Below are 72,089 nucleotides of genomic sequence, written 5' to 3' on the forward strand. Positions count from 1 at the left end.
AACAGGAACCAACAGCAGGAACTGAGAAAGCTTAACATTGGTCAAAATAATACTTCCCCTCTTCCTCCAAGCTCTGGGTAGCACAGCACCTCAACATAGATAACAATGACCCCTGCCAAGCCAGCAATGCCTTCTTGATAGGGCTTCAACTTCCAAGTCCTCATTTCCCTACCATGTGGGGCTGGTCTTAGGAGGGGCAGTGATAGTTCACCCACAGAAGCCAAAGCAAACACAGAGTACAAAAAATGTTAATAGATGATATACATAGAGGTGGATCTTTGTGGAATTTATCTTTCAAATGTTTGTATTGCCTTAGTAAAAGTAATCAGGGTAAGTGAGGGTGATGGAGACAATGTCACAGGTTTGAAGAAAGGGGTGGTCACAGAATAGTCATGTAGGAGAACAAGAGACTCATAGACTAAAGAAACATACCTTGGTTGCTGGCAGCATTGAGGATTCACTTGAGGCTGTTGGTCATTTCTAATGTGTTATCCTTCAGGCAGATTCCCTCTCCAACTATGTTCAGCTCTGAGGATGCAGACACAAAACAAGCACAGTCAGAATTATTGAGAGTTGTCACTTGTTCAAGTATAGCAGACACTGCTAGTGAGGTGTCCAGATATCATGAGATTCCTATTATGAGTTTGGTTTCATTAATCCATCCACAAGGTAGAGAAGATTCCATTGCTAATAGTTCTCATCTGTAACCTTCTCTAGAAGTGTAATCTTTGGGTGAGTGGAACACCTTACCCTTTGAGGTCTGACCCCAGGGAGAGATTTTTAATCCTTTTTTCTTACCACCAGATGGGAGAGAGTCCACATTACAGTTGATACTCAAGATCACGACCAATCTTGGCCTTACCTGAAACTATCTCCATGTCTAGCTCTGCCTCTTCCCTACTCTATATCCCTCATTCTCTTACAGGTTTCTTCTAAGAACCTTCCCTTATGCAATCTCCATTTCAGGTTCTGACCATGAGAATGGTCTGGAGGAAGGAACAATGGCAAAAAAAAAAAAAGAGTACCTTCACGATTGAGAAGCTTAGTGGTAGATGTCCACTGCAGGTGGGGTCTGACAGTCAGAGATACTGTTAAAGAGCTATGACCCTTGGTTTCAGCTGGGATAAGAGGATCTAGACTAGCAGAGACCAAAGATCAGCATTAATAGTTAAAGGAGATAGTTACCACAATAGACAATTCAGAGTATCAGCCAGGGATCTTGACAGAGAAGAGATGGTAATGGAACCCAGCAATACTAGAGGCAGATATTTGCAAGTATCAAAGATACTACTTTTTACAAAGCATATCCAAAAGGAATGGAGAACAAATGAGCAAAAGGCTAGTCAGCTAGTCCAATAAAGAATCATGATCATTTATCCAGTTTTTCCACTTCAGATCCATGACACATCAGTTTCACGTGAGGCTGAGAAGTACATGAAGGAATTCTCAGAGCAGGGGTGAGAAGGAGGCATAAACGAGGTGGACTAGTAGGATCAGGGCCTGCATGAGAAGGGTGTCCATGCAGCTCAGTGGTCCAGTTGGCTCTGGGCATTGGTCCTATTCCAAGGGATTCAGAAAGTACATGAACACTGAACATAATGAGTGCAAGAATTCTAAATGCTGAGAGAGGCAAATACAAATTAAAATAGAGAAAGTTGGAATGAACATGCGATGTTAGACTGGAATTGAGAATATAAGTATAAATTAAGAGTTTTCAATATTTACTTGTAGATATATCCATATTTCTAGTAATATATATAAATACATTACAATCATGTACATGGATTACATACTCATGTACATATACATATATTCACACATTTATATATAAACACATATACATACACATATATATACACACATACAATAGCTCTAACAACTAAAGAACCTAGAAGTAGCAATGCTGTAATAAATCTGTTTGTAAATATCACCCTCCATCTAAAGAGTGTAAGGTCACCTGAAAAGAATGCCTGATTCCAGGACAAGGGCAGGAAAAAGAACGATGTAACTCTGCTAGTCTTCTTTACTCTAGAAAATAACAAAAAGCTTTTAAAAATGATGAGGACGTGTAAAAGGAACACAGAAACTACCTTCAAGGGACTCCCTGTGGAAAAAATATGCACATTTTGAGCAACAAAATGTTGATAATAACAGATTATAATGATGCACTGGATCACAGGAATTGATTGTTACAATTGAATATAGAAATGAATAAAATAAGTGGGGAGGAGAAAAGGTATTTCCTCTTGATAGAATGCCAAATAGAAATTGATAAACCAAGAAATCAATGCTTGGCAACCACTGGCATAATAATTGATTCAGGCAAGAAAAATTAATAGATGCTAAAACTAGTGGGTTAAAATGGACTGGGGTAAGGAACTTAACAAAGTCTCAAAATACTTCCCCACAAAATTCTTATTTACAAAGTGTAGAGGGAGGAATGATCCTGGAGAAATGGGGCAGACATCGCATTGGCCAATGATCAAACCAATACTACCAATCTGGGCCAAATCAGCGTGCAAGATGCAATGAGAGGAACATGGCATCGTCTTCAGGAACACTTCAGCCAAATCTTATAAACTTGATCGAGAAACATTGTACAAACCAAACTGAGGATAATTCTACAAAATTACCAGCCTATAATCCTCAAAAAAATCTTGAAGTCATGAAAGTAAGGACTGAGAAGTGTGTGCAGATTGAAGACCACACAGATAGGACAACTGGATGCAACATGGTATCATGACTAGACCCTTTTTCTCTTAAAAAAAAAAAATTCTTAATGGGCTGGGGATTTAGCTCAGTGGTTCCGGTGCCTGCCTTACAAGTGCAAGTAAGTCCTGAGTTCAATCCCCCATACAACAACAGCAACAAAAAATTCCTAATGAACTTGAATGAACTTTACAAACCTGAATGGGATTTCTGAGAGAAAGCAGGCAAAATCTCTGCCTACTGTTCTTACAACTTTTCTGTAAGTTTGAAATTGTTTCAAAGTAAAAACTAAAAAACCTTGAATTTTAATTTTGGAAACAGAAAAAGATACTTTATAACCTTGAGAAAGAGCCACGGAAGTTTTTTGTAGTAATGATTCCACCAGTTCTTTCCAAGAGATCTACTGCTAATATTTAGCCAAGTGAAGTGCCAATAGTTGAGTGAAAGGGAATAACCAGACTGATTGAGACCTCTTATTTACAGTCTGAGTTGACACAGAAACCCAGGGACCTAAAGCTCCATTTTCTATTACATGAAAATCAGATAATAGAATCTCGGACAACATCTATCTGAACCAACTGGACTCACAGAAAAAAGAGTGGTCATCTCCACAGTTCTAAAAACATGTCACTGGAATGGACTGGCTTAGAAGTTAACAAAAGTTTCCTATTGCTAATTTGACCTATGGTGTAAAAGCTATAGTAGTATGGAAGATCAAAGTGGATGCCCCTGAAACTGTACTCTCCTCTACTCAAAACAGTAAATTCAAAAAACATTGTGCCCAGGGCAACATCAGAGATGGGTACTATCCTCAAGGATCTGAATAACTGCAAGAGAGGTTGTCCTGTTGGAATACCCACCTATTTACCTGGTTTGACCCTGGTAAAAATCAATTGTATATGCTAGATGATGGTGGACTACTGACATCTACCAAAGATAGTATCAGTGGCAGCTCCTGAGCCACATTTGGCATCATCACAACATATTCTTCCCACAGAAATATTATATTGGTATATAGATGACATCATATTAAGTTGGCCCAATGATTAACAAGTGGCAAGTGTTCTGGATGTTGAGAAAACACATATTACACAGTTTCAAGGTCCTGACCTTGGTGGTTTGGTGGCTTTAGGCATACTGGGACATCCCCTTCAAAGTAAAAGACATGATTATGTACTATGTATTTCCAGCCACCATGGAAGAATTTCAAGGCTCAGTAAGCCTCCTTGCATTCTAGACACAGCATATTTCTAGAATACTCCTCTAATCCATTTACTGAGTGATGTGGAAGGCTGTTGGTTTTGAAGGGAACCCAAACCAAGAAAAAGTTCTGCAGCAGGTTGAGTCTGCAATATAAGCAAACTGTCACTTGGCACAGATCCCATGATACTAAAAGTATCTGGAGTAGAAAAAAAGGACATGTGGAACAGTCACAAATAGCTGGAAGGAATGCAAAATGGTGTGACCACTGTGGAAATGTTTGGCAGTTCCTCAAATATGGAGTACCATGTGATCGAGCAATTCCATCCCAAGTAGATACCCAAAAGACATAAAAATGTATATGAACCAAAACACTTGTGCCCAAATGATCAGAATAGTATTATTCATATAGTCAAAAAGTGGAAACTACCTACATGAATATCAACTAATGAATGGATAAACAAAATGTGGTATATTCATACAATGGACCGTCAAATTATCAATTTTTAAAATGAAGTACTAATATGCTACAACATAGGTGAAACTTGAAAATATTTTCCTCGGTAAAAGAAGCCAAACACAAAAAACACATGGTTCCATTTATGTAAAATGTCTAGAATAGACAAATAAATAGAAAATAGACTAATGATCACCTGTGGCTGAGCCAGAGGCAGAAATAAGGAGCAAGGAGGGAAATGATAGCTAAAGGAAGCAAGATTTCTCCCGGAAGTGATGAAAATGTTCTAAAATTGGATTGTGATTGTGACAGGTAGGCTTAATTATCAACTTGAGTGGCTTGCGAGCTGCCGAGGGACTTAGAAAAGCACACATCTGGGTATATCTGGGTGGGTCATGGAGTTTGACCATGAGAGGCTGTATCTGGTACCCAGCTTCTTCCTCTCTGGACATTTTTCCCTGTGTTCTGCTTTCCACCCAGATGTGAGTAACTTTGCCCCACTCCACCCCTCCACCATGATGTTTCTGCCTGGACCAAGCCAACCATGGACTGAAACCTTTCAAACTGTGAGCTAAAATAAACCTCTACTTGCAGGCATTTAATACTTTGTTCCCAGCAGGAGGAAAGTTGATACAAGGCTCTTAACTTACACTCTGAGCTGAAGCAGAAACTCCAGGAAACAAAGTTTCATTTTTGACCTTTATGATACATGGGAATCAATTAATGGATGGAACCCAGGGCCAGGCCAATCTGAACCCACACTTTGGGTTCATTTGGTCTATGATCATCTTTCTAGTTCTAAAATACATTGTTGGGATGGGCTGAGTTGGCAGCTAAGGTTTTCTGGTATTTCTGATAACCAAAAGTTTAGACAACTCATTTGTACTGGATGATGTTAATATAGCTCTATATAGGTCCCTCCCAATGTTAGAAGTCTGGAACTCTGTTAACTATTAATTACAAATCAATAGCCCTTAACTTACAAAGTGACCCTGATTTTATAACAACTGTAGGATGATTTTAATTAAACATAATTTAATGTGATTGTTTCTGAAATTTTGGCACAAAATTGTTGAATATGGTTCATGTTGAGTTGATTAAATTTTAAGAAATAGCAATGATTCATCTTAGAACATAATTTATACATGTTACTATGTTATCCTAGTCTGCCCTATGCTTGGTAATCAATGCCAGCAAAATATCAGTGGCTTACCAGTCACTTAATACAGTTGATTTCCAGTTCATAAAAAGTGAGCATGCAACAGCTTCTCTCTAGCCCTGGACTCTGAGTCTACCTCAAACCAAGGCCCTTCCATCTCAACACAAAGCTTAGAGTTCACTGTTGCTAAAGAGACCCACATTAAAAATTAAATGCTGTGATCGTCAGGCAGCACTGAGCTTTTCCATTGATAAAGTCTCACAATTCATGGACCAGAATTACTCACATTACCTGCTGTACATCCAGAATGAAAGACTAACTGAATACTGGAGAGACCAGCAATGTCTACAACTTATTAACGTGGAAAATACAGAAAAGTAGAATAAAAGAAAAAACTTTATATGGCCTCACTACTGCGGAGTTTCAGTTTGCTACATTTGAAACTTTGAAGATACTACTTCTTCTAAATAAGATTTTTATTTTATATTTATGCATTGTTGATGTAGAATTTTTTAAATACATCAATGCATACTGAAAAAAATGTCTAACACTTATATACTCACCTCCAAAAGGTAAGATTTTCAATCAAGGTTAGAATAGTACTATTCACATTTGTTTCTAATATGCTTTGTTCTCCTTATTAATATGTATAAATTCTATTTCTAGTGTTCTGATGACTGCTGATTGTGATTTTGTGCAAGGAACTTCTCTCTGCAGCTCAATGACTCCATCTTTAAAGTAAGGGTATTTGAATAGATTATCCCTAAAGTGCCTTGCAGCTCTGCTGCTTTATGAGTATAAACAACCCCTTATACTTATGCATGTTCCTCTTAACCTGTCCTTTCTCCCATAGGTCACATCCAGGAGCTTTTAGAACTTGGACAATAAAGACCTTGAACCAGCCTCCCTCTGAATCTGCTTTCAGGACCCACAGTGGCTCCTGGTGTTAGAGCTCCCACCTGTCAAGGTGATGCCTAGAGATCTCAATTGCTTTTACTGTGATACACAAATATCATTGGAGCTCTGAGCTCTAGGCTGCTCTGGCTTAGGACTAACCGCCCCCCCAACAAAAAACTCTCATGTGTTCAGAAGTGGTGCTCTGTGAAGGTGATTGGATCATGGGGGTGGGCACTATACTCACTGGATTAATCCGCTGATGAGTTCAGAGCTGAATGTGCTGCTAGAAGGTGTGGCCTGGTTTGAAGAGGTGGGTCACTTGGGGCGTGACCTGAAAGGGTGCTGTCTTGTCCCCAGCTCCTCCCCTCTCTGTCTACTTCCTGGCTCCCATGAGTTAAGCAGCTGTCCTCCACTGTGTCCTTTCTGCCTTGGAGCAAGCCAGTTGTGGACTAGACCCTCAAAAGCCATGAACCAAAACAAACCTCTTCTCCTTTCTCTAATTAGAGAAGAATATTAAAAGTTGTTTCCCCCAATAAAATGTAAGCTCCTAAAAGAAGAACTTGATTGTGCTCACAATAGTTCACCCTGTCACTGAGGACATTTTATGGAACACCATAGTTACTCGGTGAATAGTTGTCATTTGGATAAGTGAGTCAAGGCTTTGCCCATCTATTTTATAAAATTCTCAGAAAGGGCCAGGGATTTAGCTCAGTGGTTTCACCACCTGCTGCGCAAGTGCAAGGACCCGAGTTCGATCCCAGGTATCAAAAAATAAAAAATAAAATTCTCAGAAAAATTCATAATCCTCCACTTCTATATTGCTAGCAACTGAAAGCTGATCAGCTCCTGAAACAATGCTTTCCAGTGTTTCGCTGAGAGATATGTATACCTGAAGGTGCACAATCTAAACTCCACTGGTGACAATATAAACTCCACCTGAACAAGTCAAGAACTGAGGTGCAAGGAGGTGGACAAACCAAATGAGCAAATATCACTTCTGATGCAGGGGATCCAGACTCCAGAAATAATTGTCTTCTTGTTTCTAGACAGTGTCTTACTTTACAGGACGTTTATGCCCATTTTCACTGTATCTTCTTGGTTAGATAGAGGGAGAATTTACTTTTAAAAATTAGTATTTCAGGGCTGGGGATTTAGCTCAGTGGTTCCGCCTCCTGCCTTGCAAGTGCAACATCCCAAGTTTGATCCCTGTACCAAAAAAGGCAAAAGAAAAAATTAGTATTTCATAATGGTAGAAATTTTCTGAAATTTTTACACAAGACACCAGGAAGCACACACATTGCTACAAAATTCACATCCCTGCAGCTGGGGAACTGTGGAATCTGCAGATGGCTGGACTTGAAGAATAAATTAGAGCTATTTAGGTCCTGTTGCTGACCCTTTCTACACCAAAGAAACTATTCTAAGGGGAAATTGTAGAGCACAGATGATACTGGAGGTGAGGCACATGGCACTAGTGAGAACAGTAGATAGAAGTCCCTCTTTTACCACTTACTAGACAGCCAGATGAGAACTAGTGAAAAGCCAAAGACCTACACCTAAATATTACAGCTTTCATGTAAGGGATTCCCATAGCTCTGCTGATCTAGATCATAGTTTTATAGAAGTCAACTGCTGGTGCTTCCTTACTTCCTGAATCTCTGGCAGTCTTCTTGTAAAATGTTAGGGCTACAAGGAACTGCAAGAACATCCAGCTATTTCTCCACTCTTCTCTTTTGCAGATGAAGAAACTAGTCTAGAAAAAAATTAATTGCATGTGCAAGATCAAATGATTTTATACTTGCAGAGCCTAGATTAAAGCCCAGGAAATGATTTCACTGAGCATTTATTTGTTTGGCTGGTAGGAAGTGGTCTCTAAAAATAACCCTTTGGGTTCAGGACAGTCTGAAATCCACCGGTAACCAACTGCTGTCTTTGTCAGAGAGGTCATTGGTGTTAATATCACTGCTTAAAGCAAAGAAAGAGAAAGTGAGGAAAAGTAAAAAGTAAGGAAAGACGAAAGGAGCAAGAGAGGAAATGAGGAAGGAAAAAGTAAATGCGTAGACTCTGATAGTCTACTCTCCTGGCAACCTCAGATGTTTCTCCCTGTCTTAGCAAATGAAGCTATGCTGCACTATTTGAAGTATTCATTTTGTTCAAAATCAAAGGTAAAGACAAGCTCACAAAACAAAAGCTATCTTTCTTCCCAGGGTTTAAACAAATCATAATTCAAACACACGAGTCGGAGCAAATCATCCCTCAAAGCCATCTGCAGAACAATTAAGCATTGTCAATAGCACGACTAGTCTCTGAAGCACAGACTTGGAGACTGTGGAGCCAGAATAGGAAAGGGCCTTGGAATCATCTTATTCACATTCTTCACTTTGCAAATGTGGTAAGTATAGGTTAGAGGTGCAAAGATAGAATCATAACATAAATGCTTACAGAGGCCAAGGAAATGAAGCAAGCTGAATTAGGTAAGAGATATTCTTGATATGTTACAGGAAATAGTGACTTGCCCCTCTAAGAAAAACAAACAAGCAAATGAGTTGATAAATGCCAGGTAACACACGCCCTTGGTAACGAAGATAATAGTGAGGGCTGTGACCTGCTGGACATACCCCGTCTCAAGTAGCCAACTGCTATTCGGCTCCATTTGGTTACTGTGAGCTTGAAGTTGCCAGATTTTTCTTAATAATATGGATTTGTAGTTGATATGCCCCAGTTTTTGTAAGGATGACAACTAGTTCAAATTAGATGAAGTACAAAGAGAAACATTCTAGTTTGAGCTTCAGAATATTTTTTTGTGCCCTCTGACTTAAGGGACAGTAGATGGGAAGAAAGGGCTCTGCTGAGAAGCCCTGGGCTCCAGTTTCACTTCAGCCATCCACTTGCTCTCTGACTTCCCCAAAATTGCATCTAATACACTTAAAAGGTAGAGCAGCAAACTGATCGGTGACATGAATAAAAAGGCCAAGGAGCCTAAGAGAACAACCCCAGAATTTGGGGTTTCTTCCATAGCCTCCTCAGGCTAGCATGAGCTGCAGGAACTAAGAGAGCAGGTGATAGGTGCATTCACTCCTTCATGCCTAGAGGTTCCTGCCTTCTCCCACAAGGCCCCTCCTGCCTGTGTGAGTCCTGGGCAGTTTGGACCAACAAGTCCTTGTGAGAGACAGGAATAGGCTCCTGCTTTCTATTATTCTCCAGCCAGCTCTTCTGTTTTCCATACTTCCTGGATTGCTATTCCTTGCAGTTTCCAACATTTGCTTGTTCTGTTTTAATAAGATATATATGTGCATTGCTGTTCCTAAATCAGTGAGAGTAGAGGTTGCCTCCTTCATCCCATTTCCACTACCCTGAAAATGGATCTGCAGGGCTGTTGAAGGGTCAGGATTCTAGTGGAGACGTGTGGGTTCAATTCAGGCTCTACTACTTTATGGAGTGAAACCAGGAGCAAGTTCTTCAACCTCTTGGTGTCTCTTTCCTCCTAGGATGAATATAACAGGACTTACTTTGTACGACTAATGAGGATTCAAAGAATACCGGTTACTGACTGGTATTCAGAAGATTCTGATCAACTACTTGTAAGGTAGTCCTCATTCTGCCTGAAATCTGCATAACCATCTCTGCTCATATCCAAAGCCTTTCATAAAGCAGTAAAGAACTTCCCCCAGAGAATTTTCTGTGATCAGGATAGCAATCCTGATCCTGGGCTTACCAACCATCACCATTGCTGTGGTTGGGCTGGCAGGAAAAACTCTTCAACTTATTCCATCCCATCACCTTTTCCACCTCCATTCCCTACTTCTACCTCATTATGATAAGCTCTCCCGACCTCACAAGCCTAAGCATGTCCAGTGCCATTAGAACTGAGTTCTGCCTGTTTGTCATGTGGTCCACCTGGTTCCGCTGCCACCAGCCAAGACACATGTCAACTAATTTGCTCTTCTGTGGGCCTTGTTGCTGAGCATCTTTTAAGGCACTAACTGTGCCTTCTACTTGGGTACTTGGATTTTGTTTGGTGTCAAGCTCTTCATTTTTTCATCAGCACATTCCTGATATTTGAAACTGTGGTTCTTTCTGGATCCTGCTAAGATTCCTGGGTGGCTCTAGGAAATGCGACTGATCAGAATCTATGCGACCATCCTGCCTGCTCCTTGTTTCCCTCCCTAGCAGCCTGCCTGATGTCACCCAGTGGCTCCTTGGGTTGTAGCTTCAGGCTGACTACAATTCATCCTTTCATGACTTCATTGCACTGTGTGTATCCTGCCCTGTTAACAGCTGCACAAACCCATCATTGCCTTCTTCCTTGGCTCCTTTGGGCAGCAGACACTCAGGGTGCTTCTCCAGAGGGCTCCACAGGACACTGCTGAGGAGGATGGACATGGAGGTCATGCACCTCCAGGAGCCCTGGATGTGTGGGGAGCAGAAGGGAGCAGTGAGGAGCTTCCTCCCCATTCATCAGATGTGGCTTTGCAATGAACACTGCCATGCCTCCCTTACAGTCATCTGCTCTTCTCTCTGCCTTGTGCCTTTGAACTATCTCAGTAATTTCTCAGTGTCTTTACATGGGTTTATTTCAACCTAGTTTTCTGGTTTTCTGTGGAAAGGATTCATCTGAAAGTAGAATACTTGTATTCCTCTCTATACAAAAAAAAAATTATCTCCTCTAAATCTTTTCTTATTCAGAACTTTCTACTTTTAGTATCACAGCCATGTAAAGGATTCCTCCCCAAACCACAAACTGTGTTTATAATTTTCCTATACATAATAGGTACATTAAAAAGATGTTCTTTTTCTCTCAGGCTATGTTCCCATGAGAATTATATTCTGTTCTTACTGGAGCCTTAGTGGAGGTAGAATTTGTCTCACTCAATCATTGGGTCTTTTGGAAAATAATGCCCTTAAAGATAATTTATCTGTCTGTATATGAACATGCCAGTGGTATAGAAGATGTCTTCTACAGACATTTGTCCCTGATGTGATATCAAGCTGTTCTTAGACTCTGGAATTCAAAAGCATGGCCTTTACTCTTGAAAATTAGTGTTTATTGAGTCTTAGACCAACATAAAGTCTAGAAAGACATGGGACCAATCTCTGTTTGACATTGTAATTTCAGCATTGATTTCAAAGTGGAAAGTATATTTGGAAATCCATTCACTAATATTTCATAGATTTATTACATTTGGGGGTACAATGTGAGCCTCAAAATTTTACATTAATTGTTATGGCTCTGACTTTCCCTCAATCAGTCCTCACCAGAAATGAGGATTTCTGTTTTTACCCTCCACTTACCTCCTGCTCCCTATGAGGACTGATTAGGTCATCAGGTCCTTTACAAAATAATGTCCTTAAAAACAACATTTTTGCCTGCATATCAATCCTCATGGGGAGCAAAATTAAAAACAATTCATACTCCTATAATCATATCAATTATATTGATAAAACCTTGGGCCAGGACAGAGTTTGAGTCTCTTTGGTACCAGGAGTTATTCATTCCACCAAAAATTCAAGCACACCAAAGGGGCCACTATGAGATGCTGTAACAACACAGCAGTTCTCTGCAGATCAGGGGCTACCTATCAGCTTTTCCTTAGAAGAAAGATCAAATGAAGACAAATGAAATCTGAGTATTCAGAACACAGTAAAAAATAGCTATGCAAATGTCACCATCCATAGTTTGCAATTTTATCATCCAGATCTATTGATTGCTTTTATAACATGACTCAGTACATAGAACTTAAGTTCCATGACTCCAGATCCAGTGGTATCCCCAATCAATCACTCGACTGATTCTATATCATACATGCATCCCATGATTGCCATGTGCTACAGTAGAGTTTGGCTATAGGTGAGGGTTTCCTGCAGCCAGGAGGACACAGACTGAGAGCATTTGCCACACATGGGCAAGCAGAGTGCTTTGTTGTGATGTCATCACCTCACCCTAAGATTATAATGAAAGTCAGGACTTATAATTTCATGTTACACAGCTTCAACTAAAGATATTTTTCATCGGGCTGGGGATTTAGCTCAGTGGTTTCACTGCCTGCTGCGCAAGCGCAAGGACCCAAGTTCGATCCCCGGTACCAAAAAAAAAAAGATATTTTTCATCGTGAGAAGACCTATAGAGAAACCCCAAGAGGGAAAGAGGGGGATGACTCATCTTTATAGTAAATCAACATTTTAATCCTTACACAAAAATTACACTCAAAACCTTTCAGTATTTTTACACGAAAGATGAATTAACAGTTGTGCAATCAGTTATTAGAAACATTGTTATTAAATTAAATTTAAAGAAAAAATGTGATATACACTAACATCACTGGAAGTGATGTAAACATTTACTATATTATTTTGTGGCCTAACTATCTAGTTTACAAGTTTCACCACCAAGAACTCTGTCCTCAATTATGGTAAATCCAATATCCACACTCTAACTTCTCCAATTCTACACCAGAGGCCCCAAGGTTGAGAACTGAGCCACACAACAGGAGATGAGTGGGGAATGAGCACAGAAACCTCCATCTGTATTTACAGCCCCTCCCCATCACTTGTATTACTTATAAGCAGTGCCATTAAATTCTCATAGGAGTACAAACCCTACTGTGAACTGTGCATGCCAGGGATCTAGGCTGCATGCTCCTTCTGAGAATCTGATGCCTGATGAACTCAGGTAGAGCTGAGGTGGTGATGCTAGCACTGGGGGATGTAATTATTATGTATCACAAACATATGAAAATAAAACAAAAAGAAACTGAAAATATTTCTTAAAGTAACCCCCCACAAGTCCATAGAAAAATTGTCTCCCATGAAACTAGTCCCTGATCCCAAAAGATTGGGGGCTGCCAATATACAACTTCTTCCTTTAACATTATCATCCACTCCATTCTAATCATCCAGTCCTGCATTTTGTTATCAACACATTGGTATGACCACCAAAGTCACAGATTCAAGGTTACCTTGACTGAACTTTTATTTGTACAACTGCTCTTCCTGCAGCTTTGGCTCAAGTGATTTTTCCCACTCCAACCACAGTGGGTCCAGTCTACTGACCCAACAAGTCTCACTGACCTTCAATTCCATCCTTGCCACATTTAGATTCCACAAACTCTTGTTATAATCACTACTTTGCACTTATTTTACACTCCCATGCCACACTTACACTGCCAGTTCACCAGGCAATCCTTACCTGGATAAATCCAACTCTGACTTGTCCCATGCCTGTTCTTATGACCCAGTGTGCCTAGAGTGTTTGCCAGTTTCTTTGCATCTTTTTTTTTTTTTTTGGTACCAAGGATCGAACTCAGGACCTTGCATGTGCAAGGCAGGCACGGTGCCTCTGGGCTAAATCCTCAGCCCTCTTTGCATCTTATGGGAGTTGTAGACTTATGTATTTGTTAACACAGACTAATTAAACATAGAAATAAAAATTCACTGTTCAAAACTAAAATCTTAACTAATAAAAGATTTAAGAACAAATACTCAAACAAGTTATTGCTTCTAGAAAATAGGGTTTTAAAAGACATTTGCCTTTTATTTCATGTGTTTCTGTGCCATTTTAGAAAAATTATAAAGGAGCACGCATACTGCTTTGACAAAAAAGAGGGGCCAGGTGGGAGAGGGCCTTGTATGATAACTAAGGAGTATGTGCTCTGTTCTTAGTCAGAAGATTTCCCCCACAAACCTCATATTTCTTGGCACTAAAGGGCAGAAAGAAGTCCCAAACTAGCAATCATCAGAGGAAGAATGACAAGATGGGATGGGAATGGGCATGGGCAGGGGCTGAGAGAGAGGAGTAGTATCAGACCAAATATTGAGAAACATCTCATGAAGAACATGACTTAATGGACTCTATGTGCTCATTTGCTAGCAAGTCTTTGCACAGGAAACCACAAAGCAGTTGAGCATCTTGATAAGTCTCATGCAAGTAGCAAACTTCCTTACAGCTCCTTAAAGCAATTCTCCAGGACAGAGATGTGTCCTTTAGCAACTTTCAATCCCAGGAGTTTCTTATTCAGCAAGAAGAATGGTGGAAAGGTAAGATTTTATCCAAAATTTATCTCCAAAGCTACTGTCATCTTTCTACTGGGTCCGTATACACATAATTCCACACTGGGGTGAAGTACGATTCTCAGAGAGTCATAGGAGATATGAAAGAAAAGAAAAAAAAAGACCTGAAGCTCCTGAAGTAACTTTGGTGCTGGCAAGCTTCACAATGTGGGATTCAAAACTGATAGCCAAGACTGAAAATCCATCCATACTTTTCTAACATGCTTGCATGCAGTACATAAAGATTACATTCATTGTGAGGACTTGGTACATGTACCTAACACATCTTACTTATTTTTTATTCTTTTTCCTTCCTCTCCCTTCTCCCTTGCTCAATCTCTTGATCTTCTTCCCTTTTGCATCTACCTTCCTATTTCCTATTATCTATCTTTTATTTTGCCCTTTATTTATATTTTGTGTTTTCCGTATGAAAGAAACCATACAAAATTTAAGCTTGTGTGCCCGGTTTATTTGGCAACATTATGGTCTCAAGGTAAATCCATTTTCCAACAAATAACTCAAGTTTATCCTTCTTCGTGGCAGAGCAGCACTCCATTGTATTTTTTTTCTTTATACATTCATCTGAATGACAGAAATATAAACTACATCCAAGATTTAGCTACTATGATTTCAGCTTCTATCAATATGTCTATGTATGTATCACTATAATATGATGTCTTTAATTCCTTCAGAAAGATAACTAAAGGGGGAAACTATAAATGGAATTTCTAGTTTTGGTTTTTTGAAGAATCTGTATACTGACTTCAATAGTGCCTGTACAAGTTTACACTCACATCAACAAGGTAAAGAATTCCTTTTTCATTACAGCCTTCCCAGGATTTGTTATTTAATTCCTTGAAGATAGCCATTCTTTCTGACATGAGACAGAATCTCAGTGTTGTTTTCATTTGCGTTTCTCTAATGGCCAGTGATGTTGAACTTTTTTGCATATTAATTGGCCATTTGTACTTCTTCTGAGAAATGTCTATTTATTTCAGTTCCCTATTTTTTATTGGGTCTCTTATTTGGGGCAGTCTTTTTCAAGTTTTTTTATAATCTATATATTAGACCTTTATACTAGGAATAGATGCAAATATTTTCTCATTCTGTATGTAATCTTTTCATTTGGTTGGTTCTTTCCTTTGTTGTGTTGAATCTTTTTAATTTGAGATGATCCCGTTTGTTAATTCTTGGTGCTATTTCTCGTGCAATTGGGGTTCTGTTCAGAAAATTTTTGCTTAATCTCTATGTAAGAGTTTTACCTATTTTATCTTCAGCAGATTAAATGTTACTGTTTTAACATGTAGATTGTTGATCCATTTTTATTTTAATTTAGTACATGGTGAGAGATATGGGCCTAGATTCAATCTTCTGCATATTGACAGCCAGATTTCTTGGCACCATTTGTTAAAGAGGCCGTCTTTCCTGTCATGCATGTTCTTGTCAAAGATCAAGTAGTTGAATGTGCCTGCAGTTTTTTGCTACACCCACTATTCTGTTCCATTGATCCACAGGTGTTTCTTTGTGCCAGTATAATGCTGTTTTTATCACTGTAGTTTTGTAATATAGCTTGAAATCTGGGATTGTGATGCCTCCTGCTTTGCTTTTGTTGCCCAGAATTTCTTTGCCATTCTGGGTCTCTTCAGAAAATATGAACATTAGGAATGTTTTCTCTAGTTCTCAGAGAAATGCAGTTGGTATTTTGATTGGCATTGTATTAACTCTGTATATCAATTTCAAAAGTATGGCCACATTGACAATAGTAGTTCTGAGTATTCAGAAACAGAGGATCTCATTTCATTTTCTGATGTCCTCTTAAATCTCCTTTTTCAGAGAACTGTAGTTTTCATTGTAGAAGCTTTTCTTTTCCTTGTTTAGGTTAATTCCTAAGTATCCAACTTTTTTTTGTACCAGGAATCGAACTCAGGTCCTTGTGCTTGGGAGGCAGGCGGTGGAACCACTGAGTTAAATCCCCGGCCCCTATCCAACTTTTTTTTTGGCACCAGGGATCAAACTCAGATCCTTGTGGTTGCAAGGCAGGTGGCAGAACCACTGAGCTAAATCCCTGGCCATATCCAACTTTTTTTAATGCTACTGTGAATGATATTGTTTTCCTAATTTCTTCCTCCATGGATCTGTTATTGGTGCCCAGGAACACTATTGATTTGTGTGTGTTGATTTGGTGTCCTGCTACATTGCTGAATTTGATTATGAATTCTATGAGTCTTTTGATGGAATTTTTTGGGTTTTCTATGTAATGAATTATGTCATTTGTAAATAAAGATTGTTTAGCTTCTTGTTTTCCTTTTATTGTATCCCTTTTATTTCATTTTTTGTTTGTTTGTTTTGGTACCAGGGATAGAACTCGGGTCCTTGCGCTTGCACAGCAGGCGGTGAAACCACTGAGCTAAATCTCCAGCCCTCCCTTTTATTTCTTTCTCTTGCCTAGTAACTCTGGCTAATGTTTTGAGTGCTATATTGAACAGCAGTGCTGATAATGGACATCCTTGTCTTATTTCTGACTATAGAGAGAAAGCTTTCAACTTTTTCCCCTTTAATATGACATTGGCATATTTGTCATAAGTGGCTTTTATCAGATTGAGATAAGTTCCTTCTATACTATTTTCTTCAGAATTTTCTCATTAATGGATGTTAGATTTTGTCAAAGGCTTTTTTGCATCTGTTGAGAAGATAATGTAATTTTTGTCCTTGATTCTGCTTATGTGATGTATTACATCAACTTGAATATTTTGAACCAAACTTGTATTCCTGAGATGAAGCCTACTTGTTCATGACATATGATCTTTTTGATGATTTGCTGCATTCTGTTTTCTAGTATCTTGTTGAGGGGTTTTGCATCTATGTTCATTAAAGTGATTGGTCTATGGTTCTCTTTTTTTGATGTGTCCTTGTCTCATTTCTGAATCAAGGTAAGGCTAGCTTCCAGGAATGACTTTGGGAGTAGTCCTTGCCTTTCATTTTCATTTAAGAGTCTGAGAAGTATTGGCATTAGATCTTCCCTGAAGTTCTTGTAAATTCAGTGGTGAATCCATCTAGTCCCAGGCTTTTCATAATTGGTAGTTTTTTATTGCTACTTCAATTTCATTACCTGATATTGGACTATTCAGGGATTTTATATCGTCTTGGTTCCATTTTCATAATTCATATTTATCTAGGAATCTATCCATTTCTTCTCAATTCTCTAATTTATTGGAATATAGGTTTTCAAAGTAGTTACTAAAAATCCTCTGGATTTCAGCAATGTCTGTTGTGACTTCACCTTTTTCATTTCTTATTGTACTGATGTGGATCTTTTCTTTCCCTTTTTTAAGATTGGCTAAGGATTTGTCTATTTTGTTTATCCTTTCAAACAAATAGTTCTTTGATTTATTGATTCATTCATTGTAATGGGGTTTTTTTCTCAATTTCATTAATTTCTGCCCTGATTTTTATAATTTCCTTCTTTGAACTAGCTTTGGATTTGGATTGCTCTTGTTTTTCTAGGACCTTGAGCTGCACCATTAGGTTATTTTGTGGGCTTGCTATTTTTCCAATGTGGGTATTCACAGCTATAAATTCCCTCTTAGGACTCTTTTCTTATGTCTCATACATTCTGGTATATTGTACTGGCATTATCCTTTGAGTCTAGTAACTGTCTCATTTTTTCCTTGATTTCTTCTGTGTCTCATTGATTATTCAAGAGTGCATGGTTTAATTTCCATGTATTTCCATAATTTCTACGATTTCTTTTGCCATTGATTTTTCTTCTGGTACCAGAGATTGAACACAGGACCTTGCACTTGTGAGTCAGGCACGGTGCCACTGAGCTAAATCCGCAGCCCTTTGCCATTGATTTCTGGTTTTATTGCCCTATAACCTGATCATATTGATGGTATAATATTATTTCTTTCGTATTTACTTAAGCATGCTTTATGGGATAGTATGTGGTATATTTTGGAGAAAGTTCAATGTACTCCAAGAATGTGCATTCTGTTGTTGTTGTTGTTGTTGTTGTTGTTGTTGTGTAGAACACTCTGTAATATATATTAAATCCTTTTGTTTGAAGGTTTGGTTCAACTCTGGTATTTCTTTGTTGATATTTTCTCTAGTTGATCTGTCTATTTTTGGCAGTGTGGTATTGATGTTCCCCAATATAATTGTGTAGATTTTTATCCAGTCTTTTATGTCCAGTAGTGTTTGGTTTAAGAAGTTGGGTGTGCCAATTTTCAGAGTATACAGGTTTATGTATGCTCATCCCGTTTATGTTGTCTCTTCCTGTAGTTGTTCCTTTAACCAATATGTAGTGATCTTTTTTGCCTCTTTTGATCAGTTTTTGCTTTAAGTACACTTTGAAAACAGGAGAGCCACTCCAGCTTGTTTTCAGATTCCTGTTTCAGGGAATATTGTTGTCCATAATTTCATTTTTAGTATGAGTTTCTTTTTCAATTAAATGTTTCTTGTATACAGTATATTGTTGGATTTTGTCTCTTGATTTATTCTGCCAATCTGTATCTTCTGATTGGGGAATTGAGACCATTCACATTGAGAGTTATAACTAAAAGGTATTAATTTATTCCTATCATTGCATTATTTTCCTGTTGCTGATCCCTTTTTCCCCCTTCTGTTTAACTGTACATCCTGCCTAATGTATTTATTCCATTAGGCTTTTTGGCGTTGTTAGCTTCATTTTTTCTTTCTGTGATATATCCTTGAGAATTTTTGAGTGATGGCTTCATGATCATGAATTTCTTAAAGTACTCTTTGACTTGGAAAGATGATTTTTCTTCATCAATTTTGAAAGAAAGTTTTGTACAATATATCAATATCAGTTGAAATTTGTTTTCTTTTATGGCTTGAAACACTTTACTCCAAGCATTCCTGGTCTTTAAGGTTTGTGCTGAAAAGCCTGCTGGGTTTTCCTTTATAAGTGACTCATTGTGTTTCTCTAACAGCTATTAAGATTCAGTCCTTTTGTTGGACATCTGTGATTTTGCCCATGATATCTCTTGTGGAGAAGTTCTTTTTCTGATTGTGGCTATTTGGGGTTCTATATGCTTCATTTAGCTGTATATTAAATTATTTCCTCATATTTGGAAAGTTTTCTGCCATTATTTCTGCAAATAGGTTCCTTATGCCATTTGTGTTGTCTTCTGATTTTTTACTAATCCTTATTAATCATAGATTAGTCTCTTTTTTTTTTGCTTTTTTTTCCCCATTAAGTTTATTGGTACATTTTAGGTATACAATACAGTTACATTCATCATTGGGATCTTGTACCACTACATGAGTATCTTGGTTATTATTTTTTTCCCCTTCCCCTGCCCTCCCTTCACCCCCTCCACCCCTCCCTATTTGCAAAGACTTTGTTTCCATTTTGTTCCTCTTCTCATATTTTTTCTTTTCCCTTTTTTCCTTTCCCCTACCCCTCCCACTTCCCCTGCTCCTTTAGACCTTTTCTTCCTGTTACACAATATCAATTACACATTTTTTAAATTACAATAGCAAGATCTAGGAGACATTACCACAGATTTTACAGAATTTAAAAGGATATAGAAAGCATATTTCAAAACTCTGTTTTGAAATAAATTTGACAACTTCTAAGAAGCACCTTGGAAGACAAATTAATGAAACTAACTCTGGAGGAAATATAAAATTTGAATAGCACCTATTAAAGAAAGTATATTCCCAGCTTGAAAACCTACCTATATGACAACAGCAGGCTCATAAACATTTTAAATGATAAATTATATCAAACAATTAAAGCAGAAAAAAGAAGGAACACTTCTCCCCTCATTTTAGGAACTCAACATTGTGCTAATCCTAAAACTGGATAAAGATAATACAAGAAAAAAGTATGAACATACATAGAAATTTGTTTAACATAACAAACTATTAGAAGTCAGATATGGCAGGATGTAGAAAGTGGTTTTGTTATAGGGATGGCAGTGTTGGTTCACCATTGGAAGATCTACCCCCAAAAGTCATCATTTTAATAGAGGAAAGGAAAAAGCCATATGATCCTGTAACTAGTTGGAGAAAAAGTATTGGACTAAATTCTACAGCTGTTCATGGTAAAAGCTATCAGGAAACTAGAAATAGAACAGAACCTTCTCAACAGATGAAAGACATGTACTCCATACTTCCAGTGAGAATGCCTTATATGAATGAAGAAGATGCAATGCTTTCTCCTTAAGGTGGGGAACAAGGGCAGATATGCTTACTCTTTATCTGTCCATTAAACTTTGAAACCTAGGCCCCACCAAAATAGTCTGGCAATAAAATGACACAATTAGGATAGGATTGGCAAGGTAGAAGCAAAATCTTTATATGTAGATGAAATGATCATCTACAAAGAAAATACTAAGAAATCTTTAGGAGCCCCTAGAACTTGTATTTGAATTTAGCAGGATTAGAAAACACAAGGTATATATAAAAATTCAGGTCTGTGTATACTTGCTATAAATGAAGAATTGGATATTGAAATTTTAAAATTATGTAAGAGTACAAAGGACCTAGAAAAGTTAAAAAAACAAAAACAAAAACAGTGTTGGAAGATGTTTAGTACCTAATTTTAAGACTTCTTCTAAAGCTACAGTAATCAAGGCAGTGTTGGTGTAAGGAAAGACATATAGATCATTTGACTAAAACAGAGAATCTAGAAATAGAACCACACATATATGGTCCACTGAGTTTTGAAAGATTATTTAACATTAGCATTTTATAGAATGCTATTCAATTCAAGAGCCAAGGAAGAGATAGTGTTTTCAGCAAACGGCACTAGAACATCTGGTATCTGTATATAAAAAATTAACCTCAACCCTTTATTCCCATACATGAAAATAACTTGAAGGGATATATGAACCTAAATATGAAAGCCTAAAAGTATAAAACTTTAAGAAGAAATTATAAGGGAAAATGTATATGAATTCAGGGTAGGCAAGGACTACCTAGGATACAAAAGACGTGATGTATAAAAGAAAAAAATTGATAAATGAGATTCCATCATGGGCCGGGGCCTTAGCTCAGTGGTTCTGCTACCTGCCTCAAAAGCGCAAGGACCCAAGTTCAATCCCCAGTACCAAAAAAAGAAAGAGAGATTCCATCAAAATTTAGAAATTTAAATGACATCATTAAAATGAAAAGTAGTCCTTAAACAGACCATATTTACAATACATATAACCTATGAGCAGAATATATAAAGAACTCTTAGAGCTCATTAATAGACAACCCAATTAAAAAATAGACATAAGAAGATGATAAATAGCCAGTATAGCACAAGGAAAGGTGTGCAACTCTAGAATCAGAAAAATACTGATCAGTACAATAACAAGATTGAATTACACACTCATTAGGGAGATGAAGTTAAAAGTTTTAAAAGCCTTGTCTTGACTTTTTCTTTTGGATTCTCCCCCTTTGCATTTAATTTGTCAAGCCCAGTGGATTCATTCTGCTGGGTTTCCTGGGGTTGTGATCCTCATTGTCTTTTCCTAGGGTATTGTCTAAAATTTTTTGGAGTGCTGGTTTGATATTCATGAAGTTCCTGAGGTGCTCTTTATCATGAAAGTATCTTATTTCTCCATCAATTTTGAAAGATAGTTTTGCAGGGTACATCAATCTGGGTTGGAGGCTGTTTTCCTTTAGGGCTTGAAATACATCCCTCCAAGCTCTTCTTGCCTTGAGGGTTTGTATTGAGAAGTCTTCTGTGATTCTGATGGGCTTTCTTTGTATGTGATTTGTTTCTTTTCTCTCACTGCTTGTAGAATTTTGTTCTTCTGTTGGATTTCTGGAATCCTATTATATGCCTATGTGTAGATATTTTTTGATTAAGGCTAGCTCGAATCCTATATGCCTCACTTATCTGTATGTCAAGTTCTTTCCCCCTCCTTGGGGAGTTTTCTGCCATAACTTCTGTGAACAGTTTTCTTATGTCATCTGCACTCTCTCCTGTTTCTTTATTGACTCCAATCAGTCTTATGTTATTCTTCTTTGCATCGTCTAGCAGCTGCTGGATTGGTTTCTCATGTTCCTTTACAATTTTAAAGCAATTTTTCTTTTCCCCCTCACTAATTGCAATCTTTTCTTCTATATCTGAAATTCTATCCTCACATTGGTTCATTCTGCTGCGCAGACTTTCGATGAAGTTTTTAATCTCTTGGAAATCTGTTTGTATCTGTTTTATGGATTCCATTTGTTTCCTATGTTGGGATTCCATCATGTTCCTCAGATCCTCTATTTTTTTATCTCTGTCCTCTCTAGATTTATTAATCATGTCTTGCGCCATGAGAAAAATCTTTGCTGTTATCTGAGTAATTATTTCTGATTTCATTTTTCCCAGATCCTCTTTTGTTGCCAGTTCAGAGAGTCCAGGTGGTTGAGTATCAGAGTGTTCCATCTTGTTTCCCTTTGGGGTTGCTGTAGGTGATCCAGAAGTCTGTTTTTGAGGCTTGTTCACGTGTCTTCTCATTTCCACGGTGGGGGGGGGTGCTTCTGGCGCCTGCGCGGCTCACCTTCTCTGCCCTAGGAGCTTAGGATGGCAGCGGGGGAGCTTCCTTCTGGGTGCTGGGACCAGCTCACCTTCTCTGCCCCTTTTGTTTGCTAAAGTCACCTGCTTAGGACTGGTAGAGCAGATGGTAGAACCCAGCCAGTGTGACTGTACTCGCATGTGTAGCCCCTTTCTGTTTTGGAGCTGTTCATGAGGAAATTCTCTGGCTGCTTGATAGGAGGTCAAAGACTTGTCATTCCCAAGGAGCCATCTTCCCTACCCTGGAGGAAATGAGTGGCCACCTGCAGATGGATGAGGAAGAGTGCAGAGGGTCCATCTGCACACTGGAGACCGCCCATGCGAGTTCCTATCAGGAGATGGAAGTACCTGCACCGGAAGCTGCAGTTAGGACACGGACACCGGGTCGGTGAGGGCAGGAGGATGTGAGGGCTACAGTCACCGTGGCACAGGCAACACAGATGCTTTTCCTTCAGTTAAAAGGGTGCCAAGGTTGCAATGGGGGCGCTGCCACGCCTCCTCACGGATCTGAGCCCATGGCGGTAGCTCTATCCGGGCGGGCGGATTTGTCCGCGGCTTTTGGAGTAGGCACTGCAGCTCCCGAGCACCCACTCAAAGGCTCAGCACCCGGCACCACCCCTTTCCACCCTCACTCTCCTGCCAGGCCACTCTTGGGCAGTGACAAACATGGAGACAGAAAAGTTTACCTCAGACACCAGAGGGAGTGCAGGATTAAGATGGCTGCCCAGATTAGTCTTCTTTGCATCATCTAGCAGCTATTGGTTCCATTTTCCATGTTCTCTGTTGTTTTTAAGGTATCTCAGAGTATTTAGTCACCTGCATCAGTCTTACCATCTAGTTCTGATACTCTGTCCTCACATTGGTCATTTCTGCTGCTCATACTTTCAATAAAATTTTAATCTCCTGGATTTCCATTTGGTACCATTGTATGGACTCTACTTCTTTACTAAACTGATCATTCATATTTTGTTTTATTGTATTTAGCTCAACTAGCTTTTCATTTGTGTGGTTGGTAACCTCACTGGTCATTTTATTGATTAAGTCAATTATCTATTTAGAATCTCATTGATCTGGTTTTTTCTCTTCTTTTATCAGTTCCTATATTCAGCTCTTTGGCTTTTGATTTACTCCCCATTGATGCCCCATACATCAGCTTTAGGGGAGTTGGGAGCTTTTTGAGGCACATTTTGCTTTGTTTTTTCATGTTTTGTTCTTTGTTTTTTGTTTTTATTTGTTTGTTTTGCTAATGTTCATGAGTCGATTATAATGGAAAGACTATTGCTAGTTATGGGGATCTTTTTAGTGTTTGCTTTTCAATGATGCACTCTGTGTGTGCTTAACTATAGGCCTTTGCCTCTGTCCCAGGATCCAACCACTGCTTTCAATTTGGGACGGGAGTGAGCAGTATAAATAGCCCATTACCCCCTTCTCAGGAAATGAACTGCAGTATTGTTGATGACACAGAAATAAACCAGATATTTGCATGCAGTGAAAACCAATTAACAGCAACACTGTGCCACCTGCCAGAGGCAACCAAATCATCCACAATAATAAAGTCAAACTGAATACTGATGTACCATAAGAATCAATAAAAGTTACCACAGTAGCACCTTAGCCATAGAAAAGAGATCTATAATTATAAACATGAAGACAAACCAAATATGGACATACAGTAAATATCTACTGAATGCAACTGTATTGCCATTAACAATAACAAAACCTCAACAATAATTGCATAGAATTAACTAAATAGCTAAAGATTAATAAAGCTTAATAGTAATACTAGTAAAGATGGTGGGTTGGAGAAAAGGAAAATGAATGAAGTAAAATTTGAAAAATAAAGAAAAGGAAGGTGAGGAGGAGAGAATAGTAAAATAAAGGATCCTATTAAGGAGTAAGAGACAATTAATAGAATCAGAATGAAGTAACAAAAAACAGCAAACAAGAGAAAAAGGGAAAAAAAGAGACCAAAAAGAAAAAGAAAAAAAACCCCAAACTCCAAAAGCCAGTGAAGAAAGAAATGAGTTAAAAAGAAAATCTTCCTTCATGTTTCTGAATGAGTGGTTTCTCTCCAGGGTGCGCAGTATTGTAATACACCAGTTACAAGGGAGAGATAGTGAGGCACTACTAATATGTAATTTGTTTCTACAGTCACATTTGTGTGTGTGAAGGCTGAAACTTGCCTCACCTTTCCCACTGGGTGTGATCCATCTGTTTACTCCAGTTTCTCCCAGTGTCCATGTCCTTCTGTGCGCTCCAAGTCACAGCTTTCACTGTCTAGCTTTATGGCCTGTGGTTTGTGCCCACTCACTTCCACTCTAGAGGCCCCTCTGTCCATATGCCCCAAGTTGTGGCAACCATTCAAACTGAGGCGTATCCTTGTTCACACTGGTAGATGGGAAAAGCAAAGCAGATCACTGAGTTCTGTGCTGGATATAATCAGGGCTAGGGATCCAGCCAGACCATTGGAATTCATGCCAGCCCTTTCAGATGCTGCCCCTTCTGAAAGCCACATTGTGCTGGCCTGGTTCCTCACCTAAGAGTGTGGGACCTCTGGGTCTTTCCTGGCCTGAACTAAACGTTCACCCTCACCCTCTCTCTGATGTTCTTTTGTAAACATTTTCCACCCAGTCAATGTGGTAGAGTGGCACAAGAAACCCTCAAGTGTAGTTGCTCTGTAGTTCAGTCTTAAAGAATTAACCACTGCCCAAAATTGCTCCTGATTTAATCCTCTCAAATATGGTGGGTCCTGTACTGGATTTCTTCTCCAACTCTAGCCTGCCATACAGAAGGATTCACTTTAAGAGTAAAATCTTGAACTGTTTTTGCAGTTTACAAAGCTGTGGGCTTTTCTTGAAGTTAATGCTGCTGACCTGGTCTGTTGTTTCTCCCTGGGGCTTCTAACCCTCTCCAGGCTTATCTTGTGTCAGCAAAGACAGGTCCCCCTCCTTGGATGCCAGGGCTCAGAATTCCAGACTGCTTTGTTCTTTTCTCTGTATTGTGTTCCATTTCTCCAGCTTCTCTGTAAATTTCTCATTTTCCTGTAAGCTTCCTCCTCGTTCCCAAAGACCTATTTTTTTCTTGACCAAGTTGTTGTTGTCCAAGTGTCTCTATTTCAGATCCTAGAAAAGTTGTATTTTGCTGCTAGTTTCTATCCCACCATTTTTAATCCTCCATCCTGATCCACTTCACTTTAAAGCTCCTCCTGCAACACTGGCCAACTAATGAACTCAAACAGTAGTGCCTTCTGACCAAGGGATATACTATGGCTCAACCCGATGTTACAGTAGCTCAGCACAACTGCACATCTTAACCATAAGTATTGCCAAATAGCAGAACCCAGTTAGCTATCTAATGAAAAATCAGAGCAAAAGCCACATAGAGAAACTGAAAGCATGCTTTGCCTACACAGAATCATTATCAACTGATCTACTCAGGGTAATAGGTTAGACTACATAGCAAGGGCCTCCCTTGCCCAAGAACACCAGTAAAAGTCAAAAAGTGGGGAGAGTGACTATCTCCAGAGTTGTACAAACACCAAAAAAGAACACAAGCATCTAAAAAGACTCTGGAAATTCTGTCACCTTCAAAAGACACTAGCAAAGTTCCAACAATGAACCCTAAACCAAAAGAAATCTGTGAAATTATAGAAAAACAATTCCAAATAATTATTTTTTTAAATTTCAGTGAACTTCAAGAATAAAAGTATAAAAAGATATGGGAGCAAAATGGTGGCTGAGTAACCGACTATCTCCCCACAGAGAGACAAAGTTGAACTGCTAGTCACTCACCAGAGGACCTTCACAAAGCTGGGTAATCAGGTAAGAGACCACAGTGCCTGATGTCAGTATGATAATAAGATAAGCTACATTGAAGAAGACAGGAAGGGAAGAGTTGCCTGCATCACCCTCCCCCAACCCTAAGTAGCACAGTGTACAGTGTCCCCCAAGAGACATCTGCTTCTTGGAATAATAAGAGGATATTAAGGCCAGGACTCAGTCTTGAAACCTAGTCCCAGGCCTGTTATGGTGGAACTCAGTGCCAAGCAGAGCCCCCCAGCCCCCGCCCCCAGGCCAGGTCCCGAGGGCTGAACCTCCAGATCCCACTCATGAGACACAGCAAGAGACAGAGCCAAAATGTTCCTAATCCTGGGCCAGTATTTGCAGAAAGAGACCCTCACACAAGACAAAGGCATCTGGCCTAGAGGGACAGACTTGTGCATCTGCATCACCAGCCTTACTGTGAGTCTCAGCTCATCCCTGAGGCTGTGCAGGTCTCTGTAGCTATCAACTCACATGTGACTCTGCTTAGAGTCAGCTTTGAGGGCCCAGAGAATACGGCCTCAGCCTCCTCCCCCAACCTCACAGCACAGCATGGAGCAAAACTCCATTCCCCTGGGGCTGAGACAGGATCATAATCACAGAATTGCACTTTGGAACTCAATCTTCGGCCAGTGAAACTCAACACTGAGCTGATCCTAACCACCCCCATCGACAAGGAAGTCTCTATGGATGGGACTCCTGGACCTGCCCCAGTGCCAGGCAGAGGGATATGCGGTCCTGACTCATTGAACTTATATCCTGGCCAGTGCGCCCAGTGACTAGTTGCAGGGATCTCTGTCATGTGTTTCCCCTCAACTACAGGCGGTCTAGAGCAGTGTGGGTTTCGGTCCTTCCTTGTGCTTCACTGGTCTCAATGGGCTGTGTGCTCTGAGTGTGACCCAATCACGTGGCAGTGGGGGCCACAGGACTGCCCCTTCCCTCTTTCCTCCAGTCTCAGACAGTACAAGGCAGAGTAAAGGTCTGCTTAGGGGGAAAGCGGGGAGGGAGAGCCCAAAGCATTGCGAAGAGCCTGAGGCCAGTCCCTCTTTGGCGAGGCCCAGAGCCTGGCAGAACCCTACAGTGCCACACAGGGGTGATTGGGCGAGGTGTCTGAGCCTGCATGGCCCTGGCAGAGGCTCGTGAAGACCCTACGTTGTTCAGGCACTCCACTGGTTTATTCCGAAGAAAACAGAAACTGTGGATCCAGGAGAAACTTGGGCTTGGTGCATGCCCTAGCAGTGAAATCTAGGACATGCTTAGTCTGAAAGGGAAGAGATAGAATAAGATATTCCATGCCAATGGAACCAAAACTATATGTAGCAAAACATATAAACGTTAAGAGTAGGGCCAGGGATTTAGCTCAGTGGCACTGTGCCTGCCTTGAAAGCACAAAGTCCTGAGTTCGATCCCCAGTACAAAAAAAAAAATGTTAAGAGTATCATGGTAGTTATCAGAGGCTAGGGAGGAAAAAGGGGAGGAAAAGATGAGGAAGTTTGATCAATAAGTATTAAGTTAATGTTAGGAGAAGGAAGTCTGTATTCTCTCGCACAGTAGGGTGAATAAAGACAATAATAATGTACTGTATATTTCAAAAAAGCTAAAAGAACAGATTTTAAAAGTTTTACCATAAAGCAATCATAATTACTTGAGAAGATATGTTTACTGTGACTTGAATCTTGTATAATATGTACATATATCAAACAATCACATGGTGTTCATATGGAACCAGAAGAAACCCAGAATAGCAAAAGCAATCCTAGGCAATAAGAGTAAAGCAGCAAGCATCACAATCCTGGACTTCAAGTTAAATTGCAAAGCTACAGAGATCTGGCAAGCAGCAGTGTGGACCAGAATGGTGGGACTGCAGGAAGATCCATCCAGGGTTCTGTCCCAACCCCAGCTGCTTGGACACACAGGCCCACCTGGAAAAGAGCTGCACAGACACACAAGCAACAGCCAGAGGTCCCCCCAATACCATAGATAAGTATGTGCACATCTCAGTGAGCAGCAGTGTGGACCAGAGAGGCGCAGCTTCAGGCAGGTCCAGCCAAGGCCCCAAGCCAACCCTAGCCACTTGGGCACATAGGCCCAAGCCAAAGACCCACCTGGAAAAGAGCTGCACAGGCACACAATCATCAGCCAGAGGCTCCCCCACCCCCACCCCAATATCATTGGTAAGTGAGTGGAGACCCTAGCCAAAAGCCTGCTCAGACACCAGGGACTGGGGTGCACAGCCCCCAGCCAAAGGCACACCTAGACAACAGCTACATAGGGGGAAGGCCCTAGCCAGAAGCACACATAGAAACCATCCCAAGTGTTCACAGACCCCAGCCAGAAGCCTGCCCAGACAACAGGTCAGCTTAGGGATCCAGAAGGCCACCATTCTGAACCCAGGAATTGGTCCACTGGTGAGCAGCAGACAAAAGGTCATTCAGTGGCTTGCTGAGAATTGAAGACCACTGAGTGAGCAAAAAGTTGCCTCAACAAAGGCACAGCAGGCTGCGTCTGTTGAAATGAGAAGACACATAAACAAGTCTCCAAGCCAGACTTCCAGATTGTTTAAGGCAACCCCAAAGGGAAATGAGATGGAACAATCTCATACTCAACCACCTGGACTCCCTGAACTGGCAACAAAAGAAGATCTGGGCTGGGAATTTAGCTCAGTGGTTCCGCCATCTGCCTCAAAACCTCAAGGACCTGAGTTCAATCTCTGGTACCAAAAAAAAAAAAAAAAGAGGATCTGGAAAAGAATTTCTCAGATAACAACAGAGATTGTGCCCATAGTGCAAGACATGATTAATAACTCTAGAGCAGACACAGATTAAAAAAAAAATAGAGGACCTGAGGAACATGATGGAATCCCAACATAGGAAACAAATGGAATCCATAAAACAGATGCAAACAGATTTCCAGGAGATTAAAAACTCCTTCAAAAGTTTATGCAGCAGAATGAGCCAATGTGAGGATGGAATTTCAGATATAGAAGATAGGATTGCAATTAGTGATCAGGAAAAGAAAATTTTCTTAAAAATAATAAAGAACCATGAGAAATCAATCCAGCAGCTGCTAGACGATGCAAAGAAGAATAACGTAAGACTGATTGGAGTCAATGAAGAAACAGGAAAGAGTGCAGACAACATAAAAAAAAGTGTTCACAGGGCTGGAGATTTAGCTTATTGGTTCCAGCACCTGCCTTGCAGGTGCAAGGTCCTAAGTTCAATCCCTGTTACCAAAAAAAGAAAAAAGAACTGTTCACAGAAGTGATGGCAGAAAACTTCCCAAGTAGGGGAAAAGAACTTGGCATACAGATAAGTGAGCCATACAGGACTCCAACTAGCCATGATCAAAAATCATGTACAGCTAGGCATATAACAGTTAAGATTCCAGAAACCCAAATGAAGAACAAAATTCTACAAGCAGTTAGAGAAAAGAAACAAATCCCATACAAAGGAAAGCCCATCAGAATCACAGCAGACTTCTCAACACAAACCCTCAAGGCAGCTTGGAGTGACGTATTTCAAGCCCTAAAGGAAAACAGCCTCCAACCCAGATTGATGTACCCTGCAAAACTATCTTTCAAAATTGTTGGAGAAATAAGATACTTTCATGACAAAGAGAACCTGAGGAACTTCATGAATACAAATCTACAGTGATGGGCCAGGGATTTAGCTCAGTGGTGCCACACCTGCCTGGAAAGCGCAAGGTCCTGAGTATGATCCCTGGTACTGGAAAAAAAAGAAAGAAAATGAAAGGGCTGAGGATGTAGCTCAGTGCAATGACCCTGGGTTCAATCCTTAGAATTGTAAAAAATAAAAACAAAGCTACAGTGATAAAAACAGCATGGTGCTGGTACATAAACAGACATGTGAATCAATGAAAGAGAGTAGAGGATGCAGAAACCCAGGGCATGTTCACCTATTTGATGTTTGACAAAAGGACCAAAAACATGCAAGGAAGGAAAGACAGCCTTTAATAAATGGTGCAAGGGCCAGGGATTTAGCTCAGTGGTTCCACCGCCTGCCTTGCAAGCGGAAGGACCCAAGTTCGACCCCTGGTACCAAAAAAAAAAAAATGGTGCAAGGGAAACTGGCTATCCACATACAGAAGATTGAATCTAGACCTATATCTCTCACCACATAATAAACTAAAATCAAAATGAATCAAAGATCTAAACTTTAAAATAGTAACCCTTAATGTGCTGGAAGATGAAATAGGTAAAACTCTTAAAATCATAGGCATGGACAAGGACTTTCTGAACAAAACCCCAATTGCACAAGAAATAACATCAACAATAAATGAGATCATACCAAATTAAAAAGCTTCTGCACCACAATGTAAACCACCAACAAGTGACAGTCTGCAGAAGGAGATAACATTTTTGCCAGAACTTTTCAGACTGAGATTAGTACCTAGAGTACATAAACAAAAAATTAGATGCCCCAAAATAAAAGGCCCATCAAAAAATGGACAACTGAAATGAATAGACACTTCTCAGAAAAAGAAGTACAAATGGCCAACAAATACATGAAAAAATGTTCAACATCACTGGTCACTAGATAAATGAAAATTAAAACAACGCTAAGATTTCATCTTACTCCAAAAAGAATGGCTATCATCAAAAAATCAAATAATAACAAATGCTGGTAAGGTTTGGGGAAAAAGGAACCCTTCTGTACTGTTGATGGTAATGTAAACTAGTATAAACATTACAGAAATCAGTATGGATATTCCTCAAGAAACTAAAACTAGAAGTTTTATTCAAGCCAGTTATTCCCCTCTAGGTATCTCCCCAAAACAGTTAAACATATCATATTACAATTATATATGCATACACATGTGTATAGCAGCACAATTCATAATATCTAACTCTTGGAAGCAGTCTATATGTCCATCAACAGATGAATGCATAAAGAAAACATGGTGTTTACACAACACAGACTCTCCCATAAAGAAAGATAAACTTGAGTCATTTGTAAGAAAATGGATGCACCTTGACAACATAATGTCAATACACAAATTTAAATAAACCAGACAGACAAGCTTAAATATTACATGGTTCTCTCATATGAGAAACCCAAAGTATAAATAAAAATCAAAATGGAAGGTAAGTAATAGGAAACAGGAAGATGATCTTTTGCAGAAGGGAAGGAAAGCAGGAGACGCAGAATAGGGATAGGAAGGGGAGAGTGAGGGGAGAGGGAGGAGATTTTTTTAGAAGGATTAAGATGGAGGGGGTGAAAGGTGCACAGGTAATGGGGAAAAAAATAAGAACCAAGATTCATCATGTACAGGTACAAGCACCCAGTGATAAATGTAAACGTATTGTATACTTAAAATGTACCAATAAAAGAATTTAAAAAGGATTAAGATGTGTTATATATTTGAACCAACTACCCAAGAGGAATGTAATCATTATGTACTGCAAACACATACTAATAAAAAATTTAAATTGAGGAAAAAATATCACATGGTACCCCAGACATAGGTACAATGCATAAACTTTTCAATTAGTTAAAGAGGGAGAACAATACACACATAAAACAAGAATTCTAACAAAAAAATAGAAACTTTTCCTGAGTTCAATCCCTGGTACAAAAAAAAAGAAAAGAAATAGAAACTTTTTAAAAATCAAAAACAAAAACAGCATTGTGGCATACACCTATAATCTCAGCATTCTGGGAGGCTAAAATAAGATAATCCCACATTCAGTTTATCCAGGACATTTTAGAAACCTTGCAAAAGCCTGTCTCAAAAAATAGATAAACAGGGCCAGGGATTTAGCTCAGTGGCACTGTGCCTGTCTCGAAAGTGCAAGGTCCTGAGTTTGATCCCCGGTACTGAAAAAAATAAATTAAGTAATAAATAAACAAATAAATAAATAAGGACTGGGGGTGTGGCTCAGTGCAAAGAAATTATAGTACACCATCATGAGACCTAATGTATGTGTAATAGGCAGGCAAAAGGAAAATAAAAGATAAAAATAGCCAGAAAGCATATTTAAAGAAATAATGGATGAAAATTTTCCTAATTTAAAGGAGGTAATGTCAAGGTATAAGTGCAGAGGTTTCCAGTAAAATTGAAACAAAGATCAAATAGCTGAATATGTCTGGGGAGGTTTCTGTATCCTCAATTCTGTTCCATTCCTCCACTTGTCTGTTTTTGTTCCAGTACCTTGCCATTCTTATCACTATTGCTTTGTAGTATAGCTTGAAGTCTGGTACTGCTATGCCACCTGCTATGCTCTTATTGCCCAAAATTACTTTCGTTATTTGGAGTCTCTTCTGGCTCCACATGAATTTTAGGATTGTTTTCTCTAGATCTATAAAGTATATTGTATTTTGAATGGGACTGCACTGAATCTATATAGCAGTTTTGGAAGTATGGCCATTTTGACAATATTGGTTCTGCCTATCCAGGAGCAACATCTTTCCATTTTCTAATGTCCTCTTTAATCTCCTTCAGAGTACTGTAGTGTTCTTTGTAGACCTCTTTCACTACTGTGAATAGTATTGTTTTCATAATTTCCTTCTCATCCCATTCATTGTTGGTGTACACAATTGCTAATGTTTATTGTGTGTTGATCTTGTATCCTGCTACTTTGCTGAAATTGGTTATTAATTCTAATAGTTTCTTGGTGGAGTTCTTTGGGTCTTCCATGTAGAGTATCATGTCATTGGCAAATAATGATAATTTGAGTTCTTCCTTTCCTACATGTATCCCTTTTATTTCTTATTCATGCCTAATTGCTCTGTATAATGTCCCAAGTACTATGTTGAACAGCAGAGGTGATAGTGGACATCCCTGTCTTGTTCCTGATTTTCTGGAGAATGCTTTTAGGTTATCCCTGTTTCATATGATGCTGGCTGTTGGTTTGTCATAAATGGGTTTTTTTCATAGATGGTTTTTAATCATATTCAGGTATGGTTGTTCCATACCTGTTTTTTTTCAGTTTTTATCATGAAGGGGTGTTGGATTTTGTCAAAAGCCTTTTCTGCATCTATTGATATGATCATATGGTCTTTGACCTTCCTGTTTATGTGATGTATTACATTTATAGTCTTACATATGTTGAACTACCCTTACATCTTTGGGATGAAACCTACTTGATCATGGAATATTAGCTTTTTGATAATATGATGCATTCTATTTGTTAATATCTTGTTGAGGATTTTTGCAACTATGTTCATTAAAGAAACCAGCCTACAGTTCTCTTCTTTAGTTGGGTCTTTATCCGGTTTGGGGGATCCGGGTGATAGTGGCTTCCATAAATGAATTTGGGAGCATTCCATCCCTTTCAATTTCCTTGAAGAGCTTGAGGGGTATTGGTGATATAACATCCTTAAAGGTTTTCTGGAATTCAGCCATGAATCCATCAGGTCCTCGGCATTTCTTAGTTGGTAGATTCTTCATTACTGAGTCAGTTTCACTGCTTATGATTGGGTTGTTAAAGTCATAGAAGTAGACAGTAGAATGATGGTGAATAGAGCCTGGGAAGGTGAAGTGAGAGGAAGGATAGAGGGAGGTGAAATAATGGGCACCAAAATAGAGTTAAATAAGACAAACTGGAAGATTCTGTACAACAGTAGGCTAACTATTATCTATACAAGTTTTTTACATATTTTGAAATAACTTAAAGAACAATTTATCACAGAAATGATAAATGTTGAGGACAAGAAAATATTAATTACCCAAATTTGACCATTATACTTTGTATATATGTGCCAAGATATCATACTGTACCCCATAAATTATATATAAATATGTGTCAAATAAAAATATCATTAATATGAACCTTCTAGTGCATATATTTTGAGATGCAAACATTTGTATAGGGAATGACGAAGTCTAGCACTGGTTGATACTACAGAACAGTTTTCCATATTAATTGTGCTGATTGATAAAGTGAACTGATAGTTCTTGTAGTTCTATGATTCCTTTGAATCTTATCTAATTAGTTTTTGTTTAATGTTTTTAATGACCATATTAATGAGCAAATAGTGGTACCTCACTCTGGGTTGAATCATCATTTTCCCAATGAAGAATAATGCTAAGTAGCTTTTTAAAGTGTTTATTAGTCATTTGTACATCCTCAGTTTGAAATGCCTGCTCAAGACTTCTGTTCCTTCCTTTGTTTTTGTTCAACTATTTGCTTTTTTTTTTTTTTTTAGATTTAAGGAGATAGATTTAATGAGTGAAAAATATTGGAAACTCTCATAATTTAACTCTATGTCTTATTTTAATTAAATTTTTTGGTACATTTTAGGTATACAACACAATTACATTTCGCATTGGGAATTGTACCTTTACATAATGCATCTTTGTTCTTATTTTTTCCCCATTCCTAGCCCTCCCTTCACCCCCTCCACCCTTCCCTATTTACAAAGACTTTATTTCCATTTTTTCCATTTCTCAGTATTTTTCCTTTCCCTTCTTTCCTTTCCCCTGCCCCTCCCACTACCACTACCCTTTGGACCTTTTCTTCCTATTTGGCATTATCGATTATTCATTCTAATCATTGGTACATTTTAGGTATACAATATAATGACATTCATCATTGGAAATTTGCACCTTTACATAGTCTCTCTTGGTTCTTATTTTTCACCCTTGCCCAGCCCTCCCTTCAACCCCTCCATTCCTCGCTATTTACAAAGACTTTGTTCTACTTTTCCATTTTCTCATATTAATTCCATTCCCTTCTATCCTTTCCCCTAGCCCTCCCACTTCCTTCACCTTTGCCCCTTTTCTTCCTATTTCACATTACCTATTACACATTTAGTCCTTATTTACACTTTCAGTTTCTCACACCAGAGACATTATTCGGTATTTATACATGTGTGTCCTATTTATTTCACTGAAGAGTATCACCTCAATGTACATCCACTTAGCTATAAATGTTTCTAATTTCTCATTTTTTGTGGCTGAGTAGTACTCCATTTTATTAAAAAACCACATTTTTGTAATCCAGTCTCCAGTTGATGGGCATTTGGGCTGTTTACAAGTTTTAGCTATTACAAACTGTGCTGCTATGAACATGGGCACACATATATCACTGTGGTATGATTCTTTTAATTCTTTGGGGAAGACCCCCAGCAGTGGAATAGCGGGCTCAAATGGGACTTCCAGTCCTAGTTCTTTGAGGCATCTCCATACTGATTTCCAGTATACACCAGTTGCACCAGTCTACACTCCCACCAGCAGTGGAGCAGGGTTCCTCTTTCCCCACAGCCCCACCAGCATTTGTTATTGGTTGATTTCATGATAGCAGTCATTCTTTCTGGAGTGAAGTGGAATCTCAGCATTATTTTCATTTGCATCTCTCTAATGACCAGTGATATTGAACATTTTTTCATGTATTTAGTTGCTATTTCTACTTCTTTGTCTGAGAAATGTCTGTTCATTTCAGATGCCCATTTTCGGATTGGGGCTTTAAATTTGGGATGTCGGATCTTTTTAAGTTCTTTATAGTTTCGAGATAGTAGACCTTTGTCTGAGGAAGAGCAGGTGAAGATTTTTTCCCACATTGTGGGTTGCCTCTTCACACTGCTGGTGGTTTCTCTTGCTGTGCAGAAGCCTTTTAATAAGAAGAGATCCCACTTGTTGATTGTTTGTGCTAGTTCACGGGCAACTGAGGTTTTGTTCATAAAATCTTTTCCTACACCGATGTCTTCAAGGGTTCTACCTAACCTCTGTTCCAACTGGTTCAGAGTTTCTATTTTAATATTTAGATCTTTAATCCATTTTGATTTTAGTTTAGTGCATGGTGAGAGATACAGGTCTAGTTGTAATCTTTGGCAAGTTGAAGCCCAATTTTTCCAGCACCATTTATTAAAGAGGCTATCTTTCTTCCAGTGAGGGTGTTTGGCTCCTTTATCGAGATGGCTGAGTGTGTCTGGAGTTGTTTCTGCATCTTCTAATCTGTTCCACTTGTCCTCAAGTCTGTTTCTTTGTCAGTACCATGCTGTTTTTATCACAGTAGCTTTGTAGTAGAGTAGCAGGTTGGGGATTGTGATACCCCCTGCCATGTCTCCGTTACCTAGAATTGCTTTTGCTATTCTGGGTCTCTTCTTGTTCCAAATGAATTTTTGGATTGTTTTCTCAAGGTCCATGAAGTATGCTGCTGGGATCTCAATTGGAATTGCATTGAATCTATATAGCAGTTTTGGAAGTATGGCCATTTTCACTATATTAATCCTTCCTACCCAGGAGCAGGGGATGTCTGTCCATTTTCTGATATCATCTTCAATCTCTCTTTTCAGAGTGCCATAGTTTTCAGAGAAGAGGTCTTTGATTTCTTTAATTAGGTTGATTCCTAAATATTTCAGTTTTTTGGATGCTATTGTGAAAGGAATTATTTGCCCTATTTCTGTCTCAGTGAGTCTGTCATTTGTGTAGAGGAAAGCTATTGATTTTTGTGTGTTGACCTTGTAACCAGCTACTTGACTGAATTTGGTTATTAAGTCTAGAAGACTTTTGGTGGAGTTCTTGGGGTCTTCTATATAGAGTATCATGTCATCTGCAAATAATGACAATTTGACTTCTTCATTTCCTATCTTTATTCCTTTTATTTCTTTCTCTTGTCTAATTGCTGTGGCTAATGTTTCCAGAACTATATTGAACAAGAGTGGTGACAGTGGACATCCTTGTCTTGTTCCTGATTTTAGTGTGAAGGATTTCAGTTTTTGACCATTTAGTATGATACTGGCTGTTGGTTTTTCATAGATGGCTTTTATCAGTTTGAGATAGAGACCATCTATTCCAATTTTTTGTAGAGTTTTTATCATAAATGCATGTTGGATTTTGTCAAATGCTTTTTCTGCATCTATGGAGATAATCATATGGTTTTTGTCCTTGGCTCTATTGATAGAGTGTATTACATTGATTGATTTGCGTATATTGAACCATCCCTGCATCCCTGGGATGAATCCTACTTGATCAGGGTGTATGATCTTCTTGATGATCTTCTACATTCTGTTTGCCAGTATCTTATTAAGGATTTTTGCATCACTGTTCATTAGTGAGATTGGCCTATAGTTCTCCTTTTCAGTTGGGTCTTTCTCTGCTTTGGGGATCAAGGTGATGCTTGCTTCCAGGAATGAATGTGGGAGTATTGCTTCCCTTTCAATTTCACTGAAGAGTTTAAACAGTAGTGGCAGCAGTTCCTCTCTAAATGTCTTGTAGAATTCAGCAGTGAAGCCATCAGGGCCCGGGCTTTTCTTAGTTGATAAGTTTTTAATTACATTTTCAATTTCATTGGTTGATATTGGGTTGTTCAGAATTTTTAGGTCTTCTTCGTTCAACTTTGGTAATTCATATGTATCTAGGAATCTGTCCATTTCTTCTGTGTTGTCCATCTTATTGGTGTATAGGCTCTGGAAGTAGGTATTGATGATCCTCTGGATTTCTGCTGGGTCTGTTGTCATTTCACCCTTTTCATTCCTAATTGCATGGACTTGGGCCTTTTCTTTCCTTTTTCTGACAAGGTTGGCTAAGGGTTTGTCAATTTTGTTGATTCTTTCGAAGAACCAACTCTTGGCTTCATTGATTTTTTTGTATTGTTCTCTTAGTCTCCATTGCATTGATTTCTCCTCTGATCTTTATAATTTCTTCCCTTGTATGAGCTCTGAGGTTGTCCTGTTCTTCTTTGTCTAGAAGCTTGAGGTGTTTAATTGGGCTCATTCTGTTTTCCTAATATGTGTATTCACTGCTATGAATTTCCCTCGTAAGACTGCTTTCATTGTGTCCCATAGATTCCAATATGTTGTATTGTCATTGTCATTTAATTGAAGGAACTGTCTGATTTCTTCTTTAATTTCCTCTGTGACCCATTGGCTATTCAGAAGTGTGTTGTTCAGTTTCCACATATTTATGAAATTGTTTGAGTTTCTTTTGCTATGGATCTCCAATTTGATTGCACTATGGTCTGATAATATACAGGGGTAACTTCAATTCCTTTGCAGTTACTTAAACATGTTCTATGTGTGAGTATGTGGTCTATTTTGGAGAATGAGCCATGTGCAGCTGAGAAGAATGTGTATTCTGATTTTGTGAGGTGCAACACTCTGTAAACATCTGTTAAGTTCATTTGTTCAAGAGTTCGATTGAGTTCTAGTATTTCATTACTTATTTTTTGTCTAGTTGATCTATCTATTTGTGACAGTGGGGTGTTGAGGTCCCCCACTACAATTGTATTAGTGCATATATGATTTTTCATGTCCATTAATATTTGTTTTATATAGTTGGATGCACTAGTGTTTGGTGCATAGATATTTATGATTGTCATCTCTTCCTCTTGGATTCTTCCCTTTACAAGGATGTAGTGTCCTTCTTCATCTCTCTTAATCAGTGTTGGTTTGAAATCTACTTGATCTGCAAAGAGGATAGCTACTCTTGCTTTTTTTCGGGTTCCTGTCACATGGAGTATTGTTTTCCACCCTTTAACTTTCAGTGTATGAGTTTCCTTTTGAATTAAGTGTGTTTCTTGTATGCAGCATATTGTTAGATTTTGCTTCTTGACCCATTCTGCCAGTCTATTTCTTTTGATAGGTAAATTGAGACCATTAACATTGATGGTTATAACTGAAACGTATTGACTTGTCATTGCCATGACTTTTTCTTTTCTTTGGGTTCTTCCCCTTTACATTTAATTTCTTGTCATGCCAGATGGGCTCATTTCTCCCCCTTTCCATTTAATTTCTTGTCATGCCAGATGGGTTCATTCTGCTTTGCTTCCTGGGGTTGTGATCCTCAATATCTGTTCCTAGGATATTGTGTAAAATTCTTTGGAGTGCTGGTTTGGTATTCACAAAGTTCCTAAGGTGCTCTTTGTCATGAAAGTATCTTATTTCTCCATCAATTTTGAAAGATAGTTTTGCAGGGTACATCAATCTGGGTTGGAGGTTGTTTTCTTTTAGGGCTTGGAATATCTCACTCCAAGCTCTTCTTGCCTTGATGGTTTGTGTTGAGAAGTCTGCTGTGATTCTGATGGGCTTTCCTTTGTATGTGATTTGTTTCTTTTCTCTGACTGCTTGGAGAACTTTGTTCTTCTGTTGAGTTTCTGGAATCTTAACAATTGTATGCCTATGTGCAGATTTTTTTTGATCAAGGCTATTTGGAGTCCTATATGCCTCACTTATCTGTATGTCAAGCTCTTTTCCCCTGCTTGGGAAGTTTTCTGCCATTATTTCTGTGAAGAGATCTTTTATGTCATCTCCACTCTCTCCTGTTTCTTCATTGAGCCCAATCAGTCTTATGTTATTCTTCTTTGCATCATCTAGCAGCTGCTGGATTGATTTCTCATGTTCCCTTATAATTTTGAAGCAATTTTTCTTTTCCTGGTCACTAATTGCAGTCTTATCTTCTATATCTGAAATTCTGTCCTCACATTGGCTTATTATGCTGTGTAGACTTTCAGTGGAGTTTTTCATGTCCTGGAAATCTATTTGCATCTGTTTTATGGATTCCATTTGTTTCTTATATTGAGGTTCCATCATGTTCCTGAGCTCCTCTCTAGATTTATTAATCATGTCTTGCACTAGGGGCACAATTTCTCCTGTTATCTGAGAAATTATTTCTGATTTCATTTTTTCCAGATCCCCTTTTGTTGCCAGTTCAGTGGGTCCAGGTGGTTGAGTATCAGAGTGTTCCATCTCATTTCCCTTTGGGGTTGCTGTAGGTGATCTGGGAGTCTGGTTTTGAGATTTATTTACATGTTTTCTCATTTCGACTTGGGGGAGGCTGTTGGCACCTGCACGGATTATGTCCTCTGAGCTGGGAGAGGTGGGACAGGGGCCAGGAGCAGCCATAGGGATGGTGGACCAAAAGCCCTTTCCAGTGGGCTGGGAGCAGTGGGAGGGATGGTGGCTGGGAAGCCCCTTCCTCTGGTCCAGGAGCAGTGGGATGGTGGCTCAGAAGCCCCTTCCTCTGGGCCAGGAGCAGTGGGATGGTGGCCCAGAAGCCCCTTCCTCTGGGCCAGGAGTGGCGGGACAGAAGGAAGCCCAAACGCCCTTTCCTCTGGGCTGGGAGCAGCAGGACGGATGGTGACCGGGAAGCCCCTTCCTCTGGACCAGGAGCAGTGGGATGGCGGATCAGAAGCCCCTACCTCTGGGCCGGGAGCAGCGGGATTCAGTACCATGGTCTGGTGGTCTGGTGTCCTCTACTTCTTTGTAGTGTGGAACCAGGTGGCTGTACAGAGGAGTGGGGGGTGGGGGGTCCAGTGGATTGTTGCTGGGGCGTGGGCTGCTTCAGCATCTTCCATGTGACTAGGGACCTCAGTAGGGCGTGTGCAGACCTGCCTGTCTGCAGCGGGCTGATTGATTTGCTTTTTCTTATTGATTTGTAGGAGGTTTTATAATTCTTTTTTTTTTTTTTTTTTTTGGTACCAGGGATCAAACTCGGGTCCTTGCACTTGTGCAGCAGGCAGCAAAACCACTGAGCTAAATCATTGGCCCAGGAGGTTTTAAAGATATATAATCATTATATGACTCCTTCAGTGGTTTATCTATATTATATATACCTTCTCCTACTTCCATTGATGAAATGATAATATTAATTTTAATAAACTCTAATTTTCCATATTTTCATTTAAAAAATTCAAATGAGATGTTCACATAGAAATAATAATCAAACTTTCAACAATAAAATACAAACAGAATGATAAAAATCAGAGAGCAGAAAGAGAAAAGAAGTTCATTACATACAAAGGAATCCCAATATGACTGTGGTAACTTCTCAACAGAAACTGTGCAAGCCCCGACAAACTGGGATCATATATTAAAAGCACAGAAAGAAAAAAAATTGTCAACCAAGAATACTTTGCCCAGTATAGCAATCTTTCAGAAATGATGCAGAAAAACAACTTTCCATACAAACAAAGCCAGTGTAGTTCATAACCACTTGGCCTGTTTCACAGGAATTGCTAAAAGTAATACTTTAAACTAAAAAGGCTGTTATTAATAACAAAAAACCTTGGGGCTGGGGATTTAGGTCAGTGGTGCTGCCACCAGCCTCACAAGCACAAGGTCCCGAGTTTAATCCCTGGTACAAAAAAAAAAAATTAATAACATAAGACTGATAGTAGTCAATGAAGAAACAGGAGAAAGTATAATTGACATAAAAAAGCTGTTCACAGAAGTAATAGTAGAAAACATCCCAGACAGAGGTGGAGAATTGGACATACAGATAAATGAGGCATATAGAACTCCAACTAGCCATGATCAAAAAAATCTACACCTAGACATATAATAGTCAAGATTCCAGAAGCCTAACAGAAGAACAAAATCCTACAGGCAGTTAGAGAAAAGAAACAAATCACCTACAAAGGAAAGCCCATCAGAATCATGGCAGACTTCCCAACACAAACCCTCAAATCAAGGACAGCCTGGAGTGAAGTATTTCAAGTCCTAAAAGAAAATAACTTCCAACCTAGACTGTTGTATCCTGAAAAATTATCCTTCAAAATCGATGGGGAAATTACATATTTCCACAACAAAGAACACCTGAGAAATTTCATGAACACCAAACCAGCACTCCAAACAATTCTAAGCAATATCCTAGAAAAAGACAATGAAGGTCACAACTCCATGAGGCCCAACAGAGGGAAGACACCAGGCAAGGTAAGAAACTAAAGGGAAAGGGGGAAAAATCAGAAATAAAAGAGCCAAAAACAGTAAAACATCATGACAAGGATGAGTCAATATCTCTCAAATATAACTATCAATGTTAATGGCCTCAATTCACCAATCAAAAGAAATAGACTGATAGAATCAATTAAGAAGCAAAATCCAGCAATATGCTGTATACAAGAAACTCACCTAACTCAAAAATAAACTCATAGACTGAAAGTAAAAGGATGGAAAACAGTTCTCCATGTGACTGGAACCCAGAAAAAAGCAGGGGTAACAATCTTATTTGCACACAAAGTAGAATTCAAACCAAAACTAGTTAAGAGAGACAAAGATAGTCACTACATCCTTGTGAAAGGAACAATCCAAGAGGAAGAGATGACAATCTTAAATATATACGCATGAAATATGAATGCCCCCAACTATATAAAGCAAATATTAATGGACATGAAACACCAAATAAGCACTAATACAATTGTAGTGGGGGACCTCAATACTCCACTATCACAAATAGACAGATTATCTAGACAAAAAATTAACAAAATGAAATTCTAGAACTGAACCAAACTATTGAACAAATGGACTTAATAGATGCTTACAAAGTGTTCCACCCCCACAAAATCAGAATACACATTCTTTTCAGCTACACACGGGTCATTCTTCAAAATAGACCACATGCTAGCTCATAGGACAGGTCTAAGTAAATGTAAAAGAACTGAAGTTACCCCCTGTATATTATCAGACCATGGTGCAATAAAATTGGAGAACAATAACATAAGAAACCACAGAACTCTCACAAACACATGGAAATTGAACTATACCCTCCTAAACAACCAATGGGTCACAGAGGAAATTAAAGAAGAAATTAGACAGTTTCTACAAGTAAATGATAATGCCAGTACAACATACAGGAATCTATGGGACACAATGAAAGCAGTTCTATGCGGGAAATTCATAGCAGTGAATGCCAATATTAGGAAAACAGAGAGAACTCAGATAAATAACCTAATGCAGAACCTCAAGCTCCTAGAAAAAGAAGAGCATAACAAACCCAAAGCTCGTACAAGACAGGAAATTATAAAGATCAGAGCAGAAATCAATGCAATGGAGACTAAGAAAATGATACAGAAAATCAATGAATCAAAGAGTTGGTTTGTTGAAAGAATAAATAAAATTGGTAAACCTTTAGCCAACCTTTTCAAAAAAAGGAAAGAAAAGACTCAAATCCATGCAATTAAGAATGAAAAAGGTGAAGTCACAACAGACCCAGCAGAAATCCAGAGGAGCATCAATACCTACTTTGAGAATCTGTACTCTAATAAAATGGAAAACACAGAATGGACAGATTCCTAGATACATATGAATTGCCAAAGTTAAATGAGGAAGATATAGAAATTCTAAACACCCCAATTACAACAAGTGAAATTTAAAATGTAATAAAAAATTTATCAACAAAGAAAAGCCCAGGTCCTGATGGCTTCACTGCTGAATTCTACAAGACATTTAAAGAAGAACTATCTCCATTACTCTTTCAAAGCATCAAGAAAATTGAAAGGAAAGCAAGTCTTCCAAATTCATTCCTGGAAGCAAGTGTTACTTTGACTCCAAAACCAGGGAAAGACCCAACCCAAAAAGGGAATTACAGACCAATCTCCCTAATGAATATAGATGCAAAAAGTCCTCAACAAGATACTGGCAAACAGAATACGGAGGGTCATCAAGAAGATCATACACCCTGACCAAGTGAGATTTATCCCAGGTATCCAAGGATGGTTCAACATTCATAAATCAATGAATGTAAACTAAATAAATAACTAAATAATAATAAACTAAATAAATAAATAATAAACTAAATAAATCTACACTACATTAACAGAGTCAAGGACAAAAACCATATGATCATCTCAAAAGATGCAGAAAAGGCATTCGACAGAATCCAGCACCCATTCATGATAAAAACTGTACAGAAAATTGGAATAGAAGGTCTTTACCTCAACCTGATTAAGGCTATCTATGAAAACCAACAGCCAACATCATACTAAATGGTCAAAAACTGAAAACCTTCACACTAAAATCAGGAACAAGACAAGGATACCCACTATCACCACTCCTATTCAATATAGTTCTGGAAACATTAGCCACTGAAATTAGAAAAGAGAAAAAAATAAAAGGAATAGAGATAGGAAAAGAAGAAATTAAACTGTCATTATTTCCTGATGATATGATACTTTACATAGAAGACCCAAAAAACTCGGCCAAAAGATTTCTAGACTTGACAAATTAAGTACAGTAGCTGGATATAAGGTCAACACTCAAAAAACAATAGCCTTCTTATACACAGATAACAGACTCACTGAAAGAGAAATTCAGGAAACAAATCCTTTTACAATAGCATCCAAAAAATGAAATATCTAGGAATCAATCTAACAAAGGAAGCAAAAGACCTCTACACTGAAAACTACAGCACTCTGAAAAAGGAGATCGAGGAGGATATAAGAAAATGGAAAGACATCCCTTGCTCCTGGGTAGGAAGAACCAATATAGTGAAAATGGCCATACTTCCAAAACTACTATATAGATTTAATGCAATGTCAATTGAAATTCCAGCAATATACTTCACAAAACTAGGGAAAACAATCCAAAAATTCATTTGGAAGCAGAAGAAACCTAGAATAGCAAAAGCAATTCTGGGCAACAGAGACATGGCTGGGGGTATCACAATCCCCAACTTGAAACTATACTACAAAGCTATTGTGATAAAAACAACATGGTACTGGCAAAGAAACAGACCCAAGGATCAGTGGAATAGATTAGAAGATGTAGAAACAACTCTAGACATACTCAGCTGCCTCATCTTTGACAAAAGAGCCAACTACCCTCATCGGAGGAAAGATAGCCTATTTAATAAATGGTGTTGGAAAAACTGGATTTCAACCTGCCAAAGATTAAAACTAGACCCATACCTCTCACCATGCACTAAACTAAGATCAAAGTGGATTAAACATCTAAATATTAAGACAGAAACACTAAACTTGCTGGAAGATAAGTTAGGTAGAACTATTGAAAACATTGGCATAGGAAAAGACTTTATGAACAAAACCACAGTAGCACAGGAGCTACCAGAAAGAATCAACAACTGGGATCTCATCTTATTAAAAAGCTTCTGCACTGCAAAAGAAACCACCAATGAGCTAAGAGACAACCTACAATGCGGGAAAATAATTTAGTAGCTGTACCTCAGACAAAGGACTACTATCTAGAATATATAAAGAACTGAAAAAACTCAGACACCCCAAATTCAAAGACCCAGTTCAAAAATGGGCATCTGAAATGAACAGACACTTCTCAGACAAAGAAGTAAAAGCAGTAAATAAATATATGAAAAAATGTTCAACATCACTGGTCATTTGAGAGATGCAGATGAAAACAACGCTGAGATTCCACCTCACCCCACAAAGAATGGCTGCTATCAAGAAATCAACCAATGACAAATGCTGGCAGGGGTATGGGGAGAAAGAAACCCTTCTCCATTGTTGGTGGGAGTGTAGACTGGTTCAACCACTGTGGAAATCAGTATGGAGATACCTCAAAGAACTAGGGCTAGAGGTTCCATTTGACCCAGCTATTCCCCTGCTGGGTATCTTCCCAAAAGAATTAAAAGAATCATACCACAGTGATATATGTGCACCCATATTTATAGTGGCACAGTTTGTAATAGCTGAAGCTTGGAAACAGCCCAAGTGCCCATCAACTGGAAACTGGATAAAGAAGATGTGGTTTTTTTATAAAGTGGAGTACCACTCAGCCATAAAGAGCGAGAAACTAGAGATATTTGTAGCTAAATGGCTCCATATTGAGGTGATACTCTTAAGTGAAATAAATAGGACACACATGTGTAAATACCGAATAGTTTCTCTAGTGTGAGAAACTGAAAGTGTAAATAAAGATTAAATGATTAAAACAAATAATTGATCATTTGAAATAGGAAGAAAAGGTCCAAAGGGGTAGCGGTGGTGGGAGAGCAAGGGGAAAGGAAAGAAGGTAAAGGAAAAATTATGAAAAAAGAAAAAAATGGAAACAAAGTCAATGTAAATAGGGAAGGGTGGAGGGAGTGAAGGGTGCACTGGTAAAGGGAAAAAAATAAGAACTAAGATGCATCATGTACAGGTGCAAGCACTCAATGATAAATGTAAATGTATTGTATACCTAAAATGTACCAATAAAAGAATTTAAGGAAGAAAAGAAAAAAAAGTTACATTTCCACAGCACTATCAGCAATTAAGTGTGTAATAAGAAACATTTTTGTATATCTTAATTTTAAAATACTTTATTTATAAAACATGCTCATGATGATCTGAGCCTTCAGCGAGTCATAGTGTTATTTCCAGTGGATCAGCTTACCTCCATGTCGATGGCCAATTACTGATAAGGATGGTGCTTTCTGATGATTGAGCTGACTGGCAATTCCAGGAAATGAGACAAAACTGAAGCATACCACATAGATCGACTCTTCCTTTCCAAAATATTTCTGTGTAATATGTGATGGTATTTGATAACATTTTATTCACTTTTTCAAAGAAAATCCTAAGATCTGATTGCTTCACTCCTGAATTACACCAAATATTTAAAGAACTAATACCAATTCTATGCCAACTTTTCCAAAAACAAGAAGAGGAAGAATATTTTCAAAGTCTTCTTACAGGGCCAGGATTACTCTAACACTGAAGCCAGACAAAGATATCACAAGGAAAAAAAACTATAGGCTAATATTCTTGATGAACATAGATACAAAAATCTTCAACAACTACCAAATGAAATTGAACACTATTCACCATTATCAAGTGAAGTTCATCCCAGAGATGCAAGTACGGTTGGACATCCACAAATCAATAAATAGTATATACCACATTAACAAAATGAAGAACAAAAATATATAGTCACCTCATTAGATGCATAAAAATCACTAGGCAAATTCAATATCCTTTTGTAGTAAAATCTCTCAATTTAGATATAGAAAGAATATACTGTAACACAAAAGGCCATACATAATAAGCCTATGACTAACATATCAACTGTGAAAAATTGGAACCATTTTCTCTAAAATCATAGAAAAGACAAGAATCTCCACTCTTGCCATTTAGAGTCAACATAATAGTGGAAGTCCTTGTCAGAACAATAAGGCCAGAGGAAATTTTTTAGAAAGGTATCCAAACTGGAAAGAAAGAAGTAAAAGTGTTACTGTTTGCTGATTGATGATATGATCATATACAGAGACAACTCTAAACATTCCATCAAAAAGCTGGCAAGTTGATTTTTAAAATTCAATAAAGTTACAAAATTTACAGTATTATTACACTTATTCAGATTTTATGTTCAGTCATCCTCATACTATTCTATTTCAGGAGAAGAAATTGAGATTTTTTTCTCTTATTTCTTTTAATCGTCTGTTTCATACATAACAGTATATCATTGATTGTTGGTAAAGATAGCAAGGTGTGCAGCCACTTGTTTAAATGATCTCAGCTGTGGTGGTGCTTTGGTTGAGATCTAAAGGTCCAGGAGTACCATTTCACCCCTTGCCATCCTCTCTGCTCCACTTTATCCTCAAGCCCCTCTTCCTTTGTGACCATGTTAAGATCAGTAATGACTGCGTGTTGTTAAGTCAAAGGCCAATTTCTCAACTGCTCAGCAGCTACTGACACTACCCACTGACCAATGGACCCATCACTTGAGATTGTGGAACACCACACTTTCCTGGTCTTCCTCTCCCCAGCATCTGCTCCTTCTCATGTTTAACTCACTAATTTGACATGCTACATGTGTTTATATTAAATTCCCACATGCATCTTGTCTAATTCTGAGACTTTGGATCCATTGATTGGTTTCTCTATGTATTGTTTTCTGGAGCCAATGCTTCCTCCAAACTTCTAGCTGATGAAGACCCCTTCACATCTCTTCTTTATTCAGTCGCTATCTACTTTCTGTAGGAAATCCTCCAGCTCCTGGGGGATAATCTGCAAAATGGCCAGAGCTTAATTTTGGTCACATTGAAACATCAATTCCTCAAAAACTGCCTAAGGCACAGTAGCTCTATTTTAGTTGGCTAGGACTCTTCCAAATTGCTTCTCCAAGCTCCTAGAAAGATACCTTCATCCTAGTGAACCTACATGGCTCCTGATAGCATCAGGATCTAGGCTGGGGGAAGAGAAGGAGAGATTATCCCCTTCTGTTAATCCCCTGACCCAGAAGTTGCCTACATCAATCCTGCTTATCTCTCACTGGTCAGCTAGTCACACGGTGTTATCACAGTAACAGAAGACTGGGAAACAAGGTTTTTAATCTTATTTAAATCTCTTAGAAACATAATGTGGTGGAAAGGGAGAATGGATATTGGAGAAAGCTAGCAGCTGCTCTAACCTCTTACTGTCTCTCAGATTCTGTGTTCAGGGGAAAATATTTTGAAAGCTCCTCGGAAGTAATGACTGGCATGATAGAGAACAGGGGAAAAGCCTTGGAGAGGGCTCCAGGAGGCTGGGGCAGGTTTGCAGGGCTCCTTCACAGTGTGATCTCATGTAAATCCCTTTGTCTGTTCTAAAACAGCCTGTGTTAAGTAGGGTGGTCTTTAAAGAATACAGGGTACATTTGTGAGCACACCAGGCAAGACAACCCTTACAAAGTTTCTGATTTGATGAAGAAAAAAGCATCAAACTCAAAAAACAGACATACAGTTATGTTTCCTTGGTGGAAATAACAAGAGATTCTGGTTTTTCTTTCACGTTTTTTCTGGCCAGTCAAGGTTGTCGGTGCTCGTGGCTCTTGCACATGACGGATGCTACAGATTCAGCTGCTGTATCCTGGAAGTTGCTGAATCCTGTCTCCACTTGGAGGCCTCTGCCTCTGTGAGATTTCTGGATTCTGAGGCCAAGGTTGTTTCTGGATTCTGACTTCTGTTCCTGATTTTCACTCACCTCTGCTTTGATCCCTGTTTGGTTAGCTTCTCTTCCTCTCTGTTTCTGGAATTTGCTTATGCAACATAGGACATAAGTTGGGAATTACTCTTCTGTTTTTCCCTCATCCATATGTAATTACACAGACAGTGGTACATGCAAAGGACAAGTCACAAGAGTGGAATATGAGACAGCACAGCTGGGTTCACAACTACACTGTATGAGACCACAGGCTAATCATTAATTTTGTTTGTGCTACAGCTCCATCCTCTGAAAAAATGGGGGGATTCTGCTTTTTACCTCTTGGCTATTCAGGGATTTAAAGAGACAGTGCCTCATATATTCTCAATAGTTGCTGTTCATTATTCACTCAGGTAGGAGTGACTTCTCTTTCTCTAGTGGAAAGCTGCATGAGTAACTCTCCTCTGAAGCCAAGCCCTGTTTTCTTTTTTACTGGTCCTCACAGACTCCTCACAAAAAGCTTTAATTAGCAAAACAAATTTTACTATGAATCTTCTGGGAGAGAAAATGAGATCAATTTTTTGACTCAGTAGTCACCCATCAACATTCCCATATTTATACCCCTTTCCAGGGGCGTTCAGGCTTACTGTTATATACTCCTTTCTCCTCAATGTTGCTGAGCAATTCTGCTCCAATACAAACCCTACCCACACACTGTGTACCAAAATTCTTCTAGGGCCTCACCAAAACCATGTCCAAAGGCACATTAGTGGTCAATTTTAGTTATTTGAACACCCATTCATAATTCTTCTAAACACACCCAGACCGATCCTACAAAAGAATAATGATGAATTAAAGCTCCTTCATCTCAGTGTATGTGCTAATCCCGTTTATTGTACTTTCATTCAGCCCAGATACTCAGTCCTGATAAACTCCTCATTCACTCACTGAACAAGTATGAACACAAAGTGTGGAAAGTTAGGTATCAGGAGTAGAAACAGTGCACTAGTCCCCAGGGGCTAACACATTGGGACATTTCTCATTCACCCCACCCAGCCATCCTCACACCTGTCCCAGCAAGGCCCACATTTCACTCATGACCGTAAACAAGGTATTCTTTCTCCTCCTTAGGAATACTCTGAGTCATGGGAGTGTCACGATCACCTCTGTCTTGCTGAATTCCGGCACCTAGAGAAATTTTGTGGCCAGGACAGAGTAGTGCGTGGGTCCCTAGCCCAGGCATGTTGACTGGGGATGCTGGGATCCTAGAATATTCCCGTGTCAATGAAGGATCCGCGCTGCCCTGGAGACTCCAGGCTTTACAGTAAGCAAGAAATGAGTTTGTATCCAGCTCGCAGGACTCCCTGGCTTTTAATAAGTTACTTAGCCTTGCCCCCTCCCCTAAGGTACCACGCATGACCCTAGCTCCCAAATAGCAGGGTGTTCTGACAATCAGGGGTCATGAAGCACGTGGTCACGTCTTGTCTGTCTTCCCAGGGTCACCACTAGAGGGCTTCTGAGCATGGATTCAAACACATCAGCTTGGGTGACAGAAGTCACAACAACGAAAAGAAAAGGTGAAACTGCTCCTGGAACTTTCAACGAAAAGGACCTGATCCCGAACCTGGTGATCCTCATCTCTGGCCTGGTTGGACTCGCAGGAAATTCGGTCGTGCTCTGGCTCCTGGGTTTCCGCATGCGCAGGAACGCCTTCTCCATCTACATCCTCAACCTGGCTGCAGCAGATCTCCTCTTCCTCTGCTGCCACATTATAGATTCCCTGCTGGTGGTCGTCAGATATTTCCATCCCCACGTTTTCTTCCTCCCCTGCTATAAGACCGTCATGATGTTTCCCTACATCACGGGCCTGAGCGTGCTGAGCGCCATCAGCACCGAGCGCTGCCTGTCCTTCCTGTGTCCCATCTGGTACCGCTTCCGCCGCCCCAAACACACCTCAGTCACCGTGTGTGTCCTGCTCTGGGCTACGTCTCTGCTGATGTGCATTCTGAACAAGTCTTACTGTGGTTTGCTGGATGTCAACGAAAAGACTGCCGAGTGTCTGGCAGCTAATTTTTCCACTGCCACATGTCTGGGTGTTTTAGTCCTGATTCTCTCTGGGTCCAGCCTGGCCATGCTGGTCGGATTCCTGTGGGGCGGCGGCAGGCAGATGCGGCTGACCAGGCTGTATGTGACCATTCTGCTCACCGTGCTGGTCTTCCTCCTCTGTGGCCTGCCCTTGGGCGTCTACTGGTTCGTGTTAATCTGGATTCACGATGACTTTAGTGATACTTTGCAATACGGTCTTTACCTGGCCTCAGTTGTCCTGTCCTCTGTGAACAGCTGTGCCAACCCCCTCATTTACTTCTTTGTTGGCACCTTCAGGCAGCAGCCGGGGAGGCAGACGTTGAAGCTACTTCTGCAGAGGGCTCTGCAGGACAGCCCTGAGGAGGATGGATGTGGAAGCCGAGTTCCTCAGGGAACCCTGGAGATGTCAGTAAGCAGAGAAGAGCAGTGATGAGGAGCCTGTGCCCTGTCCAGATGTGGCTCTGGGAATACTGCCCTGCCACTCTTGACAGTTGTCTCCTCTTCTCCCAGCCTCCTCCCTCTGAAATGCTTTGATGATTCCTCAGTAGCTTCAAAGAGACATTTTCTAGTTTTCTTGACCAAAAAAGCACTAGTCTGAAAATAGATCATTTCCATCCTTCTTCTTTTTTTTTTTTTTTTTTTTTTTTTTTTTTTTGGTATCAGGGATCGAACTCAGGTCCTTGTGCTTGCGCAGCAGACAGCGAAACCACTGAGCTAAATCCCTGGCCCCTTCATCCTTCTTGATATTAAGAATAAACTTCTCATGTGAACTTTCTCTGAATCAAATGGTATCTCTCGGCAATTGTTCTTGCAGTAGAAATAATCCCTATCCAAAACCATAACTTCTTGCTTGTGATTCTTTCCTACCCAGAAATAAAAAGATATCAGATGGTTTGCTATGAAACATCCTCATGGGACACCATCCTCAGCAAATATTTTACATTGATGAAATCATGAAGTTCATTATGCTGCATCCTGTAACAGCCCACAGTCTATATTCTGACATCAAACTGATATACAACTCCTAAAAATATTTTTCAAGGAGAGTCCTTGCAAGCATTTAGCCTGCATTGCGCCACTAGCTTGTGGGCCAACAGAGAAATCCCTTGCCTCCAGCCACTTCACCTCAGCAGCCAGAAATCTTGAGATAACTAGGGATGCAGTGAGTGCCAGGATGGAAAGAACACTTGACTGGGAGTCATGAAATCTGTGTTCTCACCTTTAATCACTTGCCTCTCCGGGACAACTCTAGTGGGCAATGAGATTATGGAATTGCATCAATTTGATTTATACATATGAAGTCTGGAATCTGTTTTCAGGATGAGGCTGTAGAATTTGACTTTACCATAGACATGAACTGAATATAACTATCATACTGATTAAGAAACACTCAGAAGTTCATGTCTCTGCATTGTAACTATCATCATAATGAATAATCTTTCGTCTTATTTGGCAGCCACCTTGAATTTGGAAAGGATGCTGCAATGCTCTTTCCACATATTGGTATGATATATATTGGGTACTAATATTGCCAGTATACCAGTGCTTATATAAAAATAGATAAGATTTAGTTTCTGTGTCTCAGGAACTTATAGTAGCATATGGAAGAAGACATATTCTTATATAAACCTATCATATCGGTCCAATTGGTTTTGGCTCCTTCCAGGATACAATAAAAAAGGAGGGAAGAGAGACGGAGAAGACTTCATTAGTAAGTATATATCGGAAGGTAAATAAGTCAAGGGAGGCTTCCTGAAATACTGGAAATTTAAACTGATGACCCTACAATTTTATTAATCATGCCTATTTTTTGTGGTATGCATGAAAAGCTAAATAGAATTCAGAGAATCATTGTTAATAAAGAGTTTAGGTTCTATAGGCAGTGGTTATGAGGAGACCAAAATGTTTCATTCTCTGTGCCTCCCCATGTATTTTGTCGTGGTAACAAGATCCCTCTTAAGAAGTAGGGGAACTGTGAGCAATAACCAATGTCCCTCATTGCCTTGAAGTAGTAGAGATTGGCTTAAGGCCTGCAAAATTAGTTGAAGTCAACTCCAAAATATTGTCAAATCAGAAAAATCCAACCAGGTCAGCCCATGACAAACCAAAAGGGCAATGTGCTGCTATCCTGATAAAGGAATATCTCCAGCCCTACTGAGCCAGAAGCTGCATACAAAAGCAACAGAGAATTTTAAAAGGAGAAGTTTGAGAAGTAATGGGGAGAGAGAGAAGCAGTGAAACACATTCACTTGTCAGCTGCAGGTTTTTGTTGTGTTTTGATTTTGGTTTGGTTTGGTTTGGTTTGGGGGTTTGGCATGGTTTTGGGGGGATAGACATTTGTTTGTTTGTTTCTTTCTTTCTTTCTTTGTTTTGCATCCAAAAAGCCCAAGTAGAGAGCAGAGGAGATAGTTCATCTTCAAAGTAAATTCAGCATTTTTATAAAATCAATTTTTTACTTTCTTATAGCCTTGATATGAATGATGGCTTAAGACTTGGTAGTTACCAGAAATCTCATATTTGAAGTATGCATGTCATGTCACCTGCACCTATATGGAGTTTCTGAACAGTGCAGACTTGCATACCACTTTGCCCCTGAGATATATCTCCAGCTTTATAGTGTCTTGAGATTCAGATTAGACTTTTGTATACATGTGACAGAATAAACCGTCTCAACTTGAGAAGTTCTAATGATACAGTGGGAGAAGGGATGCAGGTTTGAACCTTTAGTTCTTTCTGTAAATTTTCATTTACTTCTTTCCAAGAACTAATGGAAGAAAATATAACAAAATTTTTGTATTTTCTTAATTATAATGGTGGGTGTGAATGCTTATGATATTTTCTTCTAGCCTAGGTTCCTGGGTTATAAACTTCTCTCTAGCATACCCAGTTTTCTCATTCATGGTGAATTTAATATCTATGTCCTTCCAACAAACTGACCTTTTTTAGTTGTTTTGAATATTTTATTCTGAATTAATTGAAGATTTTTTTTATCATCCATATGCTTGACATCTAATTACAAAACAAATATGGATCTCCTGATTAACAACAAAAAACATTTGTGGTTTTAAAAAATGGTTATTCCATTCACATTTACAGTTTTAAGCCTTCCTTTCATCACTGTTTACATATAAAAACCTGTTTTTGTTCAGAAAAAAATTGACTTAGCCAGCCACATGGAGTTCACCAGTGAAAAGTAACTTGGTGTCCTGCTGTTGTTTCTAAAGGGTATTATTGGAAAACAGCTGCACAGGCACACAGACCCCAGCCAGAGGCCGGCCCAGAAACCATCAGTAAGTGTGTGCTGCCCCAGCTAGAAGTCCATTCAGACTCCAGTGACTCAGGTACACAGCCCCTAGCCAAAGGCCCTCCCGGACAACAGCTACACAGGTGGACAGGCTCCACCCAGAGGCCCACCCAGATACCATCAGTAAGTGTGCACAGGACCCAGCCAGAACCTCACCTGGACAACAGTGCAGTGTAGATATCCAGAAGACCATCATTCTGAACCCAGGAATTGGCACAGTGGTGAGCAGCAGAGAGAAAGCCTCTCTGAGGCTTGCTGAGAATGGAAGCCCACTGGGCAAGCAAAGGCACCTCAACAAAGGCACAGCAGAGTGCATCTGTTGAAATGAGAAAACATTTAAACAAAACTCAAAACCAGACTTCCAGATCACCAAAGGCAACCCTAAGGAGCAATGAGATGGAATAATCTGATACTCAACAACCTGGACTCCCTGAACTGTCAATGAAAGAGGATCTAGAAAAAATGAAATCAGAAATAATTTCTCAGATAACAACAGAGATTATGCCTGTAGTGAAAGACATGATTAATAACTCTAGAGCAGACACAGATAAAAAAAATAGAAGAGTTGAGGAACATGATGGAATCCCAGCATTGGAAACAAATGGAATCCATAAAACAGATCCAAACAGATATCCAGGAGACTAAAAACTCCATTGAAAGTTTATGCAGCAAAGTGAGCCAATGTGAGGACAGAATATCAGATATAGAAGACAGAATTGCAATCAGTGACCAGGAAAAGAAAAATTTCTTAAAAATAGTAAGGGACCAAAAGAAATCAATCCAGCAGAAGCTAGATGATACAAAGAAGAATAATATAAGACTGATCAAAATCAATAAAGAAACAGGAGAGGGGCTGGGGATTTAGCTCAGTGGTTCTGCTGCCTGCCTCACAAGCGCAAGGTCCTGAGTTCAATCCCTGGTACAAAAAAAAAAAAAAAGAAAAGAAACAAGAAAGACGCTTCCACTTAACAATATTACTTCAAACAGAAAAGGACAATAAACCATGAACTATTTTGATTTACATATTTTTCCTTATATTTTTGATGTTTGCTTATTATCATAAAACTTTATTATACTTTCAAAAAATCATCTTTGTTAAGTATTGACTCATCCTAGATCTATGTATAATTCAGACTTAATTTTGTATTGGCTTTAATGAAACTTTAAAACCATCTTATTTTAGAGTGATTAATCAAATAAAATAATGTTTATGTATTAGCTAGCTTAAGTGAAATAGCTCTTAAGATTGTCTTTCATCTAACCAAAATAGGGCATAGTTTAGTTTGAATGGGAAAGGGAATAGTTGGTTTTTTAAATTCTATGTCTATTTCTAGAAGAAGATTTGAAGTGATTTTTTATATTATGCTGTGAAGAGTACATAGTTTATGGAATATAGTCTTAAATAGTTTGAGAGTAAATTTTGGTCTGAAAAATAGATATTTATGCTGAGTTATGTTAAGTTAGTTTTTTTATTTGTGACATACAAAAGCTGGAAGATAAAAATTGATGAAGTGGTTTTTCTAAAAATATGAAAGATAAGTATGAGAATTGACTATATTAAGTGAAAAAAAATGAACTTTAGAGTAAATGTGGTATTTTGATATATTTGAAACTTTATTTCTCCAGTAATTATTTTTGTCTTATGTGAAATCACTTAACATTTAATTTTTGCTTAAATTATACCAGTGTTTTATCACTTTACTTTGGAGGGCATTTTAATGCCTGGAGAAAAACTATGTAAGTGAACTCTTTTAAGTGATTCTGTCTACAGTAGTTTAAGTTCTTGCTCCCTTTCTTAGTTGTCAAGCATAGCCAAGAAAGAACCCGAAAATATCTGTTAAGTTGACCTTGTAGTTACAAGAATTGAAACCTTTGAAACTGATATGTTGTTTCTGGATTTATTACAGTGGTACAGCAATAGCTTTGTCTTTTTCCTTCAGTATTAATAAAAGGGGGTGAGGATGGATTTTAACTTATCTTTGGTGTAACTGTCATAAATAAAAGATTTCTAGTGAAAGAAACAGGAGAGAGTGCAAATGACATTGAAAACTTGTTCACAGAAGTAATGACAGAAAAATTCCAAAGTAGAGGGAAAAGAGTTCACATACAGATAAGGGAGGCATATAGAATTACAACTAGCCATAATTTTAAAAAAGTACACCTAGGCATATTATAGTTAAGATTCCAGAAACCCAACAGAACAAAATTCTACAAGCAGTTCAAGAAAAGAAACAAATCACATACAAAGGAAATCCCTTCAGAATCACATCAGATTTCTCAACACAAACCCTCAAGTCAAGAACCTGGAGTGGAGTATTTCAAGCTCTAAAAGAAAACAACTTTCAAACCAGATTGATGTACCCTGCAAAACTATCTTTCAAAATTGTTGGAGAAATAAGATACTTTCATGACAAAGAGCACCTGAGGAATTTCATGAATATCAAACCAGCACTCCAAAACATTTTAAGCAATATCCTAGGAAAAGACAATGAGGATCACAAACCCAGGAAGTCCAGCAGAATGAATTCATCAGGCATGACAAGAAATTCAATGCAAAGGGAGAGAATCCGACAACAAGAAGTCATGACATTTAGCTCAGTGGTGCTGCCACCTGCCTCACAAGAGCAAGGTCCCGAGTTCAATCCCCAGTACAAAAAAAAAGTCATGAAAAGGATAAGTCAATACCTAACAGTTATAACAATCAATGTTAATGGTCTCACTTCACAAACCAAAAGAAATAGACTGGCAGAATGGGTCAAGAAGCAAGATCCAACAATATGCTGTACAAAAGAAACACATTTAATTGATAAACAAATTCATAGGCTGAAAGTCAGGGATGGAAAACAATATTCCCTGTGATAGGAACCCAGAAAAAATCAGTGATAGCTATTCTGGTTTTTTGTGCACCCCCCACACCCCCCGGTTGAAATGAAAAGACACATAAACAAGTCTCAAAATCAGACTTCCAAATTACCTAAACCAACCCCAAAGGGAAATGAGATGGAACAATCTGATACTCAACCACATGGGCTCCCTGAACTGGCAACAAAAGAGGATCTGGAAAAAATGAAATCAGAAATAATTTCTCAGCTATCACCAGAGATTGCGCCTATAGTGCAAGACATGATTCATAAATCTAGAGAGAACAAAGATTAAAAAATAGAGGATCTGAGGAACATGATAGAATAAATAGGAAACAAATGGAATCCATAAAACAGATGCAAACAGATTTTTCAGGAGATTAAAAACTCCACTGAAAGTCTACACAGCAGAATGAGCCAATGTGAGGATGGAATTTCAGATATAGAAGATAACATAGCAATTAGTGACAAGGAAAAGAAAAATGTCTTTAAAATTGTAAGGGACCATGAGAAATCAATCCAGCAGCTGCTAGATGATGCAAAGAAGAATAACATAAGACTGATCAGAATCAATGAAGAAACAGGAGAGAGGGCAGACAACATAAAAAAAACTGTTCACAGAAGTGATGGTAGAAAACTTCCCAAGCAGGGGAAAAGAACTTGACATACAGATAAGTGAAGCATACAGAACTCCAACTAGCCATAATTTTTAAAACCTACACTGAGGCATATAATACTTAAGATTCCAGAAACCCAACAGAAGAACAAAATTCTACAAGTAGTTAGAGAAAAGAAACAAGTCACATACAAAGGAGAGCCCATCAGAGTCATAACAGATTTCTCAACACAAATCCTCAAGTCAAGAGAGCCTGGTGTGAAATATTTCAAGCCCTAAAGGGAAACAACCTCCAACCCAGACTGATGTACCCTGCAAAACTACCTTTCAAAATGGATGGAGAAATAAGTTATTTTCATGACAAAGAGCACCTGAGGAACTTCATGAATACCAAACAAGCACTAAAAAAAATTTTAGACAATATCCTGGGAAAAGACAATATCCCAGAAAGCCCAGCAGTATGAATCCATTGGGCACAAGAAATTAAACACAAAGAGGGAAAATCCAACAAAAAGAAAAAGGCATGACAAGGATAAGTCAAGACGTATCAGTTATAACCATCAATGTTAATGGTCTCAATTCACCAATCAAAAGAAATAGACTGGCAGAATGGGTCAAGATGCAAGATCCAACAATATGCTACATACAAGAAACACACTTAATTAAAAAAGAAGCTCATAGGCTGAAAGTTAAAGGATGGAAAACAATGCTCCATCCAACAGGAGCACCCCCCCCAAAAAAAGCAGGAGTAGCTATCCTATTTGCACCTCAAATGGATTTCAAACCAACACTAATTAAGAGAGATAAAGAAGGACACTACATCCTTGTAAAGGAAAAATCCAACAGAAAGGGATAACAATCATAAATATATATGCAGCAAATACTAGTGCACCCAACTATATAAAACAAATACTAACAGACATGAAAAATAAAATAAATACTAATACAATAGCAGTGGGGGCCCTCAACACATCACTGTCACAAATAGATAAACTAGACAAAAAATCAACAATGAAGTACTAGAACCCTATAAAACTCTTGAACAAATGGACTTAACAGATGTTTACAGAGTGTTCTACCCCACAAAATCAGAATACACATTCTTTTCAGCTGCACATGTGTCGTTCTCCAAAATAGACTACACATTTGCTCATAGAATATTTTTCAGTAAGTGCAATGGGATTGAAGTTATCCCCTGTATATTATCACACCACAGTGTGATAAAATTGGAGATCAATAGCAAAAGAAACTGCAAGAATTTAGTAAACACAAGGAAATTGAATAACACATTTCTGAATAACCAGTGGGTCACAGAGGAAATTAAAGAAGAAATCAGACAGTTCCTTCAATTAAATGACAATGACAATACAACATATCGGAATCTATGAGACACAATGAAAGCAGTCTTATGAGGGAAATTCATAACAGTGAATACTTATATTAGGAAAACAGAGCAAGCTCAAATAAACAACCTAATGCGGAACCTTAAGTTTCTAGAAAAAGAGCAGGACAAACCCAAAGCTCATACAAGGGAGGAAATTACAGAGATGAGAGCAGAAATCAATACAACAGAGACACAGAGAATGATACAAAAACATCAAGGAAGCAATTAGTTTGTTCTTTGAAAGAATAAACAAATTGATGAACCCTTAGCCAACCTTATCAAAAGAAGGAAAGAAAATGCCTCAGTCCATGCAATTAGGAATGAAAAGGATGAAATTACAATGGACTCAGCAGAAATCCAGAGCTAATCAATACCTACTTTGAGAACCTATACACCAATAAGAAGGAAAACACAGAAGAAATGGACAGATTCCTAGATACATATGAATTACCAAAGTTGAATGAAGAAGACCTAAAAATTCTAAACAACCCAATATCAATCAATGAAATTGAAAACATAATTAAAACTTACCATTTAAGAAAAGCCTAGGTCCTGATGGCTTCAAAGCTAAATTCTACAAAACATTAAGAGAAAAACTATTTCCACTACTGTTTAAACACTTCAATGAAATTGAAAGGAAAACAATATTCCCAAATTCATTCCTGGAAGCAAGCATCACCTTGATTCCAAAGCAGGGAAAGACCCAACCAAAAAAGAGAATTATAGGCCAATCTCCCTAATGAACATGGATGCAAAAATCCTCAATAAGATACTGGCAAACAGAATGCAGAAGATTATCAAGAAGATCATACACCCTGAGCAAGTGGGATTCATCCCAGGGATGCAAGGATGGTTCAACATTTGCAAATCAATAAATGTAATACTCTGCATTAATAGAGCCAAGGACAAAAACCATATGATCATCTACCATGTGATTATCTCAATAGATGCAGAAAAAGTGTTTGATAAAATCGAACACCCATTCATGATTAAAACAAATGGAATAGACAGAAAATTGCAATAGACAGTCTATATCTCAACTTGATAAAAGCCATCCATGAAAACCCAACAGCCAACATCAGGCTAAAGGCTAAAAAACTGAAATACTTCACACTTAAATCAGGGAAAAGACAAGAATACCCACTATCACTCCTCCTGTTCAATATAATTCTGGAAACATTAGCCACAACAATTAGATAAGAGAAAGAAATAAAAGAAATAAAGATAGGAAATAAAGAAGTTGAATTGTCATTATTGGCAGATAACATGGTACTCTACATACAAGACCCTAAGAATTCCACCAAAAGTCTTCTAGACTTAATAACCAAATTTGGTAGAGTAGTTGAATACAAGGTCAACCCACAAAAATCAATAGCTTTCCTGTACATGAACAACACACGCACTGAGAGAGAAACTGGAGAAACAACTCCTTTTACAATAGCATCCAAAAAAATGAAATACCTAGGAAGCAATCTAATGAAAGAAATCAAAGACTTCTACTCTGAAAATTACAGAACTCTGAAAGAAGAGATCTGAGAGGATATCAGAAAATGGGAAGACACCCTTGCTCCTGGGAAGGAAGAACCAATATAGTGAAAATGGCAATACTTGCAAAACTGCTATATAGATTCAATGCAATCCCAATTGAAATTCCAACAGCCTACTTTGCAGAACTTGAGAAAACAATCCAAACATTCATTTGGAACAAGAAGAGATCTAGAATAACCAAAACAATTCTAGGCAACAAAGACAAGGTAGTAGGGGGAATCACAATCCCCAACTTGAAACTATACTACAAAGATACTGTCATAAAAATAGCATGGTACTGGCAAAGAAACAGACCAGTGGAACAGACTAGAAGAAGCACAAACAACTCCAGACATACTCAGCCACCTCATATTTGACAAAGAAGCCAAACACCAGCACTGGACAAAAGACAGCCTCTTTAATAAATGGTGCTGGAAAAATTGGGTTTCAACTTGCCAAAGATTAAAACTAGACCTATATCTCTCACTGTACACTAAACTAAAATTGAAATGGATCAAAGACCTAAATATTAAAACAGAAACACTAAACCAGCTGGAAGAGAGGTTAGGTAGAACTCTTGAAGATATTGGCATAGGAAAAGATTTCATGAACAAACATGAACTAGCACAAAGAATCAACAACTGGGATGTCATCTTATTGAAAAGCTTCTGCACAGCAAGAGAAACCACCAACAGCATGAAGAGATAACCCACAATATGGGGGGGAAAATTTTACCACCTGTTCCTCAGACAAAGGACTATTATCTAGAATATAGGAAGAACTTTAGAAAATCAGACCTCCCAAATTTAAAGACCCAATCCAAAAATGGGCATCTGAAATGAACAGACATTTCCCAAAGAAGTAGAAGCAACAAATAAAATTATGAAAAAATGTACAACATCACTGATCTTTCAAAAGAAGCAAATGAAAACAACGCTGAGATTTCACCTTACTCCAGAAAGAATGGTTGCTATCAAGAAATCAACCAATAACAAATGCTGGCGGGGTTGTGGGGGAAAAGGAACTCTTCTCCACTGTTGGTGGGAATGTAGACTGGTGCAACCACTGTGGAAATCAGCATGGAGATAGCTCAAAAAACAAAGATTAGAGGTCCCATTTGACCTAGCTATTCCCCTGCTGGGTATCTTCCCAAAAGAATTAAAAGAATCACACCACAGGGATATATTTGTACCCGTGTTTATAGAGGCATAATTTGTAATAGCTAAAACTTGGAAACAGCCCAATTGCCCATCAACTGGAGACTGGATAAAGAAAATGTGTTTTTTTTATAAAATAGAGTACTACTCACCCATAAAGAATGATAAACTAGAAATATTTATAACTAAATGGATGCACATTGAGGCCATCCTCTTAAGTGAAATAAATAGGATCCAGATTATGTAAATACCTAATAGTGTCTCTGGTGTGAGAAACTGGAAGTGTAAATAAGGACCAAAATGTATAATAGATAATGTGAAATAGGAAGAAAAGGTCCAAAGGGGAAGAGGAAGTGGGAGGGGTAAGGGAAAGGAACAAATATGAGAAAAGAAAAAAATGGAAACAAAGTTTTTGTAAATAGGGAGGGGTGTAGGGGTTGAAGGGAAGGCAGGGGAAGGGAGAAAAAAATAATAACCCAGATATATCATGTAAAGGTACAAATTCCCAATGATGAAAGTCATCATATTGTATACCTAAAATGTAGAAAACGACCAACCAGCAAAAGCTGAGGATCCAGGCAGCGTGAAGCCCCTGCTCCATTCTGGGCTCTGCCCACTGCAGGGTGAGGACCCCAGCGTGGCTTGGAGCCCCCACTCCATCCCTGCTCTCCACTTAGCCACCTGGGTGCCTGCAGGGCCCGGTCCTGCCCCACCCCATCGTTGTCCATTCCCCCCCACCTCTGGCCTCCTGGCTCTTCTGCTACCTGATTCCACGCTACAGAGGCACAGGGGGTCATAAAGGCCCTTGTCCTGAGCTCCACAAGATAGAGCAGAAGTGAGCAACAGAAAGAGGGCCTCTCTGAGGTTCCTTGATGAAAACTGAAGCTCAGCAGAACAGTGAAGAGAATCTCTGCAATAAAGGCACAACAGACCACCGTATTTGGTAAGTTGGAGGGATCATCACTTCCCATCGGAACCTGCACTATCTTCAGGGGAAGGACAACCGGAACCTGCACTAGAACCTTGCAGAGTTCAACCCAGCAGGAGGACAGGGAACTCAACTTGGGACTAGCAGCCAGAAATCTGCCTGAATCTCACAGGTCTGCTACTGGCTTGCTGAGACTCATTGACTTGGATCTGCACACGGCTGCCCACGTTGTCTACTGTGACAGCAGAGACATACCCTGAAGGAGGCCCTTCATTTTTATTGTTTGTTATTTGCAAAAAAGAAAAAGTTTTTTCTCTTATTTTTAATTCTTAATTTTTATTTTTTTCTACTCTTTTCAAATTTTTATTTTTCTCTTCTTTTTTTTCTTTTCCCTTTTCTTTCTCTCTCTCACTCATTCTCTCACTGTCCCACATTGCTCTTCATCTCCCTTTTTGTTCCTTTCTGGACCAAATTCGGATTTCTCCTTTATTTTTCTTCTCTTTTTCCTTCTCTCGATTATCATTAGTTTTAAAGGAAAGTAAATACAGTATCTAGCCTCACTATTCCTGTTAGGTGGTTCTATTCACATCTTTGTTCTTTCATTCTGCCTTTTCCTCTTGCCTTCAACAGTTTCTTAGAGTTTGCGTGATCTTCCTGTGTCTTCTGGCCTCACCGCTAACCTTTCCTGATCCTTCTACCTATCTGTCCCTCCCTCCCCAACTCCTTCTAACTCCCCATCCAGAAGAGTAAAATTGCTATATTGAAGAGTTCATTCACTATAAACATATGTTTGGTTGGTCCTCGATTTTGACTTAATTCACACAGTTAAATATGATAAAATTAATAACTACCACAAATTGTCATTTTCTAAGCTGTGCTTGATGCTATAGTGTTGCTGACTGTATCCTTTGTGCTAAGATGTTGTGATTGCCTTTTGGGTGTAATGAAAATGAGATAGCCTCAGAGTCATTAGAGTCTCAAAACCTAAAGACCTGCTATATCTGGAAGACACCTCTGAAAAGCAATAATTCCACAAGGGTTATAAACACAAGCAGCAAAGATACTTACAATAAGCAATTTTGAAATATCAACCCAGGAATTAAACCAAGGACAGTACCAAAAACAAAAATGAGAAGACATTTAGGGCAGGGGATTTAGCTCAGTGGTTTCACCACCTGCTGCACAAGTGCAAGGACCTGAGTTCGATCCCTGGTACCAAAAAAAATAATAATAAAGAAGACATTTAAGCAAGGCACAAACTCAGGCTTCTACCACACAAAAGGCAAATTCTGGGGGAAAGGAGGTGGAAAAGTCTGATAATAAACCACCTGGACAACCTAAACTGATAGCACAGGAAGTAACAAAACAGATGAATGAGGCTCTAGAAAAATTCAAAGCAGAAATAATCTCCCAGATAACTACAGAGATGGTGAGAGAGTGAAAGACATTATTAGAGGCTCTAGAACAGAAACAGATTTAAAAATAGATGAGATCAGAAACATGCTGGAAGCCATGAATGCCCAGCATAAGAAAGAAATGGAAACCATGATCGCCCAACATAAGAAAAAAATGTAATCCATGAAACAGATTGAAACAGATATTCAGGAGAATAAAAACTGCATTGAAAGCATGCACAGCAGATTAAGAGAATCTGAAGATAGAATATCAGATATAGAAGACAGGATTGAGATGAAGGGCCATGAAAACAGAGAAATTAATCCAGTTGCTGCTACGTGATGAAGAATAACGTAAGACTGTTAGGAGTCCATGAAAAAACAGGAGAAAGTACAATTGACATTAAAAAACTGTTCATAGAAGTAATAGTAGAAAACTTCCCAGACAGAGGTGGAGAATTGGACATACAGATAAATGAGGCATATAGAACTCCAACTGGCCATGATCAAAAAAAATCTACACCTAGACATATAATAGTCAAGATCCAACAGAAGAACAAAATCCTACAGGCAATTAGAGAAAAGAAACAAATCACCTACAAAGGAAAGCCCATCAGAATCATGGCAGACTTCCCAACACAAACTCTCAAATCAAGGACAGCCTGGAGTGAAGTATTTCAAGCCCTAAAAGAAAATAACTTCCAACCTAGACTGTTGTATCCTGAAAAATTATCCTTCAAAATTGATGGGGAAATTACATATTTCCACAACAAAGAACACCTGAGAAATTTCATGAACACCAAACCAGCACTCCAAACAATTCTAAGCAATATCCTAGAAAAAGACAATGAAGAGCATAACTCGATGAGGCCCAACAGAGGGAAGACACCAGGCAAGGTAAGAAACTAAAGGGAAAGGGGGAAAAATCAGAAATAAAAGAGCCAAAAACAGTAAAACATCATGACAAGGATGAGTCAATATCTATCAATTATAACTCTCAATGTTAATGGCCTCAATTCGCCAATCAAAAGAAATAGACTGGCAGAATGGATTAAGAAGCAAAATTCAGCAATATGCTGTATACAAGATACACACCTAACTCAAAAGGAAATTCACAGACTGAAAGTAAAAGGATGGAAAACAGTTCTCCACACCACAGGAACCCAGAAGAAAGCAGGGGTAGCAATCTTATTTGCACACAAAGTAGATTTCAAACCAAAACTAATTAAGAGAGACAAAGATGGTCACTACATCCTTGTGAAGGGAATAATCCAAGAGGAAGAGATGACAATCCTAAATATATATGCACCAAATACAAATGCCCCCAACTATACAAAACAAATATTAATGGACATGAAACACCAAACAAGCACTAATACAATTGTAGTGGGGGACCTCAATACCCTACTATCACAAATAGACAGATTATCTAGACAAAATATTAACAAAATGAAATTCTAGAACTGAACCAAGCTATTGAACAAATGGGCTTAATAGATGTTTACAGAGTGTTCCACCCCACAAAATCAGAATACACTTTCTTTTTGGCTGCACACAGGTCATTCTCCATAATAGGCTACATGCTAACTCATAGGACAGGTCTAAGTAAATGTAAAAGACCTGAAGTTACCCCCTGTATATTATCAGACCATGGTGCAATAAAATTGGAGAACAATAACATAAGAAACCACAGAACTCCCACAAACACATGGAAATTGAACTACACCCTCCTGAACAACCAATGGGTCACAGAGGAAATTAAAGAAGAAATTAGACAGTTTCTACAAGTAAATGATAATGCCAGTACAACATACAGGAATCTACGGGACACAATGAAAGCAGTTCTATGCGGGAAATTCATAGCAGTGAATGCCAATATTAGGAAAACAGAGAGAACTCAGATAAATAACCTAATGCAGAACCTCAAGCTCCTAGAAAAAGAAGAGCATAACAAACCCAAAGCTCGTACAAGAAAGGAAATTATAAAGATCAGAGCAGAAATCAATGCAATGGAGACTAAGAAAATGATACAAAAAATCAATGAATCAAAGAGTTGGTTTGTTGAAAGAATAAATAAAATTGGTAAACCTTTAGCCAACCTTTTCAAAAAAAGGAAAGAAAAGACTCAAATCCATGCAATTAAGAATGAAAAAGGTGAAGTCACAACAGACCCAGCAGAAATCCAGAGGAGCATCAATACCTACTTTGAGAATCTGTACTCTAATAAAATGGAAAACACAGGATGGACAGATTCCTAGATACATATGAATTGCCAAAGTTAAATGAGGAAGATATAGAAATTCTAAACACCCCAATTACAACAAGTGAAATTTAAAATGTAATAAAAAATTTATCAACAAAGAAAAGCCCAGGTCCTGATGGCTTCACTGCTGAATTCTACAAGACATTTAAAGAAGAACTATCACCATTACTCTTTAAACGCATCAAGGAAATTGAAAGGGAAGCAAGGCTTCCAAATTCATTCCTGGAAGCAAGTGTTACTTTGACTCCATAAACCAGAGAAAGACCTAACCCAAAAAAGAGAACTACAGGCCAATCTCCCTAATGAACATAAATGCAAAAATCCTCAACAAGATACTGGCAAACAGAATACAGAGGGTCATCAAGAAGATCATACACCCTGACCAAGTCGGATTTATCCCAGGGATGCAAGGATGGTTCAATATTTGTAAATCAATAAATGTAATACACTATATTAACAGAGTTGAGGACGAAAGACATATGATCATCTCAATAGATGCAGAAAAGGCATTCGGCAAAATCTAGCACCCATTCGTGATAAAAACCATACAAAAAATTGGTATAGAAGGTCTTTATCTCAACCTGATTAAGGCTATCTATGAAAAACCAACAGCCAGCATCATACTAAATGATCAAAAATTGAAAACTTTTATGGTAAAATGAGGAACAAGACAAGGATGCCCACTATCACCACTCCTGTTCAATATAGTTCTGGAAACATTAGCCATAGCAATTAGAAAAGAGAAAGAAATAAAAGGAATAAAGATAGGAAAGAAGAATTTAAACTGTCATTATATGCTGATGATATGATACTTTACATAGAAGACCCAAAAACTCTGCCAGAAGACTTCTAGACTTAATTGACAGATTCAGTAGAGTTGCTGGATATAAGGTCAACACTCAAAAAACAATAGCCTTCTTATTCACAAATAGCAGACTCACTGAGAGAGAAATTAGGGAAACAATTCCTTTTACAATAGCATCCAAAAAAATGAAATATCTAGGAATCAATCTAACAAAGGAAGCAAAAGACCTCTACACTGAAAACTACAACACTCTGAAAAAGAAGATCAAGGAGGATATAAGAAAATGGAAAGATATCCCTTCTTCCTGAGTAGGAAGAAACAATATAGTGAAAATGACCATACTTCCAAAACTACTATATAGATTCAATGCAATGCTGATTGAAATTCCAACAATATACTTGACAGAACTAGAGAAAACAATCCAAAAATTCGTTTGGAAGCAGAAGAGACCTAGAATAGCAAAAGCAATTCTAGGCAACAGAGACATGGCTGGGGGTATCACAAGCCCCAACTTGAAACTATACTACAAAGCTACTGTGACAAAAAAAAAAAAAAACAGCACGGTACTGATGAAGAAACAGACCTGAGGATCAGTGGAAAAGATTAGAAGATGCAGAAACAACTCCAGACATACCTCATCTTTGACAAAGGAGACAACCACCCTCATTGGGGGAAAAATAGCCTGGTCAATAAATGGTGTTGGAAAAACTGGATTTCAACCTACCAAAGATTAAAACTAGACTCATACCTCTCACCATGCACTAAACTAAGATTGAAATGGATTAAAGATCTAATTAAAGATCTAGAAACACTAAACTTGCTAGAAGATAAGTTAGGTAGAAGTCTTGAAGACATTGGCATAGGAAAAGACTTTATGAACAAAACCACAGTAGCACAGGAGCTACCAGAAAGAATCAACAACTGGGATCTCATCTTATTAAAAAGCTTTTGCACTGCAAGAGAAACCACCAACAGAGCTAAGAGGCAACCTACAATGTGGGAAAAAAATTTTAGCAGCTGTACCTCAGACAAAGGACTACTATCTAGAATATAAAAAGAACTGAAAAAAATTAGGTGCCCCCAAATTCAAAGACCCAATTCAAAAATGGGCATCTGAAATGTACACTTCTCAGACAAAGAAGTAAAAGCAGCAAATAAATATATGAAAAAATGTTCAACATCACTGGTCATTTGAGAGGTGCAGATGAAAACAACACTGAGATTCCACCTCACCCCACAAAGAATAGCTGCTATCAAGAAATCAACCAATAACAAATGCTGGTGGGGGTGTGGGGAGAAAGGAACCCTTCTCCATTGTTGGTGGGAGTGTAGACTGGTTCAACCACTATGGAAATCAGTATGGAGATATCTCAAAGAACTAGGGATAGAGGTACCATTTGACCCAGCTATTCCCCTGCTGGGTATCTTCCCAAAAGAATTAAAAGCATCATACCACAGTGATATATGTGTACCCATGTTCATAGTGGCACAGTTTGTAATAGCTAAAGCTTGGAAACAGCCCAAGTGCCCATCAACTGGAAACTGGATAAAGATGTGGTTTTTTTATAAAATGGAGTACTACTCAGCCATAAAGAACAAGAAACTAGAATCATTTCTAAATGGATCCATATTGAGGCCATACTCTTAAGTGAAATAAATAGAACACACATGCGTAAATACCGAATAGTTTCTCTAGTATGAGAAAGTGAAAGTGTAAATAAGGATTAAAAGGATTAATAACAAATAATTGATACTTTGAAATAGGAAAAGGTCTAAAGGGGTAGGAATGGTGGGAGGGAAATGGGAAAGGAAAGAATGGAAAGGAAAAATTATGAGAAAAGAAAAAAAAATGGAAACAAAGTCTATGTAAATAGGGAAGGGTAAAGGGGGTGAAGGGCGCACAGGTAATGGGGAAAAAAATAAGAACCAAGATACATCATGTACAGTTACAAACACCCAGTGATAAATGTAAGAGTATTGTATACCTAAAATGTACCAATAAAAGGATTTAAGGAGAAAAAAATGTACCAATAAATTAATGAATAAAAAGAAAGTAATTTTTTCATTTACAAAGATTATTATCTAAATAAAAGCTTTACATTTGTCAAAAAAAAGGAAAAGAAGAGGGTTTTATTGGCAGAGGTAGATTGTTACTTATTTTCTAGACTTCTTTTGATCCTGGACAGGTAAATTATGCTATTTTCATTCCCTCAATTCAACCATTTGAAAGTATAACAGCCTAAAATCAGTCGATTAAAGGGGGAACACAAATTTAGCAACTGCCAGACTGTGTTACATTAAGGCAGCATAATCTCAAAATGAGGCACCCACTAAACATACCAGCCTGTTCACTTCAGGTCATGCTGAGAGCTCTGCTTACTCCTGCTCCTAGTTTGGACCTGGTGGTGCAATCAAGGTATCAAGGTCTTGCATTCAAGTTTACAAGTATGCTAATCAGGAGTACAAGAATCAACTGCTGGCTCCATACCTTCTGGATCCAGTGCCCCTTTCCCTTCAGAAGCCTGAACACACTGAGACTGCAACAGATGTTGTAATCTGGAGTTAGGTGTCAATCTATTATTAACCCGGATTGCTATAAATGTATTGGCTATGGATTCAACAACAGTTCCAGTTTTGTTTAAGCAATAGTACAGCCATAATTTTCAACTGACATTTAAAAATGGTCTAGTTACATCTTATGTCAAAGTTCAGACCTGCTATGTTATTGGTTACAGACATCTATGTGCTATGAAAACAGCTTTGGTACAATAAATTTTCAAAAAAGAATAAATGTCTGTAAAATTCACAACATAATTGTGAGGCAAAAAAGCACTCACATAAAATTCTGCTAATGCAATTTTTAAAATGTTCAGGATGAACAGAAGACATCTTTGTGCAGAAGAAATGGTGGAGATATCACATGCCGAGAAAAAAAGCAGAAGAAAAGTGAAAAGCAGGAAGGGACACAGCTGTAGCTATTTCCATCAAAGAAAACCACTACTTCTGTGACCTTCAACCAATAAGAAGTCACCTTTATGACACACACACACACACACACACCACAAAGTGACCTTGCAATACCTTACAATTAGTGGGTCACAAAAATCTATTGTAGAAGAAAGGCCTCTTGAATTACCCATTCTCTGTGTTTTCAGCATTAAGGACCATCTGCAAAAGCATGTCCACAAGTGATTGCACCTGAAATGGTAGGCTCTTCTAATTTCTAGTCCAAATCCATGAGGCCAAAGGTTATGCCAAGACCACCACCCAGACCTCCCCGGGACTGGCCACAAATGACCCCTTGATTGTTCCTCAGTGCACCTTGGTTAGGAGACCAGTCGAGTTCCATTCTCTCCTCCTGCAGCCTCTCCAACAGGAGCCCTGCAAGATCCCATGCAATCGCTACTGTGCTCCTCGGTAGGGTCAGACAGGAGAGTCCTGATCCGGGCCACTCAGCATGCTCAGTGTGCCTTACAAATGCTGACACAACCGCCCGTTTCACACAGCTGAAGATAGTGTCTGTGTACACTGGAGGTACTTCTTCCTTATAGTACTGCATTTCTGTGTAACCGAGGATTTTTTAAATTGCAAAAATAGTATACGAAGTTTCTGTATACTCACAACCCCAACTATACCAGTAGTGATACATTGCACAAATACAGTATATTACCCAAACCAGGAAATTGATCTTGAAAGAGCTAAATTACCTACACTACAAATCTCATTTGAATTTCACTTTTGACTTCCTTTTTCAGAGTGAGGTTATTCATTTGTGTGTAATTTTATGACACTTTATCGCATATGCAGATGCACATAAGTGCCAGGACATTCAAGATACGGGCATGAAGAAGCGGCTGCCGCGCCGGGCTGAGAAGGCAGGGGCTGAGACAGAAGTAGCTGGGTGGGCACTATGGCCGGAATCACCAACATCGAGGCGGTGAAGCTCAAGATCCAGGCTCTTCAGCATCAAGCCGATGATGCAGAGGAGAGGGCCGAACCCCTCCTGCGGGAGGAGAAGGGAGAAAGGCGGGCTCGGGAACGGGCTGAGGCAGAGGAGGCCTCCTTGAACCGTAGGATCCAGCTGGTTGAAGAGGAGCGGGGACGTGCACCAGAGCGCCTGGCCACTGCCCCGCAAAAGCTGAAGAAAGCTGCTGATGAGAGTGACAGAGGCATGAAGGTTGTTGAAAACTGGGCCCTGAAAGATGAAGAAAAGATGGAACTCTAGGAAAGAAGCTAAGCATACCGCAGAAGAGGCGGATAGGAAGTACAAAGAGGTGGCTCGAAAGTTGGTGATTATTGAAGGAGGCTTGGAGAGCACCGAGGAACGAGCTGAGCTGGCAGAGTCCTGTTGCCGGGAGATGGATGAGCAGATCAGACTGATGGACCAGAACATGAAGTGTCTGAGTGCTGCTGAAGAAAAGCACTCC

The 72,089-nt window shown here is 38.8% G+C and overlaps 1 protein-coding gene and 1 pseudogene across 1 annotated transcript; both read left to right on the top strand.

Annotated features, from left to right (window-relative positions):
- Window positions 1-14,350: 14,350 nt before the first annotated feature.
- Window positions 14,351-52,028, top strand: LOC101711316 (mas-related G protein-coupled receptor member A-like). The gene is made up of 3 exons (XM_004851784.2): window positions 14,351-14,456; window positions 26,677-26,810; window positions 50,836-52,028. Exon 3 carries the CDS (start codon window positions 50,861-50,863, stop codon window positions 51,851-51,853), a length of 993 nt encoding a protein of 330 aa, XP_004851841.1. The 5' UTR covers window positions 14,351-14,456; window positions 26,677-26,810; window positions 50,836-50,860; the 3' UTR covers window positions 51,854-52,028.
- A 19,544-nt stretch (window positions 52,029-71,572) lies between these two features.
- The window catches only part of LOC101719499 (tropomyosin-2-like), a 760-nt pseudogene continuing 243 nt past the window's right edge, over window positions 71,573-72,089 (top strand).

The sequence above is a fragment of the Heterocephalus glaber genome, unplaced genomic scaffold (assembly GCF_053883595.1).
Source record: "Heterocephalus glaber isolate CG9 unplaced genomic scaffold, H.glaber_assembly_v1.0 deba00001428, whole genome shotgun sequence".
NCBI lineage: Eukaryota > Metazoa > Chordata > Mammalia > Rodentia > Bathyergidae > Heterocephalus > Heterocephalus glaber.

Bases quoted from the DNA above. Each gene is read 5' to 3' on its own strand.
- LOC101711316 (XM_004851784.2), top strand. From the start codon at position 50,861: ATGGATTCAAACACATCAGCTTGGGTGACAGAAGTCACAACAACGAAA.